The sequence below is a fragment of the Myripristis murdjan genome, chromosome 14 (assembly GCF_902150065.1).
Source record: "Myripristis murdjan chromosome 14, fMyrMur1.1, whole genome shotgun sequence".
NCBI lineage: Eukaryota > Metazoa > Chordata > Actinopteri > Holocentriformes > Holocentridae > Myripristis > Myripristis murdjan.
Window position 1 is genome coordinate 21,171,239 of NC_043993.1, and position 72,089 is coordinate 21,243,327.

The following is a 72,089-nucleotide window of genomic DNA, read 5'->3' on the forward strand; positions in this document are numbered from 1 at the left end:
CAAACCTCAGTGGGATACTGGACATAAATCACGAGCCAAACATGTAGATGTAAATTAAAATCTTCTCCTTGATTCGGTTTTGGTGAGTGTCTTGTTTGAGTTGAACCTTAAGTATATGGCCCGAAAGTTTGAAAGTAGGAGCTGGAAGGTGACAGACACTGATCCTCCAGGGTTTTTTTTTATTGGCTCTGACTGGGAGGAACAGCCTGACACAGTCTGAGTGCCGTGAATGACACTGAGTGACCCTTTGGGACTTGACCGCTCTTGAATGAGTCACCTCAGTGGGCCCGAAAGTTGAAGAATACAAGTGAGGCTAAGTAGGTTAAGCTTGATTGCAGATCTGCAGCAACTGTTACTGTCGATGTATTTTGGGGATTTACTACGCTTTTCTATTAAAAAAAATCATCCCAAAATTGTTGTGAGACACAGAATTTCTATCCAGGATAAATGAAGTGCCAATCTAGTTGTCTTTCTGTGGAATTAAAGGTAACTTTAACAGTTTACGGGCTTAAATACCACCATGCCAGCTCAGTACAGGCTGAGGCTTGTGGCTTTGTGTGCCATGCGCGCCTTTATTCTCAATGCTTTTAGGAATTGGGAGTGATCTTCTAAAGCTGTGACATCCCAAAGGAGAACCAAAAAAGGCAGTAGTCCTTCAAATCAAACACCTCTAATTTACCGTGATGTCCTTGAGGAATAGCAAATAAACATAATCACCTGACTGCCTGGTACAGATCTGTCATGCTGAATGCAAATGGAGTTAGCCTACTTTAGACATTCATAAAAGAAAACTGTAACACGCCTGACGCTTTTTTGAGACTTGATTAACCGTTTGCGTCAAACACGCAAACAAATAGCAATGATTTGCAGGCTAAACACATACAAAAACATCTACAAATCCCTTCTGAGATGCATTCATTCACAAGTTGTAACTGAATCCCATGTTTTCATCCTATGTTCAAAGAGGGGCAAAAGTTGAGGACAATAAATTCTGAGAGAGATGATGATGAAATGGTGGTGTAACCCTTACTAACGTGCCATACATGCACTTGGCATGCTGCATCTACTTTTTCTGACTTCTGTGCTGGTACACAATGTTGAGACAATTAATTTGCCTATGATGGAAAAGAGAGCCTGACCCAAGTATAGAGAATATTATCTCAGACTGGATTTGAGTCTAAAGTGCTTATTTACTGATTTCACCAGTTGATTATCGTAGCCACGCTGTTTTAACAAATGGTGAAAATCGAGATTATCCAGATTATACGTGGAAACTGCAGGGACTGAAGTATTTAAGTGGGCGAGAAGAGGGTATTAAATGTAATTTGCTGTGTAATCAACTTATTATGTACTTTTTGCGGTTATTAACACAGAAAATTGTGGTTTATTGTGGAGACAACAGGGAAATGCAGCAGTATTGTCATGAGCAGCACCCTGGATTTCTCTCATGCTGTGCAAACAGGGAGCCCTCAGTGGACCAATTAATACAGGCAGAGAGAGCAGTCAGCGATTTCCTGGGAGACCCTGTAACTTCACCAGCCATTGCTGTCTCAATCTGGTCTCCGTTACGACCACATTTATCTCGATTGCATCAGGTTGCCCTTCTACAACTAGACCCACTCATAGTAAATTACATGACGGCTACTACACGAGACGTTTTGCTGAATAGCCCTTCTGCAACGAGGCTGTCCCTCTGACTCATTCAATTAAACAGGTGTTTCCCAAAATGGACGTGAATAACAGCATCCTTTGCATAGAATTATAGACATCTATATACATGGTTTTACCCATTTCAACAAAACCTAAACAGACATCCTGTAAGTCAGCTGTATTCAAATCACACTTTTTAATTTCAGTCCGTGTGGAAGCATCTCTTTTATGTACAGCCATTCTGGATTGTGTGATTATGTTCAATCAGTTCAAGTTAGTTATTTTAAAACTTCCGCTCAATGGTCAAACATACTGCGAACTAGATGCTGGTGTCCCATCAATATGTAAATTCAGCAGAATTGGCTATAAGCCTATTGGTTTTTTGCAAAACGATAATGTTACAGAGATGCAACTCAGCAAATGAGGGGGAGGGATGATTGGCCAGGGAGGGGTGAAGGAACAGAGGGGAAGGAAAACATTAGGGAGAGGGGGAAGGAAGGAGTGAGGTGCAGAGAGAGAGAGAGAGAGAAAGAAAGAGAGAGAGAGAGAGAGAGAGAGAGAGAGAGAGAGAGACTGTAAATCCCATGGCAACAGCAACCAGAAAACAAGTCTAAAATAGGGGGCAGTGTCCGCTATTACTATAGCAACAAGAGAAAAGCTCATTTCACTTAGCTTCAGGATTTGCTGAACAGAGAAAAACAAAGCTTTATTCTTTACACAATTGTTATTGACAGTCATCACAATTGACTTAATGTGATTTGGCTGAATGTGTCTCACTAAACTGGCAATGAAAATAGAATTCTCAAGGTATATTAGGCCCAGCATTTGGTTTACTTTCCATTCCTCACAAAGTGGCTATAACCTGATACCTTGTCTAGGGTGAATCAGAACCTTATGTGCCTGTGAGTATCCAAGCAGAGGGACTATTTCCTATTTCCAAGACTTTGTGTTACGTGAGTTTCAGAAATCAGTTATGATTTCAAAACAGCAAAGCTTCGCTGAAGCCTGTATACCCACATTAACTACTGCTGATTTGATACAAGTTTGTCAATACTACAACATGAAATTCTGATTACATAAAGTAATCAAGTAATCACAGAATAACAAGAAAATGTGTCATAATGGGAGTGTAAATTATTAAATGAAAGAGACAATCTGTGTGCCTATGATTATAACATAAACCTGTTGTAAAGTCCACTTATGTTACTGTAGGTCAGAGGCTAAATATAGACTGTTAGGAGCCCTCCCTGACCGCTGGATATGCATTTCCTCATAATTCAAACTTGTGTTCAGACATCACACCATGCATTCAAGGTCATTCTGTCTATTCAACAGTACACACGAATTCCTCTCAGTGCCCTGGATGATTTCAACATGTTTTTCAGTGCCCTCAGTTGTATACAGTATTTTACAACTGAGGGCAATTGAGTTTTACGATGCAACACTGCAATATAAAATACATGTCAAAACCAGTTAACAAATTCATAAAGTAACACTTTCCCTGCTTTCATCCGGTTTGTTTACTTGGAACATGTGCACACCGCACAGCACAGGGGAAGAAAAGCACAACATTGTGGATGTTTTGCCTTACCTACCATCCACCAATCAAATTGCACACGTATCCATCCTGGCCAATGACGGAGCGTCAGCCTCAGCGCGCTCGGCCAATCGCTGCCTGCCTATGCCACTGATGCAACTGAGATGCAACAGTGAACATACATCCACTGAACAACACGTAGTATGTACTTCCACTTTGACTGAATCAAATAGTTCCCTCCAAAACAATGAAACCATGCCAAATACAGTTTTGACACCCAGTCTCGGGAAATGTGTCTGTTTCCATTCGCCAATCATGTTGTCTTGAATTAACTCTTTCGGCAGCCAATAGACATCGATGTTGATGAGTTCTCTACATCCCAGAGTAAAAGACAATAGTGCATTACGAATGCAGCAATGTAATAAACGCAGTGTTGTCAGGTAGCGCGTTACATTAATGCGACTGCTTTTCGGACTACTTTAAATAATATTATTACGCTTCCTCCGCAAAAGTAAGCAGTTATCACCCATTGTAAAGGGAAAAATTGAGGTCAAACTTTTTCACATCACAATTGGTTGTCATCCCCTCACACTAAGCTACGTTACATCATTTATGTGAGTGAAAATACGGCCGCTGTTGTGACTTTATTGACATCCGGAGGACATAACAGATTTGAGTTGATGCGTAACGCGGAAAGGTTTGGGGCTGTAACTGAAAAGTTATGCAACAAGCACGCACGGGGATAATTACTGCCCTAAGCAGGGGTTAACTAAAGTAAGAGTATAACTGTGAGGATGAGTAACAAGAAAGGAGTAATTCACGGCATATTGGAGTAGGGGCTTAGCTGTGTGTAGGATGTGGGCTGTGCTTTTGTAAACCGAGAAGTGGGGGGCGGAGGAATCCACAACGCGGTTTGTCCCGGTGACGCAGTTGGTTGCTAGGTGTGAATGAACTGGTGCTCTCTTCCCAATTAAGCTGCTCTTCAGTCATCAGGTTGATCACAACAAAGCAACAACTCGTCCTCTCTGCCGTCCCGGATATACCGAGCAAAAATATGGCTCTTTAAACTCGTGACGAAGTTGAACCCCGAAAAGAAGTCGTGCTTTGCTTAAGCAACGCACCCCCAAGTGCTCTATATTTTTTCCTGCAAGAATGGAGTAAGTTGAACTCTGCGCTTGTTACTTCATGTCTTTTTGTCTGTGCACCTGTCCCAAGTTTGTGACTGCATGTGCTGTTACTGTTACCACTTTGTTCCTGTGTCCCTCCTGTGTGCGACCAACATTGTTTACAGCAGGCTAGTTGTTGTGGCGTGGTCATTGTTTTTATGTGGTTTTGACTGTTTCTAATAGAGCTCAGTTTCCGCCAAGGTTACATTTCATTCTCTTTCAACAACGCAATGCTTCCGTGTGTACTTTAAGGAGACTCAGCCATTCCCACACTGGTCTTGACAACAATACAGCGTGTGGTTAATGCAACATCTCTGTGTTTACCAGCTGATGGTATTGGCTACTGTGTGAACGTACAGTCTTTACAAAGTGCAAACAGCACATTTCTGTCTCAGTCGGTTTCACGTCCTGCTCTGTCGTCTTTTATTTGGTTGTGTATTATTGTCACTTAACCGCTAAACTGCTTAAGTTGTAAAATACAGGTGATTAATTCAAGTCGGACATGCGATTGAAGTGGCTAATCTTCATTAATCCGATTTAATGATCTGGGGCGTCTCAGGGAGAGCAGTCTGGTGCATCTTGTCAACAGCTGGGCCCATGGCAACGTCACTAAATCCCACGTGTTTTGAAGGCATCAAGTGCATTTGCTTTGAGGGCTTCAACGCCCAGAGGACTGACTTCTCACCTCTGAGTCACTTTCGCGGGCTTTTCTTTTCTTTCTTTCTTTTTTTTTTTCCAACATCCCATCTGTGTTTTGCTCCATTCAGTAATCGATGCTGACATTTCCCAAAATTATGCTTGACAGAATAGAATGGTTTATAGTGCATTGCTGTCCATTTCTGCATAGCTTGCTTAACAGTCATGGACTCTGTGAATAAGGGCAAGTTCAAAATCGCACAAGTCTTGCACGAATGGAACATAATTTGTTTTAGAAGAGGGATTTGGAGTCGAAAGGTGATTTTCTCATTGAAGGCTTCCTGTAATCAGTAATTTGCTGAGGGCAGCATATGTTGATATTCCTCGTTCCATCACTAGACAGAATAGTTTGCTAGTGTGACCATTTTAGACGCTCACATTTTCGAGATTATTCTAACAACCGCATTAACTGTTTACCTCCTAGGTTTCATTATGCTCACCCAGCCCTGCTCTCTGTGGCACATCTGTCAGACCCCGCTTGCTCTCAGCATATGCTTGGACTTGGATTGAATCAAAAGACCAATAGACAAAATGATGGCAGCGTCAGCTCCTGTTTGGAAGACTCTTCGTGTCTGCCCGGCAGACCCCCTCGCTCTCTCTCACCCACAGGCTAACTACAGCCAATCACAGGGGTGCAGGGGGGAGGTGTCAGAGGAGAGTCAGCACTTAATTGGTGAGTTGCAGCGAGTACGCTTTTTTATTTTTCCCCATTTCAGGTGGGCTCGGCACTGCAGCACATTCGTCCTCCCCGAACAGTGAGTAATCAACTAGCTATGTCTGATATATTGAAATGTGGCAACTTTATTTTTAAAAAAACTCTTTCTATGTCCTCGCTATCGTCGCTGTGATTATGCCTGTATAAAAATAAATGTGTTACGTGCAATGTTGCATGACTGACATTCAGGAAACATTCGCATGACCTTTATTCTGTAGCTGTAATTGACTGCCTCTATCGTACTAGTTGTAAAGACTGCACACAATATTTCTTTTTCTCTCCTCGATAGGTGATGGTCTCACTGACTGGATGACGGAAGAAGTGGACTTCTCCTCGTACCTCCCAAACCCTCCTTCCCCTCCCTCCCCTACCAATGCTTCCCTTCCCCCTTCACCCCTTCAGAATGATATCCAGGTGCCCTCTGATTTGGAGGTCATGACCTCTCTATTGCAAGAGGAACTTGCTCAACTGGAGGACTACTTCCTGTCCGAACCACTGCCAGAGAAGGGGCCAAAGTTGGGAAAATGCGACAGGGGTCCACTGCCAGCGGGTCCTCAACCGTTCTGTCAGCTGCCATACGCATCATACTCTACTTCCAACCAATCGGAATCCAGCCCACTTCTTGTTACCCTGGCAACCGGAGAACTGGACCTGCTGAGTATCTGTGGCGGGCCAATTGGCCGATCCAAAATTCCTAGACACGCCCCATACAGCTGCAGTCGCCCAAATGGGTGTGGTAGGAAAAAAGTTCCTGATGGGGTTAGATTGGGTGAAAGCTATGAGAATAGTTTGTGGAGTTCCAAAGGAAATAACTCAGGTAACTCAGCGGTGACCCTTACTAGTAATTATGGCTGTGTAGAAAATGAGCAGCTGGTAGGGAAAAGCTACTGTCTGGGAAGTGCAGTTGAGGTTAGAAGATGCGCCGTCCTACCCAAAGAAGAGAAAAACTGCTGTTTCAGCCAAGAGATCATCGGTGGTGCAAAGGTTGTTGGTGGCGGGTTTGGTTTTGGTGGGCCACTTGATGTCCCCCATAAGAGAGAGGATCTGTTGATGTATGGCATGAGGGAGATCAGTGGAGGAAGTGGCAACAGCGAGGTGCTAAACAACATCAAACCTGGCGTGGAGGTGACAAAAGCCACGGTTTCTTGGAAAAGCGAGAGCAGTGAGAGTTATCTTGCAACAGCACAACAATCTGAGGCCTATCACAGCTTCTTAGGCAACATTAATGAGCAGGTCAAATCAGAGAGTTTACAGATAGGGCAACATGATTTACACTGTAATTTTCTTGAGGATCAGGGCCCAGAGTGTCTTTTAATGGCTAGGGAGATTCTTAACTTGGAGTCACCAGGGCACAGACAAGCGTGTAGGCTGAAGGAAGACCCCTGTCCTATGAAATACGAAGTAGACATCATTCCAGGTGAAGGTGGGGAGCGCAAACAGAAGAAGAGAGATCAGAACAAAACTGCCGCTCACAGGTATGTTTTGGCCTAACTCTCCACTTGATAAAAAAAAAATGACTATCAACGCAATGTTAACAAGTGAGGACCTTAAAATAATTTTGCTTTTGGTTTCTCACCCATTTTAATGCAGGTATCGCCAACGAAAGAGGGCGGAGCTTGATTCTTTGGAGGAACAGTTGCACTGTCTTGAAGGAAGGAACCGGGAACTCCGAGACAAGGCAGAGTCCGTAGAACGTGAAATCCAGTATGTTAAAGACCTACTGATTGAAGTGTACAAGGCCCGCAGCCAAAGGCTTAAGCAGGATGCAACCGCATAACACCAAGCTTCTGCAAGTACATTTACAGAGGACATAACAGGGAAATTGTAGAGCTTTTTTTTTTTTCGTTTTGTCGAAGATTGAATGTTTTTTCATGGCGGGTGGGGTAACTGCATGTTTTGCTAATGTGAATTATTTTTTACCTTTCTAGTCAACAATCTATCCAATGCTTCCATTGCTTTCGCACTCTGAAAATCTAACCACTTGAGCCTGCACTGTGACGTTTTATGCTTTAAATGACAATCACTTTTAATGGATCTCATGTTGAGTGAATCTACTAACTGAAATAGGATTGATTTCCAGAGAATACCATTCATTATGCAGGTTTAGAATTTTTGACGGCCTTACATTGGAGTTGATGTCAGCAATAGAACTAAACTAAAAGCGTATCTATTTTCAAATTTTATTTGTAAATATCACTGTTTTCAAATAGTTAACATAGTGAAATATATGTTGTGACAGCAGGTGAAATAGTTTGATTTCATTTTGACTGCCTATCTTACAAACCAAATATTTTTCTAGAATTACTTCTAAGATCCCTAGTGAAGCAGATATTTCAGTTGCCATAAATATTTTAAATTATTGGAATTACATTTGAGTATCTGTTGACTTTTACAATTGTGGAAAGGATCATCTTATATGGAGGACGTAAACTATTCATCAGCAGCCGTTGGAAACATCATTGTCAATATTTTGATAAGTTCGCCATCCTTTCCAAATATTTGGAAGTAATAGCAAAGTAATTCTTTTTAACTTATGGTTTCGTTAAATTATGTGAATAAGTTGCCAGCTTTAATAGAAATTGAGGAATGGGATTCATGTACTTTAAGCATGCATTTTTTTTTTAAAACAAAATTATGGATTTTTATTTAATTATTTAGTTTAATTAAGTATTTATTTAATTTATTTTTTACTTTATTTTATTTATTTTTTGCTTTTCACTGAAGTTGAAACTCCATCAACTGCTCTGGTAACTTAATGTAGTCGACTGTTTTTCATTAAGGTTTACTGAAAATCATTGTCTGTGTTCTTCCAACTAATAACAGGCCACCTGTTTTTTCCACCATGTAATTGTGAATAATGGTATATAGTCCAAATTACTCTGATAGTTTGTCTTTCCTCAGTTGCAAATTGCAATACAATCTATTTTGCAGCTCAGGTTATGCAATTTATCCTGCAGTCCCCAAGTGTCAGTTGATGATTCATGAAAGATTAGGCTCAGCATATTTCAGTCCATCTTTTTACATGGTAAAGATCTGATGGCTCTTGATAGATTGCTTTTCCATATGTACAGATATTGTGACTAGTGACTTTTTAGCAGCCTCACTCTGCATGTGTTTCCATTAATGTACTCTCTGGAATAGAAAATGTAGGATTTCAGATAGCAGTGGAGGATTCTGTGTCTACTTGCTTGTTTAGGCAATAAGTTTTATAGGCCTATGGCTGGTCTGCACTAATTTGTAACAACTTTTTGTATGTTCAGGGAGTGGAGCTTGTTAGCCTTTGCTTTGTAGAAAATGAATTTTAAAAATATGTAGCTTTTTCATTAGATTATTTGTGATAGCCTTTGCAATGTTATTAGCTTTGGTGTATGAGGATATATTGTCTGAATTATTTTCAACACATTTGTTGCTAATATGAATGTTGTTTTGCAGAGGAATCGCTCCTAGGCAAATAACATCTTTGTTAAATAATTATCTATAAGATAGATATTGAACTTGTTTTGTTTTTTCTTCTTTTTTTCATGCACAATTATTGTAATGTGACAATCTTGAAACATAATAAGTGCTAGCCTATATGGACATTTATTCATGTTTATTATAGGCTTATTCAATACATGTCTGCTTTCACTCATACAATGTGCTATCAACCCCGATATATTAAAAAAAGATCATGCATCCTAAAATGTTTAATGATAGCATAATTCACCATGATTTTAAATTTGATTATAAGGCTTTGTAATTTGGACTTAATTCTATCATAAACATATTTTCGTTGTCATCGACCCTCTCCCACCAAAATAAAGTGTTTGTGTCAACAGTTCAGTCCGTTGTGATTTTCAGAGGTTTTCTCACCACCCGGGTGTTTAGGAGGCCGATCAACCAGCGACGACTTTATCTACAAACTGTCGCAGATGGACACTTACAGGTCTATTAAAATCTGCTACACAATTTATCATGGAAATACGAGGTATTTGTGGAGTCGCTTAATTCCCTCTGTGCAAAGCACTGATGGAACCTGCAGGTCGACGCTGCAGAGCCTCAGCCGCCGCTCACTGTGCCTGCGTGCGGCCCGCACACTTTACACCACAATTGCAGAGAAATGGAAACCTTATTTGCTTCAGTGGACGGACTATCGGATTACATTTTTGCAAGCTGAATCATTTTAACGAGTTAAGACAATTGATTATTTGTCCCACTTGAACAGCTTCCGAAACACTCTATCTGAATTAAAACTAAACCCACTGTGAAGTCGCCAGCAGAGGACTGCAGGCTCATTGGAAAGTGGCCCAATTAATATGCTGGCTGAGGAGAAATCGACCCGTCACATTACTTGTTGCCCGCTGTGTTATGTTTCTTGTGCTAAGCACCATAATTGCTAGGATAGTTGGGAAAAAACTTGAGCAAAAACACAGCAGCTAGAAGTGTATTTCGACGAGGTCAAGCGAAATATAGATGCAAAACTGCGCTATAAATCTACAAAAACGTGCTTTACACATTCGTCTCTGCTGAATGTTGCGCATATTCACATCGTTTTTCTTTTGAAATAGGTCCAAGTAGGTTCAAGCAGAAAAGGAAACATCAGATATCAGTAAGAAAAGCTTCGTTTTAATTTACTTAATCGATTGTAAAACATTTTTAACAGTGCCAAACTTGGAGAAACCCCAAAATAAAGATCTTTTATGCGTAAAGAAAAATTATTTTGTACAATTGTGAATTGATTTAGGCTACTAAGGTCCATTCGATTTTTGAAAACACTAATCTCATTTTTAGACAACAAAACAATGACAAAATTAACAACAACAACAACAACAATAATAATTACAAAAAAAGAAAAAAACGAATTTCTGTTTCTGATCAAATGTCTGTTGGTCATGTATCCATGTGATTTAAGAAAGGTAAAAGACCACATGTCTAGTGAAATGTCTGTCACTCACTTAGGAGCAGGCCAATGAGCTGCTGATAGTCACACTGTGGTGGTGCATGCTGTGAAGCCTGGACCAGCTTCTTACAGGCATCAAGGGATATCAGGACCTTCAAACAGATGCAAAAGAGAGTGACCAATTTTGAGGATATTTTTATGCTTTTTAGTAGGCATCTGAATGCCAGCAAAATTAATGCAAATAAAAACACTAAAGATTGACTGACAGAATAAATACACCTAAACAAATAAGAAAAAAATATTTTAGCACCTCACAAAGAACAACTGATGGTACTCTGACTGGCATAAATTATTATTATTATTATTATTATTATTATCATCATTATTACAATTATTATTATTTTAATTAATGAGTCTGAGGCCATACTAGTGATGGTGATAGTGGTGAGATATGATCGTAGTGTGAAATGTTATGAGTATATTGTAAAAGCTGTTATACTACTTGCACTTGTCATAATTCAAAAAATATAATAACTATAAAATCACCCTAATCTGAAAGGGGAAAAAAAAAACTGCTCTCATGACAGAAATCCCATGTCACCTGTTAACTCCATTACCTGGTGAACTGTGTCCTGTTGGCTGTACAAGCATAGAGTTGTTATGGCAGCTTGTCTAACTGCATGATGGGAGTCTGTACATGCAGCTGTAAGAAGTAGGCGGCACACATTTTCCTCCGACAACGAGGACACCCCATCACAGACATTCACCAAGTTTCCCAGGGCTGCACAACAGTGACGACGCGTGAGGGGATCAGCGTCAGTAATGAGAGGCACCAGCATGGCTGCCGTCCTCCTGGCTTCTTCTATCCACCTACTCCCCTCCTTGAGGTCAACACCCTGCTCTGGTGTTTGAGCCCCAGTGTGAGAGCGTTTATCTTTGTCCTGCACTTGGCCCCACCCTGGAGTGGCACTGCCCTTTCCATTGAACCTCCTCAATTTAATCCCTGTTTCCACAATAAACCCCAACCAATTCCCAACTGCCCTGCAAGCCATTCGCCTGACAGGCATGCAAGGATCACAAAGACAGTCTATAATATCTTTGAAAATGACAGGCTGCAGTGTGGTAGGCCTAAATGGATCCAAATTTCCCAGCAGGCTGCAGGTGGCAGCCCTGATTCGGTCATAAGGGTGAGTCAGTGCCTGTTGTAGCACTGTGGGTTCCAGGTGAAGCTGAAGGGAGGAAGGCCGAGGGGAATAACGGCCAACCTGGGACAGCAGGGTCAGGAGCTCCACGGCAGAGTCCCATAGTTCGTCCAGCTGCAGCAAGACAGAGAGCAAAGAGCTGGCAGTTCTGATGACATGAGTCTGATCTCTGGAGGCAGTCTGCTGGCTGTCCCTGGGTGGAGAAAAGAAGCCACAGGCCTCAGCAGCTGCTCTAAGGCAGGAGACCGAGCGCCCAGGGTCGCACAGAAGCAGACGGCTCAACAGGGAGAGAGGCAGCTCCAGTTGTGGAGGAGGAAGACTTTGGATCGCCTGCCAAAATGTGAAAAAACATAACCCAGTCAAGTCATCGCAGATCAAACAGACAAGAAATAACACAATGTTCTCCCATGGGTACATAGACATTAAGATTTATTGTGTGCCTGATGTGTGCCTCCTGCAAGAGTTATCCTCTGTTGCATCAGAGTGCTACAACAGTCAGAGAGGTCTATACCGGAGCACAGGAAGGCCCTAACCTGCAGGAGGCCTGTAACAATGCCACAGCTGGCATACAACTGGAGAATCCTGGACACGGTGTTTGAAGGAAGGTCCAGGGCGAATGGGAAGCACAGCAGGTGGCAGCTCAACACTGACAAGCTGCTGTGTCTCAGATCCTCCTGAAGTCTCCCAGTGGTGCTTTCAGAAAACAAATGAAGACTGTCGGGGATTAAAAAAATAATATTGTTACCTCCAGCCATGGAAACTGGTAGCACAGATGCATCTGAAAGAAAATAATGAGTACTAACCAATCAGTGTCAAGCAGATGACCAAGGGTGTATACACATTTTAATTCACTCTCCAAGAACAGAGGAACACATGAGTGTGGATCCTTAGTGAAAACAAGCAGCACAATGGAGAGGAAGGCACACAGCCCTGTTGTGAAAGGAGATAGAAAAAACACCCCATGTAAAATCTGTAACATTTAAAAATAATTTTCAGTAGGGTTGAAATTTCATAAAACATATTTACCATTTGCTGAACAGATGTCTATGCTAGGCGGTGTTCTGGCCAGTGAAGTACCAATACTTTTCCACAGTTTGGAAAAAAATCCTGGGTCTAACGATGACGACAGTGGACTATTTTCATGCTGATAAAAGGAAAAATGATAAGGCAGAGATTAATTGCAGTTATAACTCTGGCCACTGTACAGTCATCTGGATCACACTTATGTTTATGTTTGTATATGTTTCATAAGGTTTCATTTACTGACTGTCTGACCTCATAGAGTGTGTATAGAACCAGCGACAGGAGGCCATCACACAATCCACAACCAGGGGGCAGTACGAGTTTGGGCTAACAGGGGCAGGGAGAAACAGCTCAGACAATGGTGCATCACTTTAAATTCACACAACACAATGTTAAATGCATCGGTGAAAAGTGTACTAATTGCTCTTTGTAAATGAGGTACCTCATTTGAGTCTGAGAGAAGGCTTTTCAGCAGAGAGATTAGAACATCCATTCCAACGTCAACAGAGACCCCATGGTTTGTGAACATCGACAAAACTGATGCAGCCAGAGGCTTGAGGAGAGACAGAAAATTTTACAGTAACAGACAAGTGATCAGTTCATTGTTCACCCAAAAGCAATAGCAAGAATGGTTACAGTGATTATAAAATATATAGAGTGCAGAGTTACTGCACCTTTTACTAGTGGTTTTCAATGTCTTTTCCATGACCTCTCCATAAATTTAGGCTTAATTTCAATGAGCAAAAGATATAGAGTAAAAGACATTTCACCAAAATCATGGGCAGTATTTATTCACAGAGGTGAAATAAATTTCAGCAGACTGAGGCAAACTAATACATGAAAAAACAGTAGAAACCCTAAAGTCCCACCAAACTAATTCCACCCTGTTTATTTTAATTTAGTTTTATTTTTAACTGGCCACTCACTCTTTAGATCTCTTGCGATGTAAATCTTCAGATTTTTGAGATGTAAATCTTCAGATTTACATCTCAAAATTGCGATAAAACTGTAATTTTCCATATCTTTCCCAGGGCCTGGAAACTGTATTTTCAAATTTAGTTTGAAAATACGATTTTTCAAGGGTATTTTTATGACCGTATGCACACAGTACATTGTGTATGAGACACAGCAAATGGAGCATGAAAGACATGAGTGACTAGTGGATAAATTCAATAGGTACTTACTGCCAAAGGACTGAGGTTTGGTCGATTAAGAATCGTGACAAAGGGTTTCGTGAACTCTTCCAGTCTACAGTAAGAGAACAGCTAATCAGCTATATCACACTGTAGTGACTGTGGTCCATGTGTTCACAGAGTGAATGCAAAAAATAAAGGAGATGGATAAATGTTTCAACAAAACATAGAAAAAATATGCAAACCTGTCCTCTACTTGCAGCCAGTCACAGCACTTCTCCCAGTAGGTCAGAAGCCCTGTAATAATTTCTACAAGCACTGGCACACTCCATGGTTCCTGAGCAGGCAAAAAAGGAGAAAAAGAAAGCAAAATAAAATTAGAAGTAATTTTTCTTGATGCTTCACTGTGAAGTCAACAATCAAGCCAAATCTGGATGTGGTTTCATTCCTGTGAGTATTAACCTCAGCAAATGGATTTTCTACAGAATCATGGACTAGATCGAAGAATAGATGAGGTAATCCAATTTCACATCCAATATGGTTCAAGTTCTCGAGGTCAGAGGTCAGGATCAGGTTACGTAAGACCCTCAGTGGTTGCTGAATCTGCCAGGTATCCTCCAGTGAGCCATCTGCTAGCTGGTCAAAAAAATAGAAATAATAATAATAATGATAAAAAACAGGAAATAATATGTTATATTTCTTCATGTTAGGTGTTAATTCCTGTTTAATTCAACTTATGCCTGATTACCTGGGTTTTAAATGCCAGCAATGTTTTTTTCAGTTGAGGAAGACTATCGTCATGGTTTAATAGTTCAGTCTGTTGGATTGGATCTATTTCTTGAACAAATTTCTCCCACTCATCCTCACGGTCAGCATCCTGATAAAACAATAAATAATGAATGGGACATGAATGGATGGCAAACACCATTAAACAATTCTTTCTTTTAAGTTGATATCATTAAGTTCTTTTTTACAAGGAAAAACTTGAGATTAGAAAAGACTATATCTTCAACATTCCACAATAGGGAAACAGACATCTGTAATTTTCTGGTGTGTGTGTGTGTCTTTTTATAACCAGAAAAAACAGCAGGGCCACTGACCTGCTTACACAACGCAGCCCGGCTATTTGCACTGCACTTTCGCACTAGCCGTGGTCCAACCTCTACAGAGGGGAACTCCCGCTCATAGTCTAAACTGATCTGACCCCTGCAGAAGAAAAGTCACCATCTGTAATATGCACCTGAGTCTCTTCCACCTGTGAATTATATCTTAGTATTTCAACTTGCAAGTAGCTCTTTCTTATATTACATCCCATACATACTTGTGTTTTGATGTCACAGAGGCTTGATCCTTTGAGTCGAGGCTTAGATTAGCAGTTGCCTGAACCAAATGACCTGAGGTAATGGTGACATCATTGGAGGGGGCCTTGGCTCTATGTGACTGTCCTCCTGCTGGTGAGTTTGCTACTTCATTGCCCATTTGATCCATCATCTTCTGTTAATGTACAGAGAACAGCTTAAAGAGAACCTGCATGAATGTGGCTGACACTCTTGACTCACTCTCAAACAGCTCCCACCAACCTGTTTCCCTCCCTTATTGTTGACCTTCTGTCCCCTGGCCATACGCAGTAACCTGCTCTGTCCAGAGGTTGGTACTGTCTTCTGAGCTACTTGCTGGAGCTTGAGTGCCACTACATCAGGGCTGGGTGTGACAGTCAGAGGGCTGAAAACACTGGAGTCTGGCAGCACTGACAGTATCAAAGGACAATCACAGTCAGATATAAGTGGAACCTCAAACACAGAGCAATCTCATACAGCTTAAATGTTTTAATTTTATAAATATATTAAAATTTGTATTAGAACTATAGAAGGCACTCACCAAGAACATCATCAGCCACAAAAGGATGATACAAGAGGTCTGGCCATGATAATCTCTTCTGGGGGTCTTTGGTCAACAAACCTCTCAGGAAACTCTGTAAGGGCAAAATCAGAGAAACGCTGTAAGAACGCCATAGCATTCATTTGGTCGTATGTAAGAAAACATTTATTCTTGTTTCCATTAGTTTTCTTTCACCCAACTGAGGTAAGACTGGTTCTGGTATGGTATGGTTTGATAGATAGATAGATAGATATACTTTATTGATCCCAACCAGGGAAATTGTGGAAAGTTTACATCTGCACAGTTTAATCAGCTTGCCAAAAATACAGCAGCATTTGAAAATAACAATAAACATTTAGTTTTACCACTAGATTTGTGAAGTGTAATTTTCTAAGCTGTGCTCCAACCAGCTTTGGCCGGTTATAAAGATGGTCTAGATGCTGGCTGTGAACCAGACAGGCCACAGTACTGGGCTGTAAAGTCCTAACATTTTAATTGAGGTATACCGTGCAGGTCTCGCTCATGGTGTCGGGCCATTTGACTGGGTCTCTCACTATGAGCTGCACCAGCTGGAAGATGGAGTTAGTGTAGAATGGGGGCACCCCCGTGTGGAGCTCGTAGAGAATGCAACCCAGAGACCACAGATCAGCAGTGTGGTCATACGGCTTCTCCTCCACCAGCTCAGGAGACATGTACAGTGGTGTTCCCTTGATAGAAGTCAGGACCAAGGTGGAGACACTCATAGCCCGTGCAAATCTGCAGGAACATTATATTACACATCATATGCACTCAAAAACATCATTTGTAGACAAGATAAGCATGGCTACTTTTTTCTCTAAAATAATCAAAATCTTCTCACCCAAAATCACACAGTTTCACCACCCCATATTTTCCCAACAGAATATTTTGTGGTTTCATGTCACGATGAAGAATCCGATGGGAATGTAAATAATACAGAGCAGAGACCAGCTGGCAGGCAATCTCACGGACCTTGGAAGAGGAGAACAAGTAGCATATATTGATCAAATGAAACCATGGAGTGTCAGTTTTCAACTTCTGGCATACTTCTGTGCACTGCAACCGAATACCTGGCTCTCTGGTAAGCTTCCATCATCCTCGAGGATCTGGAACAACTCACCCTCCGCATACTCAGTTACAACCACAACCTATTATAAACAAATACAGGATTATGGCTGTGAGATTATCACTACAAATATAAAGACTAGTGGCTGTCAGTGCAAAAAAAAAAAAAAAAAAAAATCAATGAGAGTAGTTTGAGCTGCTGTCTGCTAAAAGGATCTTATAATCTTTGAAAAAGGAAAAAGACAACACCAGAGGATTATGATCAACATACCTCTTTGTCAGTCTCAAAGCTGTCAAACATCTGAACAATGTTTGGATGTTGAAGTCCTCTCATGATTTCAATTTCCCTCCTGAGACTCCGTAGCTCCTTCTCAGAGCGACCCACCTTTGGAATAAACTTCAGGGCCACCACCTCAAGCAGACACATGGATGGGGATGGAGAGATGATGAAATACAGTGAACACACAAACCGGTTAGACAAATCCGCCCAATACACAACCCAATAAAATTTATGACATTTGACATCACTGGTACCTACATCAACAATTTTCAAGCTGCCCCCTTTTTCCCCACCCTAAATAATCGAATAAATTGCTATTTGAGTACGAGATTCACAATCGACTTAATTTTAAGGCTTTTTTTTTCTTCCAAGCCAGCTGTTTACACATGTTTAACTGTGGTCTGCTGTTATGAATACGATTTTAACTGACAACAAATGTTACAGTATTACAATTCCCTGTGTGTTGTTAGGTCTAGTAACTAGCCAGGTAATCAGAATCCGTAACTGCGTACTCAGCAAGCAAGTCAGCTACTTACTTGGCCGCTGAACCTTTTCCTTCCTCTGTAAACCCGACCAAATGATCCTTCTCCCACCGGCTCCAGAACATGGTACGCATTCATGTCAGCGACCACCGACACAAACTGACGACACAGCCTGAAACTGCAACCTGTTAGCGGCGACACGCAATTTGTTTTAGCCTCAAATTTCGATCTCGCCTTCGTTTATTTCACCCTTCATTTACGACTGCACCTCCATAACGCTCGGTTACAACTTTTTGGCTACGACTACTAATCAATTTTTTTTAAAGTGCGGACGCTATCTAACGTTGATTTTCATGCTAACGTTACTTTCTCGAAAGGTAAACAACAGATAATGCCTAGCCGCCCTGTCCGCCCTTTCATAAAGAGCACAAAAGACGTGGCAAAGTTTTGAAGACCACGAGCGTAAACTTAATACATGGCGATTCAAACACTTAAATCACTTAACCTCACTAAAACTTGTGGTTTTGTAATTTATTAGCACACTGTAGTGCCAAGGTCCAAACTGGCTTGGCTACGGACAACAAGTCAGTAAGGGTCCTTAGCCTGGCAACCAAGCGCGCGTCCCTAGTAACGAGTTGGGACAGGGAATAGTGCAGGCGCATGGACAAAAGTGGCCGCACCCTTGGGTCACAAAAGTAAATTCAGTGCACAGAGATTGAAAACCCAATCCCCGTCGTCCCTCACCCCCAGTTTACCTGATACAACTTAAACTTAATCTCTTTGTCTTAAACCCCTCCCAGTCATGTAAATGGGGAGGGTGTTCTGATTCTTCTTATGTATATGATGTTTTGTCCACGAGATGTCGTACGCGGTGTACGCAGAGAAACCTTACTGCAGCGCATCCACGTGAGCCTTCAGGAAAAAACACAACTTATTCCTTCAGGGACTTGGAAGGAGTCTGTGGTTCAAGTGCGTTTGCAGTGATACTCTGTGTTTTACTCAGTGGGATTTGTCTGCCCCAGTGTCTATCTATAATATTAATTTGCATTTTAAAGCATTAAGTAAATGCAAACTGGTGCAAAATGACACGCCAGGACATATGTAGGGAGATACCATCTGAAAGTCACATAGTCTATTCACATATCTCGATCTTTTTCAGTATGTCAGAATAATACATTGTACACTTCTTTTCCAACAAAGTGGTGGCGATGAGGATTTTCTCCAATTACGCACAAATGAGGCTGAGTATTCAATGCGCGCTGCATGAAAAAAGTCACAGTAATGTCTCTGTCGTGCAATTACTATTCTACTGTGCTGGCTTGCTGTTATTTGAGCAGAGGTTTTAAGTCGTTTTGTCCCATCCCCGTTCTGCAGCCAAGTTTGCATCTACTTATTGGATGAGACGCAGACGCGCGATGTGGAGGCAGGCAGTGTGCAGCGCAGCCTACAAAGCCCTGGCAAGTGGAAGATCTAATAATTCATCTTAGTCTGTGTGGAGATGATGATAGGCCTGTTATTTGCTGAGTTTCAAGTGGTCGCAGACAAAGTCCTGAACTGAGACACGTCCAATAAGCTTTCCCTGAGACAACCCCCCTCCAAAAAAAGGGGATTGAATTTCCATATTTTTACACATGACGAAAATACATAAAGTCCACACAAGGCAGCAATCGACTCAACACACAGGTGGAGGATGGGAATGGGTCATGACCAGGAGGAGTTTGCACTGAGTGGACTTGTGAGAGCTGCGGTGTTTTAGAGTACTGTGCCGTGGATTATATACTACTCTGCAGCTGGATCTGTGGCTCCCACTGCTTCCACTGAGCTTGCAGACTGAAAATTACTTTTCTTTCTTTCATGGTCTTTGCATTATTTACTGAATGCAAACATAGTCATGTTTATCAGGACAGCTTTTCTCCTCTACTCTGTGTTCTTATTCTCAAACATTGTTCGTTGCATGGAAAGTGAACTTTGCTTCCCTATTAGACTGGATAACCAAAACCATGAGAAGAGGAGTTTTGACAACGACGTGGATACCCTGAGTGGAAAACGTGTCCTGAAAATACGAGCTTTCCAGCAGGATTTAGTGCTCGATTTACATCAAGACTCCAACTTCCTTGCCCCCTCCATCTCTACCCAAGACGCGTCCAGGCTTTCCAACACCGATGTCACCACTGACCTGAGCCGGTGTTTTTACTCCGGCTATGTCAACGCCATTCGCGATTCTTACGCTGCTTTGAGTCTCTGTAAGGGCTTACGCGGTGCATTTGGCTTCCAAGGCTGGGAATATTTTATCAGTCCGGTCCACAATGACACCAGAAGTGCCGAGAGTGCGCACTTTATCCGGCGCAGACCCAGTAACGACTTAGAGCTCAACTCAACGTCAAGGTGCGCGGTGGACAGCGGTGTAAGCCCCCAGATTGCACAGACACTGGAGAAATACAAGCACCTGAAAGATTACAGCAATGTGACCGAAACAATGCTCAAGGGCATGGGGAGATCCAAGAGATTCGCCTCCATTCCCAGATACGTGGAGACGCTCGTGGTGGCCGATGAGTCCATGGCGCAGTTCCACGGAGATGACCTGAAACATTACCTCTTGACCTTGATGTCAGTGGCAGCTAGGCTCTACAAACACCCCACTATACTCAACTCCATCAACATCGTAGTTGTGAAGTTCATGGTGCTAAATGAGGCCGACAAAGGACCTAAGGTGTCCGGGAACGCAGCCATGACGCTGCGAAACTTTTGCACTTGGCAGAAAAAGATGAACAAGAATACCGACAAGCACCCAGAGTACTGGGACACAGCAATTCTATTCACTAAGCAGGTAAGGCTTGTCTTAAACTGGGCTTACACTAGAGGGTCTTAGGCAGCATTTCACAAGACAATATGGTATTTATATGAAGCATGATTACGCATGGACTTCTGCATTTTGTTTTGTTTTTTTGCGTTTAGCCCATGTGTTTTCTTTTTGCATTTCCCCAGACTTTATTAAATCCCATATGAAAGTAATGATGACAGTGATGACCTAATGAGGATGACGATAATGGTGATATTTAACAATATAAATGGGAACAGTGTGAAGAGAAGAGCTTGTTTTACCAAACAGACTTTACATGATAACTTTTCACAAAACTATTTAATCCCTGCATGTTGTCTGCTTTGATTAGTTTGCTCTTACAGTCTCCACCTCTGCTGAACTCAGGGACAGTGAACATGCTGATTTTACATCTGAGCTCTGACAGATGGCTAGCTCACAGATGGATACAGCCTGAGCTGAACAGTGCTCTGGGTCTTGTTTCCTCTTGATAGATCCTCAGGGGCTTAGTTTTATAGATTTGGAAAACACCCCCATGTTCACTCCCAAATATTTGGCAGATGACACAGGTCAGAGATGAGGTCACTGTTAGAGTTCATTGCTAGGCATGTAACTCCACTGACCTATGTCTCCCTTGTGAAGTCTTCCCCTCCTTGATTCAGCTTTAACAGACTTGGCAAAGCAGCCCAACAGATATTAAAGTTCTGAGATAAGTTTGGGGTAATTTATTGGCTTTTATTTTGTGTGGATGAATGTGTTTGCCTGTACAGTCAAAGAGTCGTGCACGCATAAAGAAGTTCATCCATCTCTAATAACTACTGTGGATACAGTTACAGTCTCAAAGTTCCTGCAGTAAAGTGAAAGAGCCAAAGGTAACTGAACATTGCTCTGAATTACTTTTGGCTCGTGTCACTAGTATGATATCACACAAGAACACATTATACTGCAAACAAAGGCTTTACAATTTTACCTGTAACATTACCAAATTTAAGGACTTTCAGTGCCCTGAGGGATGCACCATTCGGAAGTGTCTTGTTTCTTGCAGCCGTCCTATTCTCCCTCCAGCTGTGGGTTTCCCAGCCCTGCCCATCACCCTGCCTGCTCCTCATTAAGCATGCCCCTGGAGGGAGAAGGAAGAGAGGAGGAGGATGTGTGAGGGGGTTCTACATGCATGTCAGAGATGTCATGTCCCCCCATGTTTCTGTCCCCATTTGCTTGCCCCATGTTTTAAACAAGCTGCTCTAGGAGGGCAGCTCTCCTACACTGCCGCCTGCCTCCCTACAGCACATTATTCACTTTTACGACATGATTTTTCCTCTCCCCTTCACTTGTATTGTACCTGTGGGTGTACTTGCTGTCAGGTTTGTATGGACTCTCAAGCTTTCTTCTTTGGGGCATAACACCTCAGCATTTCTGCTCCAAGTACATGAAATACAAAATCTAGTCTGTTACCAGGCTTTGGGGTGGCGTGCAACAGTTTGGATGTGATGCTCCTTGGCCAGTTTACATGACCCTGTTCACTGAACTGGGCCACTCCCACAGACAGTGAGTCATGAGACTGTGGTTTGCTATATAAAGCAGTAAGACAGGCGTCAAGGGATTCAGTTACTGTTGGAATGAATGTTTGAATGGGCAAAATGAGTGACCTATAAGTTATTTTGATCATGGCGTGATGGTTGGTTTGACACATACAGTTGCTAGTATGCCAGGAACAGTTGCTTTCCATTGTTTAGGAAGTGTGTAGGGTTTCCCAAAAATAGTGTAACAAATAAAATATCTTGTCTGCAGCAGTTATAGTATTTGCACTTACTGCTAATGGAGATCTGAGGTGAACTGTCACAGTATGACACTGATATGAAGCATCTGCAACTGCAACACCTCATGCTCCAGCACCTGTTTGTTTACCCTCCATCTAAAAGAGACCCAATTGGTTTAAATGTTTTTTTTCCCCCAGTTTCCCCTAGTTTTAGCAGTTGGACTCCATATGCCTGTGATGATCAGCTTCTCAACTTGAAGAATGAACACAGATGAATGAATAAAGATACAGGTGTCTCTCACAGAAGTAGCCCGTCCCTTGCAACCAATGTATTATTTCTTGGCCTACATGCTATGACTTAGCACAAACAGAAATCCTGTGCAGAACATTCAAGACCTTACAAGTCATGTCGAAAGGCATGATGTAATCATATTCAGTGGGGCATTCAAGGGGTATTCAGGGCCTTGAGGTGCGCCACACATCTGTAACGTGTTTGTCTACCTAAAATTGCAGAATTAAAAATTTGCAAATTCTGACTTTTTATGCTATACATACACACATACTTCCAGACAGTGTGGTACCTACAGGATTACTACCTTTTCACAGCAAATATGAAACATGTCAGTGCCATTTCTTGATAGGAGGGTGAACTTATAGCCTGACATTTGTCTCAGCAAAGATCAACATATTCAAATATAATCGTTCATTTACTTCAGTTGTATGATGTGATAAAACTGACATTTATTCAGTGGTATTGTTTTGGCGTACTATGGCTACATGCCTTACATTCACTGAAGGAACAAGCTCTGACTGCTGTTTACCAGCCCACAAAGTAATTTGAAGGTTTTATGAAGACCAGCACAGTGTTGTCCAGAGGAAACTGTGGTTGTGTTTCCAGCTAGCATGATTGTTCTCTTACGTGTGTTGCATGATTACTCAGTTTGGTAGGCTGCACAGAGAGTTCATCATATGTGAACAGTCTTTCTCCAGAAGAATTGCAAAAGATTATAGCTATAGACCTGCCAAATTTATATTTCCCCTGAGAGAGAGGGCTGGAGCTTGTGTAAGCTTTCCAACAACATACATGATCGACACCGGTTAAAGAGAGAACACACCCAAATATTTTCACATTTCCTAAACTTTCTCTGTGATATTGCTGTTTCAGACTCATTTTTTCTAGTCTGTATATTGTCATAAAGTTTACATGGTGTTAAATGTAACTCTAGCATTTTACTTTTGAATGTACCCAAAGCCCCAGTAAACAGCAACTGGCAAACTTACCAATATGAAGGGAGGATTGTTAAGTGCATGTTGTGCACAAAATAAAAATAAAATACATCTTTGCTGAAATAGCTAACTTTTCCCCCTTTTCTTCTCTTTATCAAATAGGGGAAAAAAAACACCAAAAAAAGAGAGAAAGATAAATGACAGATGTGAGAAGTAGGTCATAGCAAAGAACAAACTCATTGACACTGCTGTTACTATTTTCCTAGTTGTCTTGCAGTTTTTTTTTTTTTGTTGTTAATAAATGATCCCACATACAGATGTCGTCCACACAAATGAGCACATCTGTTTTGGATTTGGTTATATTGTGTAAATGATTTCTTGCAGCACTTTAGGTCAGTTGACATGGCAATTTAAGTGTACAATCAAAGCAGCAAAGGACCCTAGGTTCAGGATTTAGGGTTGGAGTGAAATTTCGAAATGACTTAAAACAACACTTTATCTCTAATGGCTGCCCACCGCTGTCCCGTGTGCCTGGTGCTGTGGAGACGGTGGTGTTCAGGGAGTGGGCAGCAGGGCGTTCCTGTGTGGTGGCTCCTCCAGCAGTTGTCAGTGAGCCCTGTGATTAGGAGGTTCAGCCAACTGCTCCAAATGGATACTCACGAAGATTGTGTTTAAAACCTTGCGGTGGAGAAATAGGTCATTTGGGACCTCTGCATTCGGCATAGAAATGTAGTGACTGGTGACAGTTACCTCAATGAAGAAGGGGGGGCTCTAAACACTAAAACCACAGAAAGCCTCAGTTGTGGAGAGCCTTGTATAACTCTGAAGAATTTTCCCACAAACAATTTTATCATTATCACAATAACACAGAACATCAGTTGCTTTATTCTTTAAAGGAATAGTTTAGCCCCCCAAAAAATATTTTCTTATTTACCCCTAGTGCAGTCTATCCACACAGATAATTTTGTGTGCGATTTGGTGAGATTTCCAGTCTGTTGTGATCTTCCCTGCCCCCTGGCACACAATGAGGTTGGAAGAATGGGAAAGAGTGGCAAATGGCAAAGAGTTTAATAATTTCTGCCATAGAGGACTGGCAAACTGCATCTATCATCACCTAATGAGGACAAATTTGAGGCAGATATATATAGTTTACTGGTGGTCTTTACCAGGAAATAGTTTCCAACCAAACTCTTCAAGGAAGATCACAGCAGACTAGAAACCTCACCAAATCACATGCACTGAAAAAACTACACTAAGGGTAAGAGGGAAAAATCTTTTTTGTATTTTGGCTGAACTGCTCCTTCAGCACTGACTAACTTAGCAGTACATGAATATATGTTTTTCTTCTCGTCCAGGATTTATGTGGAGCCTCCACCTGCGACACTCTGGGCATGGCTGATGTCGGCACCATGTGTGACCCCAAGAGGAGCTGCTCTGTGATTGAAGATGACGGCCTGCCTTCAGCTTTCACCACAGCTCACGAGCTTGGTAAGCCATCTGTCATGCAAAACACATTTACTCTGCGCCACTTCCCATGTGAAAAGAGTGCATATATTCTCGTAAAAACATGACCTCTGACATCTCCGCCATCCCTGCATCTTTGTGACAGGGCATGTTTTCAACATGCCGCATGACAACGTAAAAGCCTGTGAAGAGGTGTTTGGGAAGCTGCAGGACAACCACATGATGTCTCCCACACTCATCCAGATCAACCGTACCACCCCCTGGTCCCCCTGCAGCGCTGCCATCATCACAGACTTCCTGGACAGTGGGCACGGTGAGTCACCATAACCCCCTGACCCCTGTGATGAGCCCGCAGAACCTCAAAGTGTGTTTGAAAAGGTGTGAAGCTGAGCTGAACACAGATATGCAGTGTTGCTCAAGCTCGAGGCTCTCGTTGGTTGTTAGCAAACATCTAGTTTGGTGTTGGCAACGGCTGATCACATTGGGGAAGCACATGCTCATCCTAGCATTCACGTAATCACAGAGCCTCATCTGTTCTTGGTTTTGTTTGTCACTAGATCAAGATATGACTTCCATGCAGTCGGTGAGGTGGAGCAGAGTCACTTTGCAGTCACATTTTTCTTGTCCTTACCCCATTTTTTGTGGTGGAGAGGCTCTCAGTCTCCTATATAGCCACGACCATTTCAAGCAGATATAAGTAAAAGCACTGAGTTGTTAATGGTGATAACAGGAATTTCAGCATTTACTGATACTCCAAATGTGACATCTGCTTAACCCACTTAAATACTATGCTCATAGACAATACTGGAGAAGGACAAAAAGAAACTCGTTCTCTTGGATGCAGATTGTTAGGCAGACAAGCCAGACCGCAGGACTTGGCCTCAGAACCATGCTAAACTTTTATTTTAAACTGCCCCACATCTGTCCTAAATTAGAGGGGTTGTTCTAGGGAGAGCCACCACAGTGGTTTGGATAGTGAGGTGCAGTGCCCAAAGTTTCCCATGCAGGTTTCCTGCAAAAAGAAATGGTTTGCTCCTTTCTGTGTCTGTTTCAGGGATTGTGCAAAAAAACACAAAGTGATCCACAAACACAGAGGACTTCAACTTCATAATAAGAATGTTTTTGACTTCTAAGGAGTGATTTCTATTCAACAAAAACAAGCTAATGCTGTAAGGTGGTTTCTGCTGACCCTATCACATAAATCCACAAATCCAGACTTCAAAAAGTGGTGGGGAAAAGGCATGTTGCCACATGTTTGAGGCAGTTTTCATAGAGTGCTGCACACAAAATTATATGTAACCTGGTTATTGCACCACTCACACACACAATCCCGGCCATTGTGTTCAGTGATTGCTCCTTGGAGAGACAGTGGGAAGAGGTGAGGTTCAGCCTGTTGAGTGCACTGCGGCCTGTGTATACAATGTTGTATTATCAGATCATCAGCGTATTTCCTCTGCCAAATCTGTGGTGAGATGGGAAGAAACAATTTTGCTACCAGTTACAACTCATGCATGCACTACCTACCATATCTGTTGCAAATTCACCACACAATCTGAGTATAAACAGTTCAAAGAGAGTGAACCCCTGTTTTTTTCTCCAGTACAAAAACTACTTATGTGATTTCCCTTGAAGGCGAGACGTTGGGAGAGTTTCTGAGTGTTAAAAACAACAACCTACAATCCTTCTTGTGCTCTGATGTTGGTTTCTTTCATATCTCCCAGCATCTGCTTATCAAACTCCTGCTATTTTTAGATGTTCCTGGAAAGTTTTCTGTTATACTGTTATCAACACCTTTTCACAGACTAGACTTTTCATAGACCCCGCCCCATAATTGAGTGATTTTAGGAAAATTGTTGTGTTTCAAATATTACAAATTACATCTGTAAGAAATTGGCTCAAATGTACAAAGAAGAGCTGTGAAGTTGGTGATCTCAAAGGCTTAATGAGTGTCTCTCTTCTAGGGGAATGCTTGCTCGACCAGCCGCAGAAACCCCTGGCCCTCCCTGATGTGTTGCCTGGAGCATCCTACAGCTTGGACCGTCAGTGTGAGCTTGCATTCGGAGAAGGCTCAAAGCCCTGTCCTTTTATGCAGCCACCCTGCGGCCGTCTGTGGTGCACAGGAAAGACCCAGGGCCAGCTGGTGTGTCAGACCCGTCACTTCCCGTGGGCTGACGGCACCCATTGTGGGGATGGGCAGGTCTGCATCCGAGGGGTGTGCACTGACAAACAGGAGAGCCAAAATGCGAGGGTAAGCCCCCCACCCCCACCACACACATAACACACACACACACACACAGAGTTATCCATATCAACATACCTCCCTTTCTTTCCAAGAACCCTCCAGTCAGTGTAAAATGTGTCACGTCTATGATGATAGGACTGTTTCCTTTGGAACTGACTGAAGTGTAATAAAGCATGGACTTTGTTGTCTTACCTGCTGTAATAACTTACTGATGTGTGTGTGTTCCCAGGTGGACGGCCGCTGGGGGAAGTGGGGCCCATTTGGATCCTGCTCGCGCACATGCGGAGGAGGTGTGCAACTGTCGAAAAGGGAGTGCAATAACCCAGTTCCGTCAAATGGGGGTAAATACTGCCAAGGGGTGCGGGTCAAATACCGCTCCTGCAACCTGAACCACTGCCCTGACACAGGTACGAGTCGCTCAAAACAGGCAACTACGTCCAATGATGTTTTCCCCAGAGCTGTTCCACCTCTGACCCTGTGCAATTTCTCCCCTCCCCTCTATGCAGGTAAGAGCTACCGTGAGGAGCAGTGTGAGGCTTTCAATGGCGTCAGCCTCAACACTAATCGTCTCACGCCCTCTGTGGTGTGGGTGCCCAAGTACTCCGGAGTGTCGCCCCGAGACAAATGTAAACTCATCTGCAGGGCAAACGGCACAGGCTACTTCTACGTCCTGGCTCCCAAGGTAAGGAGCTCTGCGTCACAGTCTTTTCCACGCCTTATGTGAGTCAGTGTTAAGATGGTCAGACAGATTAGAGAACTGTCATTTGAATAAATTAAGTCTGGATAATAAGTTATAATAATTTTAATCAATTAATTTCTATTTTGTATTTGTATTTTGTATATATTAATAATTTATATTTTGCTCATTTGTTTTGATCACAAACAAATGGCAGACAACGTTTAAACAGTACAAGTGCCTATAACCTCTTAATAAGATAAGAGACCAAGGCATGAAGTGTGTCTATGTGGATGATTGCGAGCATAAATATACTTCTGCCAGATGCCTCTGGTCATCGTGTAAAGAGAGAAGGAAAAATGAGGAGGGGGAGAAGAGCTTATCTTTTTTCAGATAGGCTGGTGTGGAGTGAGGCTGAACAGGTGTCTCAGTGACAGAGTCAAGCCATGGTTCACACTTCAGTCGGTCATACTGCCTGAGGAGGAGCAGATAAAAACACTCAAGGGACACAGAGCTGTGAATCAAAGAGCAGCTGGATGTTTTAGCCCCAGAGTCATGACTTTGAACTTGAACATTTCATTTGGTGGTTGCTTTTAGTCATGGCGCGATGGAAAAATGTCTGCGTCAGCGTGCTTACGTTCATGTTAAGCTAACTTATCAGTCACATATTTACAGACAAGCTAGCAGTGGGGCTGATCTAATTGACTGGCTCCAGTGAGGCCAGTCACAGTGAGTGTGAGAGGACCAAGGTCAAACTGGATACAAACACCACCAGGTGGATTTCACCTACACATCTGTTTACAACAAATACTTGAGATGCTACTTTCAAAAGATCTTACATCATCCTGGCTCCTGTGTATTCATACCATCAAGACCAAATTTTAGAAGGGTAGCTTCTGTGTAGAAACTAGTGTCTTTACCGAAGAGTTTATCTTGCCTATATCCACATTATTTTAATTTAAAAATGGGCTGATATAGGAGACCTGACTCTAAACTTATGCTTTAACAGAGATGGTGTGAAAACTAAGAGTTATTACTGCCAGCCAGATTTATAGTTATTCTTGACAGGATAAATTAGCTCCTAAAATGTCCTAAAAGTCCCAAATTGCATTTTCTTTATACAGAAGATTTGTAAAATAAGAAATTGCGGCATGTAAGGCCATCCATTCACCCTTTTTCCATACAGTACCATTTTATTCCGAAACAGGGCCACAGGGGGTGAGAGCCCATCCCAGTCTACACTGGAGGGCAGGGCCACACCCTGGACTAGTTACCATTCGTCCCACAGCTCACACACATACAGACCAGCGCACTCACAAACATTCATACCTATGGGCAATTTAGGGTAATCAGTTCATCTTATTGTTTTTGGATTGTGGGAAGAAATTGGTGCACCCATGGGAAACACATACAAAAATAGGGAGGCATGCAAACTCAGCACAGATAACATCAGGGCTGAAATCCAAACTCAGGACCTTTTTACTTAACAAAAAGCAAAACTGTACCTCAAAGAAGTTAAAAGGCATTGCACCCAAGCAAAGGAAGAGTATAAGCTGGGTGCAAAGATCGTTTTAAGATGGACTGCAGAGTGCAAGTGGGTCACACAAGGAAAGATTTGCATATCTGAAGGAGAACATCTGTTCATTTATTCTCACATTCTGCTGTACAGGCTATTTAGCGTCTACCTGTATGTTAATATTGTTCAGCCATGTGGCTCAGTTACTGCATGTCTTTGATGATGACAGCTTAGATTGCCCATACATATATTATGCAATAGGTGCATGAATCATTGCTCAGGAAGCATGCAACTGGTTTAACCTCAGTTCTACCATTGAACAATAGTTTGGTAAACTACAGAGATCAGAAGGATAGTTGAAGGCCTATGACCAGAATATTGTCAGTTCAGATCCTTAGAATGGCTGCAGAAATATTGCTAGGTAAAGAGAAACATTGTTCCTTTCTTCAAGAACTGCAGATGTGCCCTTGAGCAGAGACGCTTAACTGTCAGTTGTTATATATATACTTTTCGTTGTCTGTTTTCCACTCTACCATTATGAAGCCATATGAAAATTTCCACATCAGCATATGAAGAGTTGATGTCTATTCTCAGCCAGGTTTAACTAAATTAAAAAAAGATAAACAACAAATTGAAATGTGTGTGTGTGTATGTGTGTGTGTGTGTGTGTGCTCTTCAGGTGGTTGATGGAACGCCCTGCTCCCCAGACTCCACAGGAGTGTGTGTCCAAGGGAAGTGCATCAAGGCTGGCTGCGATGGTAAACTCAGCTCCACCAAGAAGTTTGATAAGTGTGGAATCTGTGGAGGCGACAACAAGGGCTGCAAGAAGGTGTCAGGTCTCTTCACCAAACCTTTGTGAGTGAAACCCTCATTGTCATGGGATAGGCCTTTAGAAAGCATTGCTCTTGTCATCCTCTTTGAAAATGAGCATTATTAATGTATGAAAAGAATACAAAACAACTGGATTATTAGATGTTTTAGATATGAGCCTCATCCATCACAGCATGAAGAGCTCTTACTGAATGCAATATGTTTTGTCATGCAGGCACGGCTACAACTTTGTGGTCATGTTGCCAGTGGGCGCTGCCAACATAGACATCCGTCAGCGGGGCTACAAGGGCATGCTGAGTGACGACAACTATTTGGCACTAAAGAACAGCGAGGGCAGTTACCTGCTGAATGGGAACTACATCGTGTCAGCTGTGGAGAGGGACATCATTGTGAAGAACAGCCTGGTGCGATACAGCGGCACATCAGGCCCCTCTGAGACTCTGCAGGCCATCAAACCGTTAGGGGAAGCCCTGACGGTGGAGGTGCTGTCCGTGGGCAAGATGACTCCTCCTCGCATCCGCTACTCCTTCTACCTGGCCCGTCAGAGCAAGGAGGACAAGACTCTGAAGAAAGAAGGGCGTACGCGCTCTCCCAACAGTGTCCTGGCTGAGAATACTGTTAAGGATAAGGGAGGAGACGTCCTGAAGGAGACATCCTATAGCAAAGAGGGGTCTGCTCTTGGAAAGTGGCTGTCGACAGGGTGGGACGAGTGCTCAGTGACCTGTGGCAGCGGGATCCAGAGGAGGATGGTGCAGTGTCTGAGGCCGGACGGGAAGCCAGGGTTGGACTGTGATCCCACACAACGGCCCTCAGCCACCAGGGCCTGTGGAGACCCATGTCCTGTATGGGATATTGGGGAATGGTCGGTCTGCTCCAGAACCTGTGGAAAGGGCTTCAAGAGACGGCCATTGCACTGCACTACCCAATCTGGACAGCGGCTCCCAAGGGACCACTGCACCGGCATACGCAAGCCACAGGAGCTGGACTTCTGTAACCTAAGGCCTTGCTAGTGACTCTAAAATCCTCTTATTCTGTACCCTGTTTTGAATGGACTGATATGAAACCACCAGTAAGTATTACACACCAATCCAGGACTGTCTATTTGGTGCAGAGATTTCCACCTGCAACATGGAACTGGTCGAAAATGATGGACACTTACTTGGAAGAACAACAAGAATATTGGACGTAGAGTGAAAGAGGCAGGATGATCGCTGGAAGATGTTTTTCACTGTGGTCTGCCTTCAGATGACGCTATCCAGATCAAACTCTGATGGTAGAACAACATCATAGGAGGTCAAAAAATATTTTGCTCATTTTGTTGTGCAGTCAGCAGATACCACATGCCCATTTGCAAGCAATCAATCCTAGTTTACCTTGTGATTCTTGAACCGATTTAATGTCGTACTATTTCAACAGTGGGAGGGTTGTAGTTGTCTTTTGCAAACTGATCCATGCAATGGTATACCAGGTGGGTGGAGAGGTGGTTGTTCACAAATTCATTCCATTTACTTTTTAAAACGCATCAGTTTGTGGAGAGATGCAGTTGGATAGAAATCTGTCATAACTATTTCCAAACTGGATTGAGGTATAATGCTCTGATAGTCATATTTGATTCCTTGTTCCACCCAGAGTGGGAGAGTCCATTTACAGTAAATGGAAAATTATAATGGTGTAACTGATTTGCAGTGCATAAAGAAAGTCTACATTTTCACTCCTGGCTTTCCAGGGGTCTCTTAAAATTTTTAAATGGATGCTGAAATGACATAGGTTCACGGCATTTAAATTGTTACATTACGTTTATTTGTTATACAGATGTAGCCTAGTTTTTATATACTCGCTGCACTGCTGCTCCAAACCAAAGATTTTTCAAAGTGTTTTTTTTTTTTTTTGTTGTTTTTTATCTAACTATAATACCAATCCAGGATTGACGTAAGGTGGTTGGAATTACAGTAGCTACCACTGAATTGTGTTCAGTGTGTTTTACTCATCAAACTTTCACAGAAACATAGCTAGCTTTTCAACAGTAACAAAAGGGGGCAGTTCACCCTTACATTCCTCGTCTTCCATGCATTCTCCTTGAAAACTCGGAGGAAATCACCTGTGCTGTAGACACTGATTTTCTGCAGAGCTCACTCAGCACCCGTAATGGAAACTGGAATCTGAAGTCATACTGGTGGGTTTTGTCGGAGATCTACACAAAACAGGGCAGGAAACACTGACCGCTGGTTTGTCTCTGTCAGCTGGCGTGGCCACTGGCTCAAAGTGATTTCATCAGGCTGCACCCCACAATGCACTGCTCAGCTGAGATATGAGCTTTGTCCAATATGTTAACACCCCACCAACACGTATACACACACACACAGACACACACACACACACACTGTGTTGAGCTGCTGCCTTTGACTTGTTTGATGTGCTTCCTTCGCCGCCTGCATCATTTGACTTTGACCAAAGCCATTGTCGACACAGTTCACAGTGTTCAGCCAGTCGTGCAGCTCCGTTAAGTCATGCCTGTCTGGCACAGTTACCATAGATAATTTATTATTGATGAAACGATAAAGCAGAGGGGAAGAAAACCTGGCAAGCCCTCTGTTAGCCTGTACAGATCGTGTGTTTCTTTGGACCTCCTTGTTCATGGCCCCACAGCCTGAGCCAAGCTGTTCTCTTTACACACTTGATGAAATCCTGTAATCCATTATATTCTTGTTTTGATTCTTAAAGGGGCCACATTGTTCAGCTAAAAGATGGTGCCTATGTTACTTGGGATGTGTTCGTCAGCTTTTGCACTTTGTACAGCAAAAGAAACCAATGACCTGCATGGGCTGTCTTGTATACTATGTATACATCTACTCAGCTGTGTGCAAATAAGTAATGTAAATACTTTTTTCATGTTTTTATTTCTTTTTTTTTTTTTTTTTTTTTGTCTACGCTGGCATTTGTAATTATCATTGACTTCAAGATATTTATTCCAAATAAAGCAATTAATGAACAATTTGTATTGTATGTTTCAGTTGTGTACTGTTGATATCATCCATGCAGGGTTCTCCTGTACTAATACATGTACCAAGGTCTTCATTCAGTTGTGTCTATTCACAGCATATACATTTCCAGTCATTTCTTGAAAGGATATTAGTTTCACCTTGAATGTCTCACCCTGTTGTTAAGAAAATGCACATTTGTTCTTAAGCCACCGCCAGAAATACTGGCGATTGGTTACCATTTGGTTTTGATGAGGAATACTAACAAGTGATAACAAGTCTCTGGTTATTGGAAACTATTTTGACACGATGTCAGAGTGAGCTTAAGAAAATAATTCACAATAAATATTCAAGCACTGGGCAAAATAAAAGCCAAAGAAAGAAAAAGAAAGAAAGGGCAGATAAATTGTTGAGATCATATCCATATGCACTAACAGTTCTAACTTCTTCAGCCTGATTCAGAGGTGAGACATCTGACCAGTATGTCTCATCTGTATGTGCAGCTGTCCATTGTGGCCAGCAAACTCTACTTTGCATGCTTTTGTTTAAGAGTCAACCATGAACAGCTCAGACATGCAACTACAGATTTTTTTTTTCCAGTGCGCGCTGTGAATTCACTCTCTTTCAAACTGTCTGTGACACATCCGAGAACGCAGCTGTGTGCGCCGGCGAGGTGGAAATTCTGAATTGTGCTGAACTGTGCTACAATATGGCATTTTGACTTGATGACTTAAACTTTGTCTGAAGACAGAGGGAAGAGGCCCAGCACAGGGGCTGTTGCTCCAAACTTTTTAATTCATTTCAAACAGAAGGTTGTGCCATGTCGGTGGCAAGAAAGGCTGTCTGACCTACATAAGAGCAGATTGTAGAGAACCTGGAAGCGAGCCAATGGAAATGTTTATTTGTTCTCCCCATTGCCTTGTGCTCAGGTTTATAGCGGTATCTTGTTGCAGGCTTGATGAGTTTAATAGTGCCAGACTCCTTATCAAAGAGAAAGCTTGCTTATACCGACCCCTCTGAAATGAGGTTTTTGAACCGGAAAAATAAATCTGATACTTCTGGAAGGCCCAGGAATATTTGGGCTTTATATCATACTGAGGGTTGGTGATCTCAGTCTCCGTAACAGTGTGTAGTTTTCTCATAAACACATCCTTTTGAGGGATACAAACCTTTACTTAAGTCCAGGACATGTATCATTCATTCAACATGTAAGACACAAGGCTTTGCTGGGAATTTATCCAATTTCTGCTACCAATCCCTGATGTCGTGAACACCCTGCTTCACTCACAACTGGCCATTTTCTGTCTTCATTCAAAAAGTTGAAATGACCTGACATCTGTGGGCTCCAGAGTCTTTCCTTGCCTTGCCTGGGGATGACTGGGGATGAAATGTAAAACGGGGGAAGATTTGAAAGAGAGGGGAAATCCAACCTCAGCAGCGCATCATTGCATTTCCTGTTTGAATAAACTAACCCATAAATCCAGATTTTTCCTCCCTTTTTTGACAACCCCCCTCACTCCAAAGAAGGCTAGCCTTAATTGGTGAAGCCCCTAAAGAAAAAAAAAAAAGTTAACAGCTGAGAATGTCTGGATGCAATTAGGGTAAGGACGGCAATGACAAATTTTCTATGTGGCTTCTGCTGTCTGATCAGCAGCAGATTTCTGTTTTGCAGCTTTTGCTGACTCAGATCAACTCCGCACCACAGACCATTTTAAAGATATTCACTCTCAAAGAAGCGCTTTGTACAAAGTTCATGTGATGCTGACTGGATACATGGTGAGGCACAATGAGAGGCCTCATTAATGCACATCTCTGAGGAGGTCTGCTGACTGCAGCAAGAACACGAACGGGCTGCAGACAATAATGATGAGAGATTCACTGCTGACCTCCTCTCATGGAAAACTATCCAAATGATTCAGCTTAGTGAGGCTCTGTAGTCCAAGAGGTTTGGTTTTAGTGCTGAACTACATGCCACTTTTTAACACATTATGTTTCATTGTCTCGTTGTTGCTCGTTTAAAAACCAAACAGCATCAACAAGCCAAAAGTTCTCTGGCCATCCCCTCAACACTAAATAATTTTGTGGTGTGCTGTCCTGTTTAACGTAATTGGTAGCATGTGTACTAACACTTTTTAAGCAATTTACTTTGTCCCATAAAATATTCAGAGCATATCAATATCTAAGCATTTATGACCCAATCGGGGACCCAAGTCTGTTCAATACTTCAGAACAGAAATAGGTCATTCTACAGGCATGAGGAAACTGTGCAGGAAAACTCTCTCGCATTGATGTTGATGCACAGTTACAGCAAAATTTGAGGCTGGTGCCATAATATGAGCACAGCTCTGGCCCACTTCCAAGTATAATAGTGATGGTTTGGACACCTGTCGCTGTAATACACAGCCTTGACCTTGTTGAGGGGTATCATTATGTGAGGAAGTGCAGCATGTGACCGAGAGATAATGTGATTTCCAGTCTGCTTTGCTTCCTCGTCATCATCAGCCCCATAGTGTCAATTTGAAACTGTTTTGACATGTCTAATATAAAATGCCAGCAAAATAATAATAAGAAAACTGCCTTAAGATGCAGTTTTTGGGGGTGTGCAAGTCTGGTTTTTAATGACATCCTGAAGTAGAAACTGGGAGGAAAAACAGAACTAATCAACTCTTGAGAGTATTTTTGTGGTTGCATGACTAACTGGAGATAAACCACTAACTCTTTGTGAGCTCCTTGAGCTAGTTTTTGTTGTGTGTCAGTGGCTGGGCGGTGGGTGTGTGGTCACTGAGGACAGTGCTTTTGCCAGAGCTTCAAATTTACCCAGGTGAAGAACAGTAAGGACCATCAAAGAGAAGAAACAGTCCCTTTCTCACCTCCAGAAATCAGTATTATTGTTTTGAATGCAAAGCTCTTGATTAGCAGTTATATAATATGGTCATATTATATCTCACCCATTACATAAACCAGTGCAAAAACAGACACCAGACACCACAGATACCACGCAAAATGAGAGCCTGGCTTTCACGCCTCTGAATTGAATCGAGTTTTTTCCCCTTGAAGTAATTGTCTAGAAGGAGCCGTTAAACGTCCTGTGGTATTGGATAATCTACAGGATATCAGTGCCACTGCAACAATGGCATCAGCCTCTAGTTTTTCAAGCACTGGGAGGGCTGTAGGGACAAAGATGTGAATTTGAAGCGTGGGCCTCTTTGGATTTGTTGACTGTCAAAAGCAAGAATTTGTTTGCACGTTACTCTGAAGAAAACAATCCAATTACAAGCCGCATCTGTCCAGAGAAACTATATTTCGGGTTCTTCAGTTGGTACATGGTTTAATTTAGTTGACAATTGGCAGATTTTGTGCATTGTTGCAGTCATCATAAGCATCTGAATCATAAATTGATACTGTGTTACAACCAACTCAGTTAAAGAGAGGGCTATTATAATGCTGAGCACCTTCCTCTGGGCCCAGTATTTCAGCAGCAGCTGGACCGAGTCGGGGAACTTTCGGCTACATCATCCATCACTAAACTTGAATACATTAAAAGTGCTGGTATTTTTCAGTGTTTCCTCCTTGTAGGCAAGCTGGAGGACGTTCAGAACTGTCTGACCCAAGTCAGTCTGAGGTCAAGGGATTTCAGTATCACCAGTCTTTGTGTGTGAAGTCAGGTAGGTTTATTTTCTCCGCCTAGTTCATTTGCAGGTTTGGCAGAAAGCTGCCTCACAGAGTCAGCTTCAGAAGACTACAAATCCCCCTACCAGTTATGGAATTCCAGATCCAGCACATTTTCTCTATGATGGGGTTCTTATATAACATGAATTGTTTTGAAGAATTTCCCCCACAGAGGTTTGATGTGAGGTGGTGGCACATATTGATATTGGCCAAGGGTACAACAAGGCTTGTCGGTGTTTGAGTGAGCCACTTTGAAATGTGGCCATGGACAGTATGGTTTATTTTTAGAGTGGACATAGTGTTATATCTAGCTGAGGAGAACTTAGGATCAGCCTCTACTTCTATAATACTGAGGTGGAAATGGAAAAATGGATCTCCATTTTAACAGGAAAGGCAGGACTCTTCTCTGCAGGGGAAATGGTGCACTTTCGCTTTGTGCACGAGGAGATCATCTTCAGCAACAGCAGACTTCCATCAAAGCTCCCTGAGGTGAAGTTTGTGTCCCTGTGTGCGCATGTTGTGCACCTGTCTTTGTAGGCACACACTTCTATCTGGATAATGTTCCCTTTAAAATAATGGTGAAAACTTCACCATTGTTTTCAGACCTAGTTTTTGCAAATGCACGAAGATAGCAATGCACCATCAGTGGAATGAAAGACACCTCATTTTGACATTAATACGCCCATGGGTGCTGAGATGTGCACAAGTGCATTTCCTATTTACACAATGATGGCGCTGGATGGAAAAATGACAGCTGCATCAGTTGGAAATGAACAAAGACACCTGCGTCACACTTGACACTGTTTTGTGAAGCTTTGTTCCAGGTGTAAGAGAGGGCCCCTAATGTGAGGCATTTAGAGAGAACATTGGGCCAACTCCAAATAGTATTTCCAGTTGAAAAAAAGTATTACACAATTATTAAGTAATGGCATGAGATGCCATTACTAAGTATGTTTCTGGTGTATCTTGGATGCATAGTGAGCTGTTACGTAATTAAATTTCAGTTTTGAAAACATCCGCCAAGGCAATGGATGGAACTTAAAATTTCAGTGAGGATTAAAAAAAAAAAAAAGTGTTGCAAGCCAGATGAGTAAAAACTCAACTGCAAGAATGTGGACAGTATGTCAGTGAACAAATGCAGCCAGAAAGAACTGTCATGTAGCCAACTCAATGGGATGAGGTTTGCTTCAATGCAGTTGGAGAAGAAATAATTTAATGTTTCATTTAAGTTCCTCATCCAAGAGCACACCAACTATAGAGCAACAAGACTTAAATCTGGGGTTTCATATTCCATTTACTCTAATCAAGAGGTTTTTAAGATCTCAGAGAGAAAGAGGGGGAGAGAAAAAAAGGATTAAGTAGAACCATGTGTGTCTTTATGAGAGGGAATATGGTAAGTACACAAAAGTAGGAAGGGGGGCTTGTTTTAAAGATCTGACATTTACTCTTCGCACTATAATTTGGATCACAAAGACAAAACCTGGCAAATGCAAAATATGGCATCAATCTTGAAGCTGTGATCAAAGTTGCAGGGTGAATGCAGTGCATAGAAAGAGGACACAGGCTGGCTCTGTTGGCCACACAACTTTAGTCATAAAAGGTTTGGGTGGTCTGGTTGCTTCAGGTCCTTTGTCTAATCCAAAGTCAGGGCAAGTTTGATTTGCCTAAAATGTCCCCAACAAAACTCAGGAGGTATAGTTGGCCAGAGAAGAGTAACAAGAGCTTAGTCCTTCTCAAATAAATATCTGTGATCCATTTCGTCAAGTTTCAAGATTATTTATTAGAGTAAGGAGAGAAATCAGCGCTGTATATTCAGGTAAATGCTTCATGTGAAACAACAGAGAGCTTTCCCTTTCTTCTCATGGAGACCAGGACGCCGAGCTGGTTGTCAAGGCGTCAGCTGAAGTGGATGCTTATAATAAACAATAAACATTCATTGCTGTCTCTTGTATCAAATTACCAAGACTGTTTCACTTTAATTGCCCTCCAAACACTTTGCACTAAGTACAACTTAGTACAAACTGTACAACTCTCTCTCTCTCTCTCTCTCTCTCTCTCTCTCTCTCTCATAGCCTACAATTGCAAGCTTGTGGCTAGCCATGCCCCTTGGTTTGCATGAGGAATGCTAACGATGCTAACAATTCATGTTCAAAAAATGTAACAGCAAGCTCTTGCCCCTATAACTTGATAGAAGTTCCTGGTGAAGACAAATGACTTCCTGACATCCAAAATGTCAAGGTACCCCTTTAACCTTAGCCCAGAAGAGCAGTAATGTCCCGCTGCCTGCGGTTTGTGTGGGTTTGGATTTCGGCCACATCGGTCGAGCCCTGCCAGTCCCCGAAGGCTGAGTTCATTACTCAACGGGCTAAACATCTTGAAGGGAAAAGTGAGAGGATGAAGTCATATGGCGATGCTATAAATCTGCAGGAGTAAGGCCATATTATTCTATTTGTGTTCAGATGGTATTGTGTACAGCAATGTGCAGGAGTTATTATGATAAGTCCACTGCTTACCGACAAATGTGCCATTATGAAAAAAGTCACTTGTTCGAACCCTAAATCCCTAATCCCTAAATGAGTAGTTGAGAGCTCTAATTATAAGTTATGATTTATGAACTGGGATAATCAAGGTCAGGATCCCACTAATCCGAACCTGCTGTGGACAAAAACCCTAAACCAGGCTGGAAAATACATCAGCCATGGTCCCATTCAAAAAAAAAGAGAGAGAAATTAAGGTCATACACTACAGAGAGTGTAACATACTGTAGAGTGAGTGGGTGCACACACCACCCCAGATATTTTGTTGTGATATCCTTAAAGGACAATATGCTTGTTTTGATACACCAGTTGAACTAATCTCTTGTTTTTCTCTCTTTGTCTTAGTCAGCTTTATGAGGTTGACTCAGCCTGAAGATCAGGTCAAGAAAATACACAGAAGTACGAGCTGTCGATGTGCTGGAAGTGTCTGATGACAAGCAAGCCTCCCCAGACTGAAAAACCTGCACGAGGAACAGAACTAAACAGAGCGTGAACAAACACCACAAGCATAAATCAGTGAAATTGGATGATGAGCATTTCCAGCAAAACAACTTGAAAGAACAGCGCAGATTATGTTCCCCTATCGGTTTCTAAATATCAGCATGGTATGAACTGAAATTCATTACAGAAAATCAGAGTAAGAAAAGTCATTAATCATGGTAGAGGGTAAATTGCAAATGTTCCCTCAGGTCTCTCATGTCTTGCCAAAGGGTATGGCAGGCTTTGTCATATTTCCCATCTCATTATTTGTTTAGTTGTGTCTTTTTTTCCAGATCAAGCTTGTATGGAAACAAAAATTAAATCATCATGTACTGTATACAGCTCTGTTGGTGCATGCCCCCCACACTGCAAAGTCAGAAAAGTATTTGGATGGACAAAATCTATACTCAAGAAGGAAATTATTATCCGTATGTAATCCCAAACTCTTTAATGCGCGGTGACTTCTGGAAGAGTGCAACTTACAATGATCACCAGACACCAGACGTGATAGATGATTTTCAGGTGCACTTCCCAAGGTTTCAGGCATTTCAATCTCTATTAGAATTTAGCAGAATGATTTATCAAACTAGCCTCAAATCTTCATTCTCCAGCTGTGAGGCTCAAAGACTGACATGAATAATGATTGTGATCGTGGTGGTGAATAATGATTGTTCCTCTCTTATACGTTTCCTATTAAACTCCACGGGAAAATTAGCAAGGACAGGCAGCTGAATGATGAGCAAGTGCCAGAAGGCTTGGGGGTATGTTAAAAACAACCTCGAAATGCTAATTTTCAGATGGGGGTTGAGAGGAAGATATAGGCCGGTTATACAAGGATGCAAGGACTTGGCTCCGGTACAATCTTTTCCAGCTATCTCACAGTGCTGTCTTTCATGCACTCAACGTCTGAGGGACACATTTAGCGAACGCAGATTTAACTCTTCACATCCTATGAACTAAAGGCCCAGGCTTGGTTTAAGATGTTAAAATTACTTGATATGTTAGCTCAGTTTCCAGGCCAAGAGGTGCACATGGATAAACAACATTTGCTTTTTTTATGTTTCAAAAGATTTTGGCCACTGTGAAAACTGTGGGCGAATTAAAGTTCAACATAAACTTGAAAACCCCTATGAGCTTGAACAGTATGGTTATGCAATTCCACAATTCCTAAGTTATGATCATTATGATGTTGCATTTCCAAGAAACATAGCGTGGCTGTGACGCTCTTGGAAATCCTTGGATAATTTGAAAGACTGTGGTCGAGTGATGAAATGAGGAGAGGCACTTTGTACTCTTCCCTATTAGAAAAACTAATATAGAGCCTGATGAAATATTGAGTGGTTTAAACAGACAGAGGTAGATACTGTTGATAAATCCACACCAAAGGAATACTGTATGTGTACTTTATTGCTGCAGATGTGCCCTCTTCTACTCAGGACCAGAACAAGCTATTAAAGGGGAGAAAAGTGCAATGAAACAAGGAGGCAATAATATTGTCAAAACAAGATAACAGTAAGGCCAGGAATGCATTATTACTTGCACAAGAACAAAAATTCATCTACTTTTTATCTTACCTGGTTAAATCATACAATATACAACATGTACAATATACAACATTTTTAAATGCAATACACAATGTTTTTAAGTGCAATATCCATTGTTTTTACAGTATTTATTTTAGATGTGTGCCTGTTGTCTTTCTTTAATTGCCTTATTAATTGCAATAATCAAGCGTAGCCCTCCTAGTTTCATTGTATTTGTATGACAATAAAGGCTTTCCATTCTAGCCTATTCTAAGCCCAATTCAAAGACAATAACTACAGGTTATCCGGTAACTTCCCCCTGTCTTGTGTTTTAAATGGTGCATTGTGCAGTTGTTTCATTATAGTTATACAACAACTGGATTTCCAGCCTTTTCTTCATAATAAAATCAGTAAAAACACTGTAGAGCAGTGTTCTCAGGTTGTTAATGGTAAAATTTTATCTGTGCACTTTAGGGCTAACAATGGAATATCATGACGGAAGCGCACTGTGCCTCTGCTATTGGCACTGGTAATAAATTTAAGGTTTGAGCAAAGTTAGTGCTCGAGTTTTAGTAATGTATTCTAAAGCAAATGTTTCCTCTGCATTTATTGAATTGTTCCAGGCGAAACTCTAAAAACATACTTATTGACTTTCCAAATTCCCTGCAAGGCATTGGTACATTTCTGGCAAATGAAAGCCAAAATGGAATAAAACAGCATATGGTAATGATATTCCCCTTTCTCATTTTTATTTTCCTTTTAACAGATGACTCATTTAATGAACTTTGCAATAATCATTAGCCATCGCCTTGCTAGTGAGTGTTTGTGATTGTGACAGCTTTCATGGCTCTATGTAGATTTCAATAATGTTGGCTGAGCAGAAGCACAGCAGCTCAAGACCCCCCGAGTCCTGGTTTTGCACATCTGCTGAGGGTAGTTAAATCAAGAGTCGATATCCTGTATTTGAAAGGAGTTATCATGGTGTTGGTAAATGGAGAACAGATTTAAACACCACTGAAGCCCCCTTCATTTCATGATCTCAGGCATTCTCTAAACTTTTCAGTAAACAGCTCAGTGATACAAAATTATCTCCACCAATTCCAGTCCCACCTCTGAAACCACACCCTGTTCAATGATTTCAAACAGGCCAGAGGTGAGTAAATATTAATTACAGAATACTGGCACAGCCAATCCAGGTCCTGATTCATCTGCTGCATCTTTGAGACTCACTGTGATTGGTGAGATAATCATACATCACTTTCTGAGAATAACTGTTTTGGGAAATAAATACAAGAACCAGAATCATCAAGAAACAACAACAGAAACATCACAAGAACAAGAAACACCACAGACTCAAAAAATAGGACTAGTAACCCTAATCATAAGTTGAGTTGCAACTTTCAATGATTGAATGTAGCTCCAGTTTGAATTGCCTTGCAATTCTGTTGGCAGTCAGAAATTTGTAATAGCAAACCTCTCTGATGTCTGAGTTCAGGCGAATGCACCATGGTGTGTGGAAACCTGTGGAAAAATTCAAGAAGGATGAGCTTGATGTGATACTGCAGTTTTTCCTTGTCTCACAGTAGTCAGTGGCTTTGGTTGGGCTTTCTCTCTGTAGGCTTTACATGAACTGATACACTGTAGCATGATACATCAGCATGGAACACAGAACATAGACTGATACATTGTATCATTAGCAGGGAACACAGAACACACATGAACTGATACATTGTATCATTAGCATGGAACACAGAACACACATGAACTGATACATTGTATCATTAGCATGGAACACAGAACACACATGAACTGATACATTGTATCTACAGTGTATCAGTTCATGTAAAGCCTGTAGAGACAGAGCCCAGCCAAGGCCACTGACCACTCTGGGACAAGAAATAAAAGATACACGTAGAATGAAAACTACATTTGATTCCAAATGTTGTACTTGTGTAACTGGACTATTACTGCTACTAAAAGACAACACCCACCCCAGCCACAGCCTGCTCACCCTGCTGCCGTCAGGCAAAAGATAGAGAAGTATCCGCTGCCGTACCACCAGACTACAGAGCAGCTTCTTCCCTCAGGCAGTGAGATTACTTAATGCACCATCTGCACTCCTCCATGTTTAATAATTCGATTTTTTTTATACAATCAATTAATCAATCAAGAGGGAACGATATTTTAATTTTATTATACAACCTGTTGTATAATGACCAATAAACTTCCTTGTATCCTTGTATCCTATTGTTACACAGTATTTACAATGAAGACATAATTATAAGCTGACATGAAATTGATAGTTGTTAAAGTATGGTTTATGTGTGTGTGTGTGTGTGTGTGTGTGTGTGTGTGTGTGTGTGTGTGTGTGTGTGTGTGTGTGTGTGTGTGTGTGTTTGTGTGTGTGTGTGTGTGTGTGTGTGTGTGTGTGTGTGTGTGTGTGTGTGTGTGTCCATTTGTGTGTGTGCATGCATAATCTATGACCCTCACCTCTGGCCCTAGTAAACATAGTTATATATATAGATTTGTGTGGTAATAAACTGATAAAATATTGACACTATCAATCAGTGTGCCCGTTACTGGCAAGGCAAAACAGAACAACAAGATTATGGACTGATGGGACTTCATGTGAAAAGCTGTAATTAATTGTAATTAATTATTATTATTATTGCAGTTGCAATCTAAGTAAATTACGTTAAAGTTGTCTGATCTACCCATGACCCCGCTAAGCTAACCTGCCAAGACTCCATTGCTTTGCTACACCGTGTAAAAATTTCTACATCTGCCACTGCAATCAGCGGGGTATTTTATGGAACATAGAATTGGACTGAGATCCTTTGAGCAGCACAAGGCAACCTGAGAGAATTACAGACCTAACTATAAATGATATGGAATGAATTATATTCTAGGTGGGTCAGTAGGGGAACATTGTTGGAAATGAAAAAAATATCCAATAAAACAAATTTTTCCTCAAAATGGCCGCAAGATGATAATCTACTCATTATCCCATTACTTTATTGCTAAAACAACACTCAGCTATGTTCATTTGTCAGTCACTCCCACATGTTGACGAGGTTGTGCTGTGTAGTGTTTGCAGAGATCCAGAAGAATAAAGCCAACTGAATATGGGCCCAAACACTACACATTATGAGCTGTCACGAATAGGAACAACACTGCCAAATGCATCTGCAAACACAGCACAAAAGAATAGCTTTGTATAACTGATCTTGGTCCTTTCGTTTTATAACTGCAGAACAGCACTAAAAATCAATTTACGGACTCGAAGGGCTCCCGTCATTTTCCACTTTTAATGACAAGGTAAGAGTAAATCCACAAAATGATCTATCTTGTGCTTAATAGGAGAAAATCAGGAAATTATACCGAATATTCCACAAACCAAATTTTGAGCACAAGGGTACCTCAATAATTTGCAAGTTTTTTCAAGTGTGATGTAGCAATCCATTTATAACAGCAGAAACTTTAGAAATGCAGATCAGGAATGTGGAAGCAGATTGCCAAAGCAGATTTTTAGTACAGAAAAGTTGAGAAAAAAGTGCAGAGCAGTGCACATGGAGCAGGGATAGGCAACCAAGAGCCATGGATGGCTGAATGTCTGTTGGTTTTCATTCCAGCCCAAGACAAAAGTTGATGATTTTACTGATTATTGTACTTATAACCAAGGAGGAGGAGCCAGCCATTTGGCCGATGGCTCAAGTGAACACTTGAGGCATGCCTTGGTGCACCTTGGGGTGATGATGAGCCAGAGGCTAAGGCACTTAAAGCAACACAGGCTCACTATAGAAGATGGGAGAAAACTCACAGAGGGCATTTTCTGCCTCCATAATCCAATTTTCTGGGGAACTTTGGTCTTTTTTGTCAATTTATATTTATACATTTTCACTGCATATTGACAAATAAACACTCAATTTGTACCACTAAGAATTGGTTTAACTTCTTTCCCACAGCTGGAAACTGGCAAAAGGGGTAAGATGGTGTTTTCCCCTCTCTGTCCCCAACCAGTCCATCATCCACCCCCTGACTGCTGTGTTTACAATATTGGTTGTTTTTATTTTTGTGTTGACGCAGTGGTTTGTGTGGGATTGGCATTTTCTTCTATTGCCGGCTGTGTGGTGCCAACATTTACTACAGCCTCCGGCTGGTTGCTTTCTAATCAAAAATCATTCCTTTATTGTCAGAGAATGTTCTGGAAAGAATCCCGCGGTCATACGCTCCCACAAATTACCAGTGGTGGCCCGGAGGGGACAATGGTCGTCTTCATGCATGATGTTTGGCAATTCTGTATAAAAAAAAAAATGTGAACAGAGTGAAACACCAAAAAAAAAGATGACTGAATCATCGGAAGCAATTATTGACCCCTCACTTTTAATTTCAGAGGCATTTTAACTTTCCATGGCATTTTTGCCTCAAACCCTTGTGTCTGACCTTGTTCAAAATAAAGTTTTATTATTCATCTTATTTTTTATTATTCATCTTATTTTGCCCTTGGCAACTGCCTCCAGAGAATTCAGGCTGCTTCTCTCATGGTAATACAGACAGCAAGCTTTTTTAAAAAATGTTTTAAATGAAGTTGGACCTCGGAAGTTCCCTTGTGTAAATTTCTAACCAGCGATGGTGTTCATGGTGTCAGCACAGCATTAACAAATGCTCACAGGAAGAAGAAGCTACACATTTTCTTTTGAATACCAAAGAAAAGACCAGCTACAGTATTTTAACTGATATTGTGAATGTCATGTTGCTTAAATTGACTACATAAAACTTGTTTGCATTGTTTTCAACCATTTTTGGGTGGACAATTTAAAGACATATTTGACTGCGGTGTTATTCTAAAGTTTTAAAGAAGTATATTTAGAATGGTTTCTGAGATCAAAAACAAGTGCCTAGTTGGACTGTGTTGAAGGCCAGCAAGAAGTATGTTTCTGGCCATTTAAGCTACAGTAGCAGTGAGCTTGTGCTATGTACAGTTTATAATTGATAGGTATCAACATTTTAATGTAGCCTGGGTTAAAAAATGCCAAAGCTTTCCTTTTAGGCTACTTTATACTGAGAGTATCTTGTTTTAGCAAGAAGCTTTTAAATAAAGTCAAGAGCTGTGCCAAATCAGGAACATCTTAGATCTGCAGTACCTGTGCTAATTTACCACGAGCAGCTGCATAATGACCTCTGATTTCTGAGCTTGATGTCTGTGTATTCTTTTACCCATTTTAATTCTTCTGTTAAAACCACATCCAAAGAGCCTTCTGCTCATGCTCTCCCACACAGTAATGATCAATCGATGACATCTGTCTCAAATCACTGCCTAATCAGTAGCCTATGAACTTGATTGAAACCTACAACTAGTTAACAGAAACCATATAACCTTTTGAACTGAATCAGGCCAACTGAAAGAATGACTCCAGTCTTGACTACATGAATAACTTGCCCACACTGGCACCAAGATTGCATGTTTGGCTGAAATTTGCCTGCAACCGCAAGACATTCATGTGAATTCCTCTAATTTCAGGATATCTTCCGGCTTCCTTGATGTTAGCATTATGTTGTGCATGAGAGACAAATAGCACCATACACTCCAAGAAAACAACAAAACCACAAAAACATTGTCTTGACTAGAGTCAGAGAAACTAAAATGCATTAGACTGGCTGTACAGCTGGTTCGTCATACTTAGAAATGACACGCAAGACCATCCAGCTGTAGCACTTATCTTTTTGGAGAGGACGAAACAGAGATAGACTGTCATGAGAAATGGACCTGAGGCTGCACAAATAGACTTTCATCCCACAGCCCCAAGGCCAAGCAGGGCAAAGCTAAGGTGATATGGTTCTAGTGCCGTGAGAGGATTGCGTTTGGATGGTATTACACATTAATTATCAGACACATGTTCTGTTTTATCTCAAGAAATCTCTTGACCCATGGGTCTTTTAATGTTTCTCTTTCTCTGAAACAGGGAGTAAGAGCCTGGTCCAAAATCCACTTATTTAGTCTCACAGGAGAGGATGATTTGATGAAAAAAAAAAAAGGCTACAGAGATAAACTTGTCTGACCATTATTGCGTTATCTGTGTTGTCAGCAGTAAAGAATCCATTAACTATGGGGAATAGAATTTGAGGCTGAATGACGATAGTAAATATAAAATATGAGTTGATGGTTGATTTTTATTATTAATGTGATATTATGTCTGAGTGTTGGTGGGACCATCCCAGCCACATAAGAAAATTGTTTTGGCCACATTATGGCTTGGAGCTTTGCCTTTGCTGGCAGTTGTCCCTGTGTGCTTGTACCGCCTCTCTGCTTGATAAAGGTCCCAGGAGACGTACTTCTGCTGGTCAACAATCCTACAACTTTAGCCAGCATTTCTTCAGCCTTTTCTTTCAGAGTATAAACTATGATTGATGTCTATGTTTTAGCTGGGAACTTGGGAATGGGAATGGTCCCTGGAGTCAAGGTCATGACACACGGGGTTGGGGAACGGTTTTGGGGAATGGATTTGCTCAAAGTCTTTGAATTCCAATAAACAACATTCCAGCTACATGGTCTGGCTTGCCACAAAGACCAGTATACTCTTGTGCAACCAATAACAAGCTGTAAGGGTTTTATCAAACAATTAGCAGACATTTGCATACCTGGGTTACTCAATCGAGTATCACAATGACGTGTGCAAATTAAATCCTTTAAATGGCACAAATAAGAACGTTCTGGCATTCACATACTGTTCAAGATGGTCTGTGACTGAGATGAGATATGAGAAATGAGACACAGAGTGAAAAATGATCAATATATACTGTGAAATGTAATGCCAGACCATTTTCATGTAACATTTTATGTTGGCAGGATCACAAGCTTGCATGGATTTCTCTGCCCCTCATTTGTCAGGCTTCCCTCTCCAATAGTATTAATCTTTATTTTTGCAATATAATGTGTGATATATCATGTCATACATGGGCTTCTGGTTTGGCATATCAAATGCGATTTTTTTTTTTTTTTTTTTATGGCTTGCACAACTTTTGGTCTATTACTTTTCCAATGATTTCCTCTCTGCAAAAAACAGCCAGAGCATGCATGCTGTTTCTGTGTTCTTTTTGTTCATAACGGCTATACACTTAAAATAATGTCAATGTGTTTTTGTTTTGTCTTAAAACAATTTAACCTTCTCAAGATGTGAGTCTATATATCAGTTTTGAAAGGTCCTCAAATTGTGTAGCGGTGGGTGAATAATTCACATTCCAGACTTTTACCACCACAGAGACCGAAACTTATGGCTGTGGGTTCACAGTATCAACATTATGTTTCAGTTCTTTTATTATGTTGGTGCATGCTTTTCAGTCAGCCTTTAGCTGCAGCCCATTGTGCTTGGGTTTGTAACCTTTATTGCACCTTTGCTGCAGTAAATCAAAACCCAACACCAGCCTTATTCTTTACTCTGCTTTACTGTGCATTTTATAAAGGGATGATATTGCTTGAAAAAATATCACTAAAATTATAGCTGCCATGATGGGCAATTGTAATTATTTATTTGTGAATGAATTTTACATGGTCCAACAAATGATAATTGGGCCTATATTTGAGAAAAGTGATATTTTGACAAAAAAAAAAAAAAAAAGAAAAAAAAAGAGGATTATTTACAACATTTGAAATTATATTTTTGTCTCAGTATGGGCAGAAGAATACACTGCAGTTGAAGGTCAAGCTTTTTGAGTAAGGAATCTTCCTCATGTCTTCCTCATTTAACTTCAGTTAAAGTAGTAAACCAAAACCTTTGCTCATGTGTATAGAACAGTTGTTTAATCAACTTCATAAGCAGTTAAATGCTCTAAACTTCCTTCAAAATAAGCAGTAAATACCATAACCTGAATCACAGCAGCCACTGGAAAAGTATTTCTGAGGGAGAGACTTTCCTCCTTGTTTCCTCAAATAAATTTCAAACAGTAGTTGCCAGAGTGTGCACAGGCAAGCCAGGTTTCAAAAAGTAATATCAGCAAATTATATTTCCTTCCCCTTCATATTTGCTGCTCTTACATGTTGTAAGTGAACTATATTCAGTAGTAATTGCTACTTACCAACTCCTACCAGCTTCTTGCTAAACCAGTATCTGAGTGTGTTGTGGGAGAATGAAAACATGTTGTTTGACCAAAGGATATAAAAGGGAAATTCCTGCTTCATAAAGCTGCTTGATTTAAGTTTTGCCTGAAAAAAAAAAACGTGTTTTTCTTGAGTGCATAATTCCACAATGAAGCCATTAAATGTCAAGCAACACATATTATCTACAGAGAAGATAATCTCTGCTTCCTTTCCTTCAATAGACTGTGGTGATCTGATGTGATTTACCCTTTTACAGCTACTTTCCCCCCACAAGTACCTCCATTACAGCATGGAAACTCTGCAGAAGCTTCTACCCTTTTTGCCCTACACACAAACACACAAACACACAAACACACACACACACACACACACACACACACACACACACACACACAACAATGGGAACAAGATGTGTAAAAGGAGAGGAGTGTCATAATAAATCTGGGCTGCCGTGGTGAATCTGAGGGAGGGGGGGTCAGTATCATTTATCTGTAGTTATCATGGGGCTCTGGCTTTCATCAGGGCCTTGGGAGTTTCACTTTGGGATGTGGAGGCTATAAGCTCAGGCACACCTGGCTTGCCATGATCAATGTCTTCCTCCTCTTCCTCCTCACGCAGCCATAATGGAATGTAACTAGATTGATGGATGATTGGGCGTAATGGAGAAAAAAATCCATATGCATCATTCCCAAGCTGAAACAAATTACATCAACTCTTTTTCAAGTGGTAAAAATGTCACCAAGGTAAAAACAACAAATGACACACTGCAGAATTAATTCAACGGGCTAGATTCAGCCTTGTCTTTGTGGGGAATAACCCTGAGAAGTCACAACTAACCCCAGGGTCAGTGGTTTAACCCACTTTGGACTGTTTGAAAATGTTGCCAGAGTGAAAGCTAACTTTGCCTGAGGCGAATGGCCATCTTAGCCTGAGGCAAAATGCTGAACATACCTCAGCCCTGGGTTCAGCATTTTGTGAAAAGCACCGCTTTACAGAGGCATAAAGGTTCTACAAAGAACCACGTGGGCATGGAGAACCTTCCTAATGATTTGCATGGCACTAAAAGGTTCTGGCTATAAAACAGTGCGTGCCAATGCCAACAACAGCCTTTTTTTTTTTTTTTTTGTTAATGGTCTGTACAAGAGAGAACAAAATCTGAGTAGTTACCCAGGAATAAACAGATCCTTCTTGTATCCTACAGGCTGAGACACTTTTCTCAGTATTTCTTGTTTAATTTGGACTTACCCTGAACAGTATGGGGCAACCTGTGAAAACACAATCACTCAACTCCTGGCTTTATTTGCATTATACAGTTTTTTTTTTCTGAATATTTAAACACTAACAGTGACTCTTGAAGCAGTATTTCTGAAACCAGGAACACTTGTAGCCGATGCATTTACCAAGTGTGCCAAACTGAAGGCACGTTCTCTGCTTTCCTCTCAGTTTGTAGTTTAATAACACATTTCTGGGCAAAACTGTAAACACTGCTCTCTACATTGCTTCACTGTTTTGCCAACTACCTTTCCACATTTAGACTTGTGAAAACACGCTTACACAAATAATGAGTTCACTTTCAAATCAGAGCTTGAGCAATAGGCCACAGGTAAACATTTAGTTTGGACAACAATGGAGCCGATATAAGACAGAGAGTAAGAGGGATGAGGAGGAGGAGGAGGAAGACGAGGACGAGAAAGAGGAGGACGAGAAAGAGGAGGACGAGAAAGAAGAGGATGAAGAGGTGACAAAGTAAGATGAAGTCTTATGGCCTGACCCACAAAGAACCAGAGATTTTTTTTTTTTTTTTTTTTTTTTTTGTGGTTATTTTTCCTAGCACAAAGCTTTTTGTTTTCTTCGACTGTGATTTTTTTTTGTTTGAGGAGTGTTACAGAAGAGCATTTATGTCCGGAAAACACCTCCATACTTTACACATTTGGGGTGTTTACTAAAAAACAGTAAACACCCCAACACGCTGCGACCTTTGTCAGGGTGCACATAACAAACAGTAACAGGTGTGGCAAATATAGACTTGATTGCACCTTAAAAAAAGAAAAATGGAAGCAAAACAAAAATGACAAAATATACAACTTTTCACAACATGAGCAGCATATTGATTATTCTTGCAACAATAACCCACTATCAGGTGTTTGATGTGAATATCAAGCAAGTTTCCTTCTTTCGCTATATTAAAAAGCTGCATGACATGATAGATTGGTTTTTACTTGCACATATCATTAAGATGTTTAGGGAATTTATCTCACTTTATGTCTGGATGAGGTGCAGGTACATGGTGCTACTCGTGGTGTATTTAGTGCATGTGTTTATTTTATAATTGTGCTGCAACACTGCAACACTACAACGTTGTCTTCAGTTGGGTTTGATGTAGGTGCACCCAGTGTTTTACATCAGCTTGTCGCTAGATCAGTGTACAGTCTAATACATGATGATCAAGTAAAAGGAGTTATAAATGATGTTGAGCTTGTACTGTCCTTTGTAGTGTGATGATGACCTCAACAGTGTAAAGAGAAGAAGAGCAAAGCATGTGACAAACACCTCTACCTCTAACCTGAACCTCTGTTCTCCAACACAGGGGGCATCGTGTGACATTATGCATATGAAGGGAAAAATGACCACACAAAAAAGACTAATGCAGGCCAATAAGTGCTGTAGTGTACACTGGAGCTGCTGTGGATCTGCTCAGCTTCTGTGCTCGGTACATGTTGATCTGCAATCACGTGAAGCCAGAATTCTAACAATGTGTCATCAAGCTGGAGTCCAATCAGACGCTCAGAGGAATCTGAGCTGTGTGAGCTCTGCGTTGACAAGTGTGAAGTCCTGCCACGGTGTCACAAGCTCACAGAAAATTTTCCTTCAAATTTTGCAAGCGTTTGAAATGTTTGAGGTCATTGAATTTAGATCAATCTATCTATCTATCTATCTATACATATACATATATCTAGACTAGAGCTCATCAAGTTCCCACATGTCTGGTGGGGTGTGTTTCTCCATTAGTCTGGGCTGCAGAGCTGCTCTTCAACACATTTCTTCGCAGTCCTGCACTTCTCTCTGACTCCTAAAATGTCCTCCATCACCTGCACCCGACCAGGGTGTCATACTTTGCTCTGTCTTGATTGTGTGTCTGTCTGGTTCTCAGCACTTCTATTTCTCTCCTTTGGAACTGATCTTTGCTAGGCTTTGAATCGCCCCTTTGGGGGATCAATAAAGGTGAATAAATGCAGTTTGAACTAGAGGGGCTCAGAGATACTCACCTTCTCTTCTGTTGCACTTGTTGGCCACTTTCTTTAAGGACTGTCTGGGCTTGTGTGCTCATGCCTATATATTTTGCGAGGAAGAGAAAGAGCTATTTGTGAATAATCTTGCGTCACAGAGTGCTGTAAATGGTGGCTGAAGGGCCAACCCTGAGCAGCACTCATATCGTAATGTCTACCAATTATGAATGCAGAAGTTAACCGAGACGAGCTCTACAGCTGGATAGCCAGGATGTTTATATTTTCTGTTTTTCATTGTATTTTTCTTACAAAATCTCATTAATGAGTCAAGCAGAGGAGGAAAAGTTTAAATAGATACACACCCATGATTGCTTACCCAGCATCACCCCACCCTGTCTCACTCCCTGCCACCAACACCACACACATCATCTGAAACCTTCCTGTAGACATGGCCAATAAATTAGTCCACACGCACAAAGAAACTACAGAGCATGCAGAGAAATCCCGGCAGGCTCATTCTAAGACATCAGCAGCAGGTCTTGTACTTGGAGGACGTCACTAGATTTACTGCTCTGTCCCGTGTTGACATGAAGTCATTTGGTGATGTCATCCCCCTGTCTGGCACACTGGCGCAGGCCCAAAATCACACCTGCATTAAGGGAAGTTAAAGCTGTCAGAGTGCTGAAAGGGCCCTGAGACGCCGTGACAGCCCTAATGAAGACATCCACATCCGTTTTGGATGAACTCGACTCCGTCTGGCTGACTCCGCTGGCAGCCGGCCAGATGCTGTCTGTGGGTCATGGCATCGCTGGGGTGTCGAGTGAAGGACAGTGAGGAGAAACATATCCCTGCAGACATGTGTGTGCTTGATGAGCTATTTGGACTGGCCTATTTCTGAAACTGCAAGTTTAAAGAACACATTATGTAGCTATTAGTCTGTCAGTAACTTGCCATCCGTATTTCTCAAAGGCTTCATTTGTAGTTGTTAAAAGGAGATAGGCAGATGAAAGTTTCATGATGCTTGACGTGATAATGCTCCATTCATATATTGTCCTGAAAACTTAAGCAAAAGTATGTTCAAGTGTAAGAAACTCCCAGTAAAAGGATTTCCCATTTTTCTGATAATTGCAAACATGATTCATTTTGTGTCCACAACCCACCTCCTTGAAATATTGAAAGCATTTTAATATAACTGCACCGCAACAGCACAAAGTTTGGAAAATTCAATCATGCCTTACTGGTCAAAATTTCAACTCTTGCTAAATTTGCAGGAACATTTTCACTGACATTAGTGACAGATGAGAAGTGATGAGTTTCTCATCCTGTGTAAATAGATATGCCAGTTTAAACAGCCAGCAAGTGGAGAGAGAAGTGAGTAAAAGTGAAGTCAGAAGAATGATTAGTGAGGTTGGAACAGGTAGCACGAGAGTGGCAATGGATTACTGGAGGTTTTTGATTTAACTTTGCTGTCAAAGAAAGAAAACTCTGGGCAGAAAAAGAGCAGGTTAAGGTGGCTGAAAGCATGAAGAATGGGAATAGAAAATAATTTCTTTTTGGTACAAACTGAAGCAGTTCATGGTGGTTATTTCATATAGCTCCTTGCCATACTCACCAAAAGAAATGGATCAGTGGGAGAGGTGAGACCATGGCTATAATTACATGTGGATCTCAGCTGAATAATCCATCCAAACCCAAAGAAGCCGGAACACTGGAAATTTTTACATACAAAGGAGTTCATGTGGGTAGCTGTCTGCATGCCTAAGGCATGTAATCATCTAGGTGGAGATGTACTCTGCGTTTTGTGACACAGTTATGTCTTCTTTTGTGTTAATTAGTGACCTAAAAGTAGCACAGAGAAATGCACAATGCTGGTACTGCCATCTATGGCTGACAGCTGAATAATCTTTAAGCTTTAAACAGAAAACAGATTCAAAACTTGCCACAACATGCATATGCAGTGGATATATAATTGCATTTGAGCAAAGGTTTGCTTATATGTATCTGGATCAAGAGTAGATATTCTAATTCCATGTTTGGGGGGGGGGGGGGGGGCAAGACACAGAAACATTTGCCTTTAGTAGTTCTTGGGGGGGCAGGCACCAAAAGTGATGAATCATTATTAGAAATAAACATCTGACATTTGTAACAAAGCATGAAAATCGTTTTATTCTGCAGAGGGCGCGGTGTAAGGAAACATGTCTGTCACCTCATTTTTTTAAGTTCTATGCAGAATGACGACTTACTAGAGGTGGGCAAACTACCGCAAACTCTGATCAAGTGTAGTTTGCTCCACACATGCATGCACACACACACACACACACACACACACACAATTATATAGTTTTGTTTCCAAAGATTTTTAGGGGGAACAACTATCCCTTTTCCCAGGATTGTGGGGCACATCCTCCCCGCCCCGCCCAATTTCTGCCTATGATCTAGATGAGCTAATCTGAACAGGGCTTGCAATCCTTTTGCCAAACTGAAATCTAATGTCTGATGACTAAAATACATGCATCTTATTAGTGGCATGCCATCAGCTGTGTCAACAGAATGGATTTTAAATAAAGTAATCCGCATCCTTCCACTGGCTTAAAATTTCAGGTCCAAAATTCCCCTGAAGTGTTCAAATGATCTAAAATGAGTCTTCATCACTTCTGTTAGGGTATCAACAGGCTGTATGTCAAATAAGTTCTTGAAATTCAGCAAAGGGCTCAAAAATTTAATGGTTCGGTCAAAGTAGCATTGGAGTTTTTATTCTTTTTCAGTTTTTATTTATTTTTATTATTATGCAATCAGATCACATCACCTTCTCTGACTTGGTGCTCAGAGGATTTGGAGCAGCTGTATAAAACCACATGTCCTGCATCACGCTGAGCACAACTCAAATTATAGCTCCTTACAAAAAGAGCTTTGAGCCCACTGCTGCCCGTAGTGATGGATGAAGTCAAAGAAGACAAATATTATTCTTGGTAAGCATTTTTCTTGACAAGCAAGCCGTATTTTGAGATTCAAAATGTGGCGGAGGATAAACTGCCCCAACTTGTGTGACTCAGACCTATTATAATGCTGCTGTTTACAAACCATACAGTGTGAAAGGCTTCTCATTTCAGTAAACATTGTAGACAGATAAATGCTGCACAAAGACGCTGAAGAAAAACATTTCAAAACAAGTCTCAGCATTTCAGTGCAACCTTAATTTCAACAGGCTGGAACACAAAATTCTGTGTTATTAAAATGACTGCCAATTGTCTCAAAAAAGCAAGGCACATTTCCCCTGTGAAATGCCTATACACTGTCTTTTGATTATGTTTTGTTACAGTACATGCTTACTGCCCACACAAGACTTTAGTCTCTTCATTGGCCTAAAGGACAGTTTCGCTCAAATTCAAACTGGACTTCATTTTCCCATATTTTCCAAACATATATCAGCTGTGACCCAAGTTTAATCTAACACTTCAGGCTAGAATGCCAGTGATGTGTAGTTAACCTCCTTCATAGTCTACTACGTATTTGTTCAGGACAAGTGTCAAAATGATGACTCGATCACCAAAAACAAGTTGTTTTCAAATCTGGCTTGCTTGTTATGCAAAGCTGAATCTCTATAATTAACATGCTCATAAACATAGCTGTTTTCTGTTTTGTTTGTGTCTGGTTTTGGTTTCTATTTGCAAAAAACAAAAAAAAACTAAAAAATACTGTAGCCACCAGTGCACATATCCCTCCACCATCCAGTAGGTACTGATAACAATTGTGATCATGGCAGAACACCAGCCCGATTTAGAAGCACATTTCCAGTTCAGGTTATTTTACAGATGCTGAAGAGAGGGCAGCAAATGAACAAGAGGCAGAAAGACGACAAGAAGAGGAATGAGCAGTGTCATAACGTACCACGGGAGCCTGGTGGTTTTCCTGCGGGCAATGTGAGGCCACGCTGACAGAGGAAGAATGCCTATGCAGCAAGGACTGGGATCTACTCCCGCCTAATGTGGGCGCTCTGGACGTGTCAAGCAATGACCCAGTAAAGGCTTGTATAACAACGCTGGAAAAATTCCTGCCTGTGATCCATACAGCCGCGTTGAAGACTTTTTTTTTTCCACGTCCCTAAAGTAAACTAGAAGAAAAAGCCACGAGCAGCTGGGCCCAATGAGGAGCTATCAGTGAGTAAGTAGGCTACTTCATGCTCATCACTACAAATAAAACAAAAAAAAACATCTGTGTGGATGCATTTTTAGAAGACACATGATAATTGTTTTATAGGGTGAACTGTATAAACACGTTAAACTATCTGTCTCGAAAAAAAATGGAAAATCCAGCCTGACAGTATTGTTTTGTACTATTGTACTTCCAAAACAAACTGACTCCGGTTGACTTCCAGTTCCACTTGAGAACAATAACAACTCTTTTTGGTAGGAAAGGATGTAGTATTCCTCCATTGTGTGCAGTAACACCCCATTTAATAGGACAAGAAACTCTGTGTTACGTTACAGCTGACCTGATGTGTTGTTGTCCATGCAGATTTTAATACAGAATGGTTTAGGTGACCCAGTGATCATTATGACCCATGGCCCATACAAATATGTTATAGACTACAGAGGAGGTCAACTAGAATAGCGGTTCTCAACATGGAGTCCGGGGACCCCCAGGAGTCCTTGAGGGGGTCCCTGAGGGGTCTCCAGAAAAATGGGGAATATTTTAATTTCATTATTATTACATTAACTAGAAGTCAGTCCAGTGAGAGAATGTGTAAGAATGACTATTCTGTTCATAGGTTCCAAACTCTTCATTGTTAATCTGTCAGTCTACAATAGGCAGTTTTGGAATAACTCAGTCTTATCAGATAGGGATCCCTGAGACTACATCTTATCTATATGGGTCTGCAGCCTGGTGTGTATTAATTTTTTGGGTCCAGAACACCAAAAAGGTTGAGAACTACTGAATTAGAGCATGTGTTTGCAAGTGTTGAGATTTCACTTTGGTCACAACCGATCACTATGGAGTGAAAATACACACAATGGCCACTTTATCAGGTCCACCTGTACAATCTAACACAGTCCAATACAACAGTTCTGCCATAAATTCTACGTTTTAAAAAAGTTAATGGTGTTCAGTTTGTGTTGACATTGTGGATAATGTGTAAATTTAATTCTAGTTTATTACCGAGTTTGTTGTTTGCAGAGGTCTTGTACTGGACTACATTATATTGAGAGATGTTTATATTTTTTGTCCTCCCTGTTTATATACATGAGGAGGACAGAATAGTAGAAACAGCTCTCAATAAAATACAGTTCAGTACAACAGCAGCACTACCTATGTGTTCAATGCCAAACATATAATTGAATGAGCACCTCTATTACTCTGACAAAAACCTGAGCACTATAGGCATCAGAAAAGTAAGCTTTAGGGCAGAAAAGCTGTATTGGATTGTATTAGACTGTGCAGATGTCCAACATAAAGTGGCCACTGAGTGTATGTGAAAATGAGGTGCAGGTTGAATTCCCCTTTAATCCTCTGGCTTCTTCCATCCAAGATAGGGCCTGCACAAAACTAGGACAGCTTTTTCTTTGCACATGCCTACTTACTCCAAAGGACTTGACCCAACATGAATTCTAATATGACTATTTACATAGTGAGCAGTCAGTCGAGATCTGTGTTCATAAAGTAGACCAGTGTTAAGCTTCACATCCATGTGCGTTGTCCTAACATGCTTCTCATCTCGCATCCACGCATCCACAGATGCATCAGTCTAATCAACTTTGACCACACTGCTGTTCTCCATGCTGTCTGTGCTCTCCTGACAGTTTTATGTCATTTTGTTTCCCTATACTGTATCATTACTTCTCTACTTCAGATTTACTAGTCTCACTGTCCAAGACAATGACCTTTAATTGCAAGTTAACTGCTTGAGCATACCACAAACACACACACACACACACACACACACACACACACACACACACACACAGTGTATGAGTGTCGTGGATTTTTCTCTTTAGTTAGTCAAATAAAGGATCTGGAATCAATGAGCTGTCTTTGGGAATTTTATTATTCAGCGCTGAAGGGGAGAACCAAACAGAGTGCAAGGCAGTCTGCAGGGCAGTCCCGCAGAGTGTTTACAATCAGAGATATTTATGCAGAAAAAATCAGACAATCAGTCAAACTGTCTACATCCTGTCTGGTCATGAGTGACATGTGCCATTTCCGAATTAGGTAATATAGACAGGGCAAAAGTTTAAGTTCTTTTGGTATAAAAGTGCAAGATCCTTAAAAGCAAAGAGTTCATCTAAGGTTTACACTAGTGAAAGTTTTAGTTCCTTAATATTCTGATAAGGAAGTGCAAGCGCAACCATAGAAGCGCAGACACTAGACACAGAAAACAGGAACCTAAAGCAGGAACGTAGACATTGTCTAGGTGTAATCAAGGTGATCTTAAGGCATACTAACAAGTAAACATGAGCCATTGTATTTGCAGGCATGAGCAGTAAATTTCCATTACACTTCCCTCCTTTTGATTATACATAATCACACAAAAAAAGACACCTCGAAAAGAAATTTACAAGAGAACGATGAAACTCTCACGGTTTAAAACAATACATCATAAATCACCATTCATTGAAAGACAATAAGGGAATTGTCGCATTGCTGTTTTTGTGAGGGATTAGTAACCTCTAAAAGTTGAGCATAGCAAAAAGGAGGTGTACAAAAAAAGTCCGTTCTGTAATAAGGTCTTATGGGTCGTTAGCAAGGACCTCGTCTGCAGTGTCATCTTCTTTCAGGAAAGTCAAATAAGTGGACCTGAGCATAGTCTTAGTCAAGGAGTGGTCAATCAATTTCTCTATCAGGCCACAGATGCAAGGGATGCAGCAACAGCTGCACAAAATGAGAAGGGCAGCCATGACGCCTGCGGATATGAAAAGAGACAGAGCCAGATTTCGCCATTTGCCAAACCAACTGTCCAGAAAGTCAGAAAAGGGGTCATTCACACCAGAGATTTCAGCCAATTCTTCAGACAGGGAGGTGAGGCCTTCTAGAGCTTTAGTGACAGAGCCGTCGGGGGCAGTATTGTTGGGGATGAACGTGCAGCATTTATCGCCGAACATTTTGCACACACTGCTTTTCCTCGGCAAGGAGCATATCTAGGGCAATACGATTTTGCCTGGCCATGAGGGAGGTGGCTTCTAACTGCTCAGCCAAACCCCTGATGGCATCCCGAGAGTAATTTACAAAACGCTGTTGGTTGTATTTGAGATCATTTATCCAGTCGACATTTTTATTGACCTTAGATGACCAGAAGAAGAGCGATTCAAAACCTAGGGGGTGGGCAAGGTCAGATAGGTCAGTGTCAGGCAAAATCACAAAAGGCATAAGAAGCTGAGCCAAAGCACAGGAGCCAGTCCAGGCCTTGGGGAGTCTGGGTCTCAATGCAAGATCCCCGCAGAGCCACCACACGCCAGTCCTACTAAGAGTGTGATTTAAGAACCAACGGGACAAATAATTACCAGTGTCCGAGGTGATATCTATCTGGGAGGAGCAGTAGCCCTGTGGGAAATTAGTCACGTTTGTGCCAGACCCAGTTCTTGTGAAACAGGTGTAATTACCCTTATATGCAGCAACAGAAAAGGGAAGGCCCTTACCATCACGCTTTAGACGGGGAAACAACAAAGATAGCGTAGCACAGTGGCCAGTACTACTATGGGACCTGTGGAACATTTGCAGGATACATTGTAAACCAGCAGGGTCAGAGTCAGGACTAAGTGCAAAGGGAACAGTGCCAAGTTGGGGTTTAGGTGTGGAGCATCCTATGCAGTTACTACGGTTCTGTTGTCTAGCTGTGTACTCCATCCACTGCAACCATTCATTATCAGTAACAACAAAGAGTAAGATAGCAATCAAGATAGACATTGTGAACTGCATACCCCCCGTTTGCCTGAACGGGTGCCTAGGGCGTCTGCGGTCGTCGGGTTCCATCTCTGGATCAAACGGTGAGTGTCGTGTCTTCAACCACTCGCCAGTGGTCAGGCAAAAAGTCTGTAGATGTGACGGAAAAAGTCTCTGGGTGTGTGTGTGGGTGTGTGTGGGGGGGGAAATGCACAAGGCTTTGTTAACACCGCAAGGTTTCTGCCTGAGTGCAATTTCACAGCTGATCAGCTCCTGTTGAAGTCCGTCCAATAACCGTCTCAGGATCAGTTGGTTCCGGTTCTGGCACCTTCCTGCAGTGGCTGGCGTGGACCCAAGTCGCCCTCTCAGCAACTTTCACAGCCGTGTGGGTGGTCAGCAACACCTGGTAGGGTCCTGTCCACCAGTGGGAGCGCCAGTTCTTCCTCCTGTGGTTCCTGATCACGATCCAATCACCGGGCTGGATGGTGTGGAGTGGAATGCTCGCCTTCTGGGGCTGGGCGTCTCGGACCTGCTTCCTGACATCACATAGAGATCTGGTTAGAGACACACAATACGTTACCAGTTGATCTTCACAGAGGGTGGTGTCCATCTCCGGTCCTGGGGGTCCCATTCCGACATTGGGTGGGGCTGCGAAAAGAATCTCAAACGGAGAGAGGTTAAGAGAACCGCAAGCGCGCATTCTCATGTACATCAGCACGATAGGCAGAACTTTAACCCATGTCAGGCCTGTGTCTTCACAACATTTGGTGAGTTTGTTTTTTAATATCCCATTAGCTCTCTCCACTGCTCCCCCAGACTGTGGGTGATAAGCACAATGTGTTTTCAAGTCAAATTTGAGTTGCTCTGAGAGTTGTGTAAGAGCCTCATTCACAAAATGAAGTCCGTTGTCAGATGAGATTTTGGAGGGAATCCCCCATCTTGGAATTATTTCTGTCAGCAGGGCTTTGGCCACTGTTGACGCTGTGACATGTTTTGCAGGAAAAACTTCAATCCATTTTGAGAACATCAGTTTCAGTTCCGCAGGGGTTGTATAAGACTTGAGATCTGTAAGGGGAACTGCTGGAGTAGAGAGGACAGGAATCATGAGAGGAAGTGGTTTCTGAGCAGCTGCCTTAGCAGAAGCATCTGCTCGAGCTTTGCCACAGCAAACAGGGTCAGTGGCAGAAGTGTGAGCTGCACACTTACAGATAGCTATTTGTGCTGGGAGGAGAATAGCAGAGAGAAGATCAGCAACTTTGTCAGAATGCTGGATAGGTTTACCATCAGATTTGAGAAAATTTGCCAAAATCGTGTGCTACGCCAAATGCGTAACAGGAATCAGGGTAGATGGTAACAAACTTTCCTTTGGCCAACTGACAGGCTTCAGTAAGGGCAATCAGTTCTGCTGCCTGTGCTGAGAGATGAGGAGGGAGGGGGGAGGAAGAAACACCATCACAATCAGAAACTACAGCAAAACCAACATGTGAGGTGCCTCGGAGCGGGTCACGTGATGCAGAACCATCTACATAGAAAACAAACTCAGCATTAGGAAGAGGGGTGTCAGTGAGGTCAGGGCGTGGCGTGCTCGTCAGCTGGAGTTCAGCTTCACAACAGTGAGGTTCACCATCTGTTGGGAGGGGAAGAAGAGTTGCAGGGTTAAGAGTGGTGCAGTGTTTAGTTGTTACATTAGGCAGATCAAGTAGAGTGGTGTGATATCTGAGATATCTGACAAAATTGTGTATGGGTTTGGAACCACCGGCACAGGTGGAGAGATCGCATCGTTCACAGCCTGCAGATCATGGACGAATCGCCACTCGTCCAGCTAGCTGGGTGGAGATATCTTTTTTACTGGAAAGATGGGAGTTTGGAAAGGTGAACCATTACAAGGAACAATTATCTCAGCATCAAGCAGTGATTTGAAAACTGGTCTTATGCTCTCAACTGCTTCCTTTTTCAGTGGGTATTGTCGCACATTTGGCCTGTATGTGGATTTAGGTTTGATTCTGACTGGGGCACAATTTTTGATGAGACCAACGTCATATCTGGTTGTTGCCCAGAGGTGCTCTGGCACCTCCTCGGGGGCAGGTTGAGCTGTTTGGAGGTGTGTCATGTGATGTGAGTGGCTGATTTCCTTGTCATTGATCAGATGCAGTGTTCGCAAAGCGTGCACCCGAGCGAGGAAAGGGCGATGCCACACCTTCGCGGACGGGGAATAGGACACACCTTTTTCATCAGTTTTCCAGTCTTTCAATGTCACCCAACGGTGGAGAAGTTTGCCTATGTCCTGCCAGCTCCTGGAGCTGGATTTTGAGATAGAGATGTGTGGGACAGATTCATAAATGAGCTGTGCAGTGGAGCTCCTCTGACGGCATGACATCACTCGAGGGATTTACAGTGAGTGTGCTTACATGGTCTTTAGTATCCCAGTTTTGATCACGCTTTTTTAAGTATCCCGTTTTTGTGTTTGTGCATGTAAACACCATATCCCAAATTCAGAAACCGGGTTATGCCCTTATCCCGATTTCAAGAAACCCAGTTTTGCCACCTGGAGTACTCAGTCTTCAGTCTCTTTATCACTCCAAAAATGGGAAGCTCTCGTTGCCGCCATGTTGTTTGTTTATCTGCTGCGTCACTCTGGCGCCTGCGCACACGGTGGGCAGCCATCAGAAGCCGGGATACTGGAGCATGTATACGCCTTATCCTGGCTTCTGATGGCTGCCCACCGTGTGCGCAGGCGCCAGAGTGATGCAGCAGATAAACAAACAACATGGCGGCAACGAGAGCTTCCCATTTTTGGAGTGACAAAGAGACTGAATTTTGCCTGAAAATAATGAAAGAACTCAACATAACTACTGGCGCGTTTCCACTAGCACCTACTCAGCTCGCCTCGGTTTCGGTCGTACCGAGTAGAGTAGAGTGAGTAGGTTCTAGTGGAAAAGTGCCATACGTGTTTAGTTGGCAGAAGACACAGAAATGCCGACCTATTCAAGTCTGTTGCGGACAAGCTACGTGACGCTGGTTTTCCACCTCGCACCGTTAAACAAGTTAGGGCGCGGTGGAAAATATTGAAGAAGCACTATTACTTGCGACTAATGCGATGTGAGTATTTACTAACACTAAGCCCGCTAGAAGCCACAGAGGTCTCATGTTTGTCTTCTAAATATAATAAATATATCACACTTCCCGCACAATCTGTTGTAAACAAAAGACGTAACACACGCCTGCGCAGATAGGATGCAGTGATCAGAAAACGGGTTACTGGTATTTATCATGTATACAGGGATATGAATAACCAGGTTTCTCTGTGTTCCATGTAAACATCATATCCCTGATATGCCAAAAGCCGGGATAAGCCTCAAAACCGGGATACTAAAGACCTTGTAAACACAGTCAATGTTGTTTCCTGCACAAGCTGTTCAGCAGTCAAAGAACCTATCCACCACTGATGGACATACAGGGGAGAGTTAGGGGTGAATTTAAGGCATTGCAAGTCTGTGCATGTCAAGTCAGTTGTCACAACTGTCAGACCGGTCTCTGTGGGGATTAGTAACAGTTGCATTGGGCAAATTAAGTCTCTGGCCAGTAAATTTACAGGGCAGACGTCTGAGATCAAAAATGAATGCTTAAGGCACTGAGGTTTGCCTTCATGGTCCCACTGTATGGTTACTGCCTTGGAAAAATGTTCCTTCACTGCATGCCCCATAGAGCTCACAGAAAAGGAAAATCTACCACCAGGAATTAGCTCTCAATCTTCTGTTCTAATGACTGAATATGTAGCTGCGGAGTCTACCAAAAATGGAATTACCTTTCCTCGAACAGTAGCTAAGAGGACGGGCATTTTGCAGAAAGCATCATCTTTGTACATTTGATACGTTGGCCTAATTTCTTTCATTAGCTTTTGTAGATGTTCAAATTCCTGTATTCTTTCCTCTATCATAGCAAGCAGTGTATCAGTGCTAAGCAGCTCTTCATTGCAAACATCAGCGTGTGTGTGGATATCAGGTGCTGTTACCCCATCCTGTTTCCTCGAGCTGTCACGTCAGTCGGAGGGAGAGTAGAGCTGGGCAGACGGGTTGTCAGATCGAGGGGGCCCATTTCTTGAACAGTTTCCTGGTTGAAATCGGTCGCCACCCCTCCTGGAGTATTGTTGTTCATGTCTGTCAGGGCACTCGTTTCTCCAGTGTCCAGTTTTGGCACAGATGAAGCATCTGTCATCCGTCAGCTGTCCCCCATTTCCTCTGCCTCGGCCTCTGGCTCCGCATCCCCATCCTCGGTTGCCGTTTCCGCGTCCATGGTGGGGAAGGTAGTTGTTGGCCAATTGAGCCATGGCGAACGAAGCATCGGCAGCAGCCTTTGCCTCTTTGTCCTTAATCTTCTTTGCTTGTTCCTTGTTTTGCGACTCAGCATGTTTGCAGTGCAAACGGGTTGGTAGCGCTGAGTAGTAGATTTGCAGGGGGTGAGACCTCGGTGGTTGTCAGTGGTGGGTAGAGTGCAGGGACTGGTTGAAGCGGTGAAGCGGTGGCTTCTTCCTGGGGTGGCCGTGGCGGTGGAGCCCAATCTTCTTGCCCAGTCTTCCCTCCGCCAACGGACAGTCTCGGAAAAGAGGAAGAAGACAGACCTGGGTTATATGGTGGGGGTTGTGGTTCTTGTGTTGTCAGTGCTTGTCCCTTACTCTTTCCCTTACTATTTACTTTACATTTCTACTTTGCTTCTCTACTCTCACATTCTTGTTTCCACATATCAAAACACATTCTCCCTCAATTTCTTCAAGACTCTTCCTATTAATATTCTTCTTAGATCTCACTTGCTGTTCCTTTTCTTTCAGGCATGCCTCTAACTTTAATAATTGGTTTTTACTAAGGCTTCCACCTTCAGGGAATTCACATTGTGTTGTCCAGAATTTTAGGTGTTAAAGTGAATCACTACCATATTTGGTCATCATAATTCTGCAGATGGGAGAATCATGTTTTCCTTCTTTCTTGCTAGACCCCGAACCCATTTTCCTAGCGCCTGGGTTTTACTTTAATTGACGGAACGTCTTTGGACAATTTTACCTGGAGTCCATGGACCCCTGAACTACCTTACCTGAAACCCCACTTGTGGATATCTTAAATAGAATCACAGGACTTTAACCTGATCTCTTCTATCCGATTAAACCTATAAATCACTTGCGTGATTTATATGGTAACTCACCACGGATCTTGCAACAAACAAGAAAACTTATGACCTCCCTTTTAATTTTAATTTTCTTTTGACAGACTGAACTCATTGATTCAGAAAAAAAAAGAACACAGATCCATCACTTTTTTTTTTTTTTTCTTTTAAATAAAGATTACTATACCGTTTGGAGATGTTTTGAGTTCGCTGAGATTCCCAGTCGACGGCCGGACACCGAGGAATCAATCCTCCCGTCCGTAAGGCTTCGGGTAAGAGGCAGGATGGGTTTGAGTCCCGTGGATTTTTCTCTTTAGTTAGTCAAATAAAGGATCTGGAATCAATGAGTTGTCTTTGGGAATTTTATTATTCAGCGCTGAAGGGGAGAACCAAACAGAGTGCAAGGCAGTCTGCAGGGGAGTCCTGTGGAGTGTTTACAATCAGAGATATTTATGCAGAAAAAATCAGACAATCAGTTAAACCGTCTACATCCTGTCTGGTCATGAGCGACATGTGCCATTTCCGAATTAGGTAATATAGACAGGGCAAAAGTTTAAGCTCTTTTGGTATAAAAGTTCAAGATCCTTAAAAGCAAAGAGTTCATCTAAGGTTTCCACAAGCAAAAGTTTTAGTTCCTTAAAATAGAGTTCAAAAGGCTAGCGAAAGTTCATCTGATAAGGAAGTGCAAGTACAAACGTAGAAGCGCAGACATTAGACACAGAAAACAGGACCCTAAAGCAGGAACGTAGACATTGTCTAGGTGTAATCAAGGTAATCTTAAGGCATACTAACAAGTAAACATGAGCCACTGTATTTGCAGGAATGAGCAGTAAATTTCCATTACATGAGCTATAATGTCTTGTGCAACTTCCTGAAAAGTCCAAATACCCAGAAAACATCTGGCCGGCCACTGCCTTAGCCAGCTGCCACTGGGCCATTCAGATAAGTTTCACTGAACTTAAGTCAACTTAAGTGAAACACTGAGAAGGCTTTCCCTCAGTCTTTTAAGGGAAAGGGGAATGGAAGTGTTACCTTGAGAATCTTTGTTTTTAACATAAAGGAAAACCAGTATCATAAAAAGCTTGTCTGAGCAAAACCCTGGCCAGCAGACTTGCATTTGAAGTCCATTCAGGGTTTCAACACACAGGCCAGCTACACTTCACTTAATGGAGTTTGAAACGTTAGCTGGGTAGTATGCATTATGGGTGTCAGTAACTGCTGCAACAGCACAGACTAGACACTTGCTTCCTATGATTCAAGTATCTATTAATATACTTTGAGATGCAGTAATGAAGGGGCACATATCAGCCAAGCAATGGATTTGCAGTCTGTGGATTACACGAGGACTATGCCAGAGCCTTGAGAGGTCACTGAGGTCAGCATTTTCTGCTCACATTAGCCTGACAATAGAGAGATGTACTTGATTTGTCTTGGGTGGTCTTTTGATACACAGGTACAAAACAGCTCAGTGACTACACCACCCATAATACAGCAATGTTAAGTAATTAGATCACATTAAATGCATACAATGCATCACCACTTTTACTTCACTGCCTTTAAAAGCCATTGTTTTGATTAACAATGACCTGTGAAGTTTTTGCCCCTAGTAGTGCTAGTGAGCAACGTTGGTCCTCATACCACAGCAAACACACACACATCATGTAGTCTTCAAGTAGACATAAAAAACACACAACAAACAAGGAGGAGACGTGGGCTCTAGTACACAATATGGTGTGGAAAGGAGGGGATATGAGTGCATTCTGCTCACTTAGTATCACTGAGAGGAAAGAAACAGAGAGAAAGATCCTACCTATCAAGTCCAAGGGGTAACACACATGCAAATTGCATTTACAGCATGTTGTCAGGAACTGCTGTCAATGAAAAAAAAAAAAAAAAAAAAAAGCTATAGTCTAAATTACCATAATGGAAAATACTGAATTCAATTGTTGATAGTGTCCTGACAGTCCAGCCCACTAAATTTAGCCACCCTGTGGCTTTCAAGAGTTCTTTTCCCAGGAAAACCTGTAGTGTGGCCAAAGTGGTGCAAGTGGGAACCATGCGGTACATCTGAGCGTTATAAATTCAGATGGGGGAAAACTGGATTTGAGCATGGATTTTGGGTTTCTCAGTGTGAGAAAAAAAGACATGTAGTTTGAGGGTGTGTGAGAAGGGTCGCGTTACCTTGAGGGCTGCCAGATAGAGCTGGCAGCTCTGATGTTGTGTGGCAAAAACTCATGGAGTAAAAACAGACACCATGTTTGTGCTGGAGAAGCTATTGATCAATGGGGAAAAAAAGTCACAGGAAACAATTTGTATTGATGCAGACAAAGCATTTGTCTTATTTGACTGGTAAGATTTTTGCTTGCAAGCTATTCCAGCTGTGTTACTTTTGTCATAATCCTGTACTGACCTGGAAGTTCTTGTAAATGATGTGTCGATGTGGGTGAAGTGGCTCAGAAACACTCACAACTGAGGCCATCAATCAAAATGACGGAGCAGATACATTTTGGCCTGAGTAGGAAAGGTTGTGAGGTCACCAAAATTAAAAGGGTTCACTCTCTGGGCAGCATGTGAATGTGAATGAATGTGTTCACCAAATATCATGGAAATCAGCCCAATAAATTGTGAGAGGTCAAATTTTACATTTTAGCCTATGGGTGGTGCTAGAGGAGAGGTAACAGTGGCACCAAAATCGACAGGGTTCATCCCCCATGGAGCATGAATGTGCTCATCAGATTTCATGGTAACCCGCCTAATAGATTAAGATATGTTGAAAAGTAAAGTGTTGAACGGACAGACAGACAAATGGACCTGGACGGCCAAATCCTTAAAAAATGTACGTTTTCTGAACATCTCTGAAAGTCACTTTTTCAACAGACTCACTAGAGTCTAACAACATGTCTGTAAAAGTGTTGTTTACACGGAAAGCATCTTTAATTCCTCAAAGAAGTATGTAGACGCCAACTCTTTATCAGTTGGCGTCTACATGAAAAAACACAAAGGTCATGCAAAATGAAACACTTTCTTGCTCATGCACTCCAATTCGAGCATAACGCTACAGTAGTTCTGGGAAGAGTGACCCCAATCTGAGGACAACTTAAATTCAGCCCTGCCAAAACAAGCCTTGTTGGACTGCACTGCTACAATCCTTTTCAAGGAGGAGAAGCAAATTATTTCCTGTGATAAGAGAAAACCCGGTCTTGTTCGAAGTGTGTGTAACTGGCTATATACTGTAGGAGAAAAAGATATTATAGTTTATTTTATTACGCGTTGTTGTCTGTGTATGTGTACGCATGTGTGGTCTGTCTGTCTGTGTTCAGAACAACTGCTTGGGTCCAGGAGGCCCTAGTTATCCTAATGGTGCCCCCCTCTACACCTCCCCCCGAACAAACACACACCCACTCTCTCTCTCTTTCTCTCAGCTGTGAGGACTGGGCCCACATCACTCCGCCCTTCACCCTGTGACTCATTCACAGAATATTCTATTTTCCCCCTCTTTTTTTCCAAGGCCAAGCGATCCATTTTATTTTGCAATGGCCTTCAAACAGCTGTGGTGTAACATAAATTTCTTCGACAGAAAAATCAAATGACATGACATTTATGACGGACTGCCTGCACATCATGTACAAGATCAATGAACATGTTTTTGTACATATTGTTTTATTATTGTAATTGACAGCAGAACACAAGGTACTTTGTTAAAGGAAGCTAACTGATTGGACACTGGATATACATGAATTTTTCAAAACTGATAGCAGAAATTTTGCTTTCCAGTGATATCATTTTTCCTGCATTAGCTAGCTGGATTTCGCTGAAATTTGCAGCCAATGGCCAATCAATGATCAAAGTGGAGTGGAGAGAAAACATGAAGTCATTAAAAAAGTATATCAAAGTTAAACATGGAACCTAACACTTTTCTGCCCTCATTAACAACATGGAGAAGAGTTCCCTCAGCCAAACTGCAGTATCTGCTCGCTTTTGCCGACTACACTGTAGCACGCAATGACTGCAACCACCTGCAAATCTCATTAGCTCACAATAAATTGGTTCCACATGTAGAGATGCACTCCCACAAATGGTGTGTCCCATAAAATGGAAATCTTGGCATGAAATTGTGTGAAAAAAAAAAAGTGATGAAATTGTGTGAGAAACACGGTTAGACAGGGGCTTCACTGAGATCAACTAGTGTGGTTTTTGTGTTTTAAAGATGTTATCAAAGATGACAGGAAGCACAGCAGCATGTCATACACTCACCCTTCAGCACAAAACTTCCATCAAAATATTACTGATGCAGAGCATAGAGTATCTTTTACATGTTGCCATCCAATTATGTTTTAAGTTTTCTATAGCGAAACCCTTAATTTCCTTTATAACATATTCTATAGACTTTTCTTGACCCTTTAATCTTCCCTCTCACTGGGTGGTGCACTCGAGTCTAGATGACAGATGAAATTATAGTGGGCTTTCAAGTTGCTGGCTTTCTTCGGGTCTAGGAAAGTGGCGTCCTCCACAGGTGTGAAGCTGCAGCCAGGCCTCATGAGTCACCGTTGCACAGTGCAGTCCACTGGGGAGCAATCAGGCAACCAGTGCCACAAGTTTATAGAAACAAAGGCACTCTAAAGTCTTCATATGCACACATACGTACATTAAGGGTTCTCAGAGTTTTGATGACTGAGGGCCGATTTAAGGCCCCACTGGACTGAGGGCCACCCAAGAAAAAATGTAACACAAAATAATTCCAAAATAAATCTTTTCTTTAATATCCTATTCTAGATTTAAAGTCATGCCAATTGCAAATCATATGAGAAACGTGTGTTGTGTTTTCTGGAGGGGAAAAAAATCCAATTTGTCCATTTGTAGATGTAGAAGTCTACATGCCCACAATTTATGATTTGGAAATAGTTTGCAGCCAATAATGTCAAATAAACTCAATTTGTAGTTAATGAGGCTAAAACAGATTTGTGAGAACCCACTGCTGGGCAGTTAAGCCTCTTTGAAATTGTTCAAGCTTAGTTGTACATTCCTCGCCTGTGAACTCGTCATACATTTTATGATTGGTGCCATAATGGGGTTTTATGTTAAACTACTTGCACATTGCATTCCCCTGCTTGCAGATTAGGTGCATCACTTCATCTAACCTGTGGGGTACAGAAGATTAAGCATTACTCCATTTTTCCTGAAACTGTCCCCTCTGCTCACTGACATGTTTTTTGGTGTGATGGCCCAGGCTCCTCCATCTTGCTAACCGGTTATCATACCAGTAATCTGTCTCGTGAGTTGATATCTCGCCAGTCATATACGAGTCACAAGATACTTAGTCATCAATGCCATGAAACCATTCCATGACTTGACAGCCTTGCCCAGTGGGTGCACTTTTACCATTCTTTAAAGCAAAGCCCTGTGTGATTTAGGTTGGTTTAAAACTGCACTGGAGCCAGACCAATCTAAGACATGCATTTCATAAATGTCACCTGAACTCACCATGGGCCAAAAGAAACATTTCCAAGGGGTGGCATTTGCCTGCGCGCCACACTATGATTATGCTTGATGTAAATCCACCTAATCAGAGAAATGTATGTGCACACGCAGACCCAGGCTCACTGCTTGTAAGGGACGAGTGTCCTCGAGAAATCAAAAGGCTCGTTTTGGTTGTGGTTTTTGATTTCTCCTGATCTTATAGATGACAAGTTAGTGCACAAATGCAAGTGCAAAGATGCATTCTATTACTATTTTTTTATTTCATCTGTTTGAATGATTGCGGTAATGGACTGGAAGAGATTATCTGTTCTTCACAATGAGTTACGGTGAAAGGTACAACATCAGATGATCTACTGATGTAAAAGGGTGTTGCTGCTCGTCATTGCATGAATAATATCTTGGAGGCCCTTCAGCTCTAGATTCTCATGTGCAGGGCTCACAGAATGAGAGAGAAATGTTTATGGAGTATCAAGTTACCAAAGTTGTTTGTTCTACTTTACTTTCTTCTGCTATGTCTTTCACTGAGATAATCAAATCTCTTCTTCTCTTCTCTACTTCATGACACACAGGAAGATTTGCTCTTTGACTAATGAAACTCTTGGACGAAATCCACCTACATGGACAAGACCCATGTAACTGACAGCATCTACAGTCCATGTGTGATACAGCAACATAGATAAGTATTGAAGTTTTCAAGTCTGGGAAAGAAATTATTTTTCAACAGCTGCAGCAGTCTGTATCCTATCTACAAATATTAAAAAAAATAATAATATATACAGTCCATGTACTTATTTATTTAGGAACTATAAATCATGTAGT

At 41.8% G+C, this 72,089-nt stretch overlaps 3 protein-coding genes across 3 annotated transcripts; 2 read left to right on the forward strand and 1 right to left on the reverse strand.

The window, feature by feature from the left end:
- Positions 1 to 3,994: 3,994 nt before the first annotated feature.
- Positions 3,995 to 9,579, forward strand: atf5a (activating transcription factor 5a). Its single transcript, XM_030069758.1, has 4 exons — positions 3,995 to 4,344; positions 5,474 to 5,722; positions 6,054 to 7,239; positions 7,355 to 9,579. The coding sequence occupies exons 2-4, from the start codon at positions 5,581 to 5,583 to the stop codon at positions 7,539 to 7,541; spliced, it is 1,515 nt and encodes a 504-aa protein (XP_029925618.1). The 5' UTR covers positions 3,995 to 4,344; positions 5,474 to 5,580; the 3' UTR covers positions 7,542 to 9,579.
- Positions 9,580 to 10,359: 780 nt separating this feature from the next.
- On the reverse strand, positions 10,360 to 18,094 carry stk36 (serine/threonine kinase 36 (fused homolog, Drosophila)). The gene is made up of 20 exons (XM_030068925.1): positions 17,779 to 18,094; positions 17,234 to 17,374; positions 16,968 to 17,045; positions 16,739 to 16,869; positions 16,386 to 16,635; positions 15,880 to 15,973; positions 15,582 to 15,748; positions 15,323 to 15,495; positions 15,102 to 15,207; positions 14,750 to 14,878; positions 14,464 to 14,637; positions 14,247 to 14,338; positions 14,053 to 14,116; positions 13,311 to 13,421; positions 13,121 to 13,195; positions 12,872 to 12,989; positions 12,649 to 12,775; positions 12,379 to 12,559; positions 11,261 to 12,175; positions 10,360 to 10,795 (listed from the first exon to the last, which is right to left on the reverse strand). The coding sequence occupies exons 1-20, from the start codon at positions 17,860 to 17,862 to the stop codon at positions 10,691 to 10,693; spliced, it is 3,315 nt and encodes a 1,104-aa protein (XP_029924785.1). The 5' UTR covers positions 17,863 to 18,094; the 3' UTR covers positions 10,360 to 10,690.
- A 1,521-nt stretch (positions 18,095 to 19,615) lies between these two features.
- LOC115372066 (A disintegrin and metalloproteinase with thrombospondin motifs 15-like) lies at positions 19,616 to 31,991 on the forward strand. The gene is made up of 8 exons (XM_030069772.1): positions 19,616 to 20,551; positions 24,881 to 25,013; positions 25,135 to 25,302; positions 26,951 to 27,237; positions 27,461 to 27,638; positions 27,738 to 27,913; positions 30,103 to 30,278; positions 30,469 to 31,991. The coding sequence occupies exons 1-8, from the start codon at positions 19,616 to 19,618 to the stop codon at positions 31,262 to 31,264; spliced, it is 2,850 nt and encodes a 949-aa protein (XP_029925632.1). The 3' UTR covers positions 31,265 to 31,991.
- Positions 31,992 to 72,089: the final 40,098 nt, after the last annotated feature.

Coding starts and splice junctions, on each gene's coding strand:
- LOC115372066 (XM_030069772.1), top strand. CDS start 19,616: ATGTTTATCAGGACAGCTTTTCTCCTCTACTCTGTGTTCTTATTCTCA. Junction 25,303..26,950: donor CTTCCTGGACAGTGGGCACG/GTGAGTCACCAT, acceptor TCTCTCTTCTAG/GGGAATGCTTGCTCGACCAG. Junction 27,914..30,102: donor TCTACGTCCTGGCTCCCAAG/GTAAGGAGCTCT, acceptor TGTGCTCTTCAG/GTGGTTGATGGAACGCCCTG.
- atf5a (XM_030069758.1), top strand. CDS start 5,581: ATGATGGCAGCGTCAGCTCCTGTTTGGAAGACTCTTCGTGTCTGCCCG. Junction 5,723..6,053: donor GGAGAGTCAGCACTTAATTG/GTGAGTTGCAGC, acceptor TCTCCTCGATAG/GTGATGGTCTCACTGACTGG. Junction 7,240..7,354: donor AACAAAACTGCCGCTCACAG/GTATGTTTTGGC, acceptor ATTTTAATGCAG/GTATCGCCAACGAAAGAGGG.
- stk36 (XM_030068925.1), bottom strand. CDS start 17,862: ATGAATGCGTACCATGTTCTGGAGCCGGTGGGAGAAGGATCATTTGGT. Junction 12,990..13,120: donor TTCTATACACACTCTATGAG/GTCAGACAGTCA, acceptor TCCTTTTATCAG/CATGAAAATAGTCCACTGTC. Junction 12,776..12,871: donor AGACATCTGTTCAGCAAATG/GTAAATATGTTT, acceptor CTTTCACAACAG/GGCTGTGTGCCTTCCTCTCC.